Raw genomic sequence first — 72,089 nt, 5'->3', positions numbered from 1 at the left:
TTTCTTTTGTTTTATGTGTGAGTTAAATTTGTCAACTTCCATGACAATTGTCATTAATTTATCCTATTCTCATGTTGCTTTCTCCCTCCTCTCTTTTTTTTACTCTTTGGTTTTTCTTTTCAAAAGAAGAAGTACAAAATGAAAGAGAAAAGTGTGATTTACATTAGTGTGTAGATTTACATTAGTGTGATGTAATCGAAGCAATCTACTCTCACTTCGTTGGCCTACTTTTCTTCTTACACGTACTTAATCACAAAAATTCAGAGTTTGGTATGACATGACTTACTCATGCAGCATTTACCAAAAACACTATATTCCTTAGGAATCACGCATTTATTTAAAAAATTTAGTTTGCAACACACTAAGAGGTATTATATAAAATATTAGAAATATATTTTCATTACAATGATTTTTCTTCCTCTTTTATTTTTGTTTCTCCTTTCAGGTAACCTTAAAGTTGGTCTGATGAATGAACTGAATTACTCGATGGTGTCAGAATTTGTATTCCTGGGAATCTCCAGTTCTTGGAACATACAGCTAGGCCTCTTGGTGTTTGCCTGCATTTTCTATGCAGCTGTCATTGTGGGGAATTTCTTTATTGTAGTCACAGTGAGCTCTGATAGTCACCTACATTCCCCAATGTATTTTTTGTTGGCCAACCTCTCTATTATTGATTTGTGTCTCTCCACTGTTGCAGTTCCCAAGATGATTTCTGATCTATTATATGAGCACAAAGTCATATCATTCCGGGGTTGTATCACTCAGATATTTTTCATTCATTTCCTGGGAGGAACTGAGATGGTACTTCTCATTTCTATGGCATTTGACAGATACATTGCCATATGCAAGCCTCTTCACTATTTGACAATTATGAATCCCAAAACATGTATTTTTCTTCAGATTTCTTCTTGGACCATAGGTCTTATACACTCATTAATCCAATTGTCTTTTGTGGTGAATCTGCCCTTCTGTGGTCCTAATGAAATTGACAGTTTTTATTGTGATCTTCCTCGGTTCATCAAATTGGCCTGCATGGACACCTATAAGTTGGAGTTCATTGTCACAGCTAACAGTGGTTTCATCTCCATTGGCAGCATGCTTCTCTTATTCATGTCCTACACTTATATCTTGGTCACTGTTCAGAAACATTCTTCAGGTGGATTGTCCAAGGCTCTCTCTACTCTGTCAGCTCACATCAGTGTGGTGATCTTATTCTTTGGTCCATGCATCTTTTTTTATGTGTGGCCATTCCCTACAATGCCACTGGATAAATTTCTTGCTATTATTGACTTGATTATCACCCCTGTCTTAAATCCTTCCATTTATACCTTTAGAAACAAAGACATGAAGGTGTCAATGAGGAGACTGAGCAGCCAACTAGTGAGTTTTAGGAAAATTTTTTAAATAACATTGTTAAAGGAAAAGAATATTCTTCATGTTCATGAGCACCATCTTACATGTGAATCAGGTGTGGTATTATAGAGTGAAGATAAAGCAGGCCTAGAAATTAGGAAGACTTGGGTTGAAGTTCTCCATTTGCCACATAATGTCTCTGTGATCCTGAACAAGTAATTTAACATCTTTTTTAAAATTAATTAATTTTTTTTAGCTTTCAGCATTCATTTCCACAAGATTTTGAATTCCATATTTTCTCTCCATCTCTCACCTCTCCCCATTTCAAAACACTATGAATTGTGATTGCCCCTTCCCAAATTTGTCCTCCCTTCTATCTCACCTCTCCTTTCCTTTATCCCCATCTTCTCCCTTTTCTTGTAGGGCAAGATAGATTTTCATATCCCATTACCTGTATTTCTTATTTCCCAGTCCATGCAAAAATAATTCTCAACATTCGTTCCTAAAACTTTGAGTTCCATCTTCTCTCCCTTCCTTTTTCCCTACTCATCTCCACTGAGAAGGCAAGCAACCCAATATAGGGCATATATGTGTAACTTTGCAAAGGACTTCCCTAACAGTCATGTTGTGTAAGACTAACTATATTTCTCTCCATTCTGTCCTGCCCCCCATTTATTCTATTCTCTCTTTTGACTTTGTCCCTCACCAAAGTGTTTGCTTCTAATTACTTCCTCCTTCCATTTTTCCTCCCTTCCATTACCAGCACCAACCCCACTTTTACCCTTCTCCCTTACTTTCCTGTAGTGTAAGATAGATTTTCATACCTAATTGAGTATGTATGTTATTCCCTTATTAAGCCAAATATGATGAGAGTAAGCTTCACTTCTTTCCTCTCACTTCCCTGCTTTTCCCCTACATTGAAAATGCTTTTTCTTGCTTTTTTATGAGAGATAGTTTGCCCCATTCCATTTCTCCCTTTCTCCTCTCAATATATTCTTCTCTTACCCTTTAATTTTATTTTTTTTTAGATACCATTCCTTCCTATTCAACTCACTTTGTGTCCCGTGTGTGTGTGTGTGTGTGTGTATAAAAGTGTGTGTGTGTGTGTGTGTGTGTGTGTGTGTGTAGGTGTGCAATTCCTCCAACTACGGAAAACAAATACTGAGAAAATTTCAAGAGTTACTAATATGATCTTTCCACATAGGTAAACAGTTCAACTTTAGTAAGTCCCTTAGGATTTCTCTTTCCTGTTTACCTTTTCATGCTTCCCTTTTCTATTCAGATCTGGTGTTTTCATCAAGAATGCTTGAAAGTCCTCTATTTCATTCAATGACCATTTTTTTCCCTGATGTATTATACTCAGTTTTGCTGGGTAGGTAATTTTTGGTTTTAATCCTAATTCCTTTGACTTCTGGAATATCATATTCCAAGCCCTTCAATCCCTCAAGGTAGAAACTGTTAGATCTTGTGTTATGTTGATTGTATTTCCACAATACAATTTCTAGCTCCTTGCAATATGTTCCCCTTGACCTGGAAAGTCTGGAATTTGGCTACAATATTTCTAGGAGTTTTTATTTTTGGATCCCTTTCAGGAGGTGATCAATGTATTCTTTCAATATTTATTTTAGCCTCTGATTCTAGAATATCTGGGCAATTTTCCTTGATAATTTCATGAAAGTTGATGTCTAGGCTCTTCTTTACATCATGGCTTTAAGGTGGTCCCATAATTTTTAAATTGTCTCTCTTGGATCTATTTTCCAGGTCAGTTGTTTTTCCAATGAGATATTTCACATTGTCTTCTATTTTTTCATTCTTTTGGTTTTGTTTTGTAATTTCTTGGTTTCTCCCAAAGTTATTAGCTTCTATCTGTTCCATTCTAGTTTTTAAAGAACTATTTTCTTCAGTGAGCTTTTGAACCTCCTTTTCCATTTGGCTGATTCTGTTTTTTAAAGCATTCCTCTCCTCATTGGCTGTTTGGACCTCTTTTGCCATTTGAATTAGTCTATTGTTAAGGGTGTTATTTTCTTCAGCATTTTTTGGGTCCCCTTTTGCAAGCTGTTGAGTTGCTTTTTATGATTTTTTTGCATCACTATCGTTTCTCTTTCCATTTTTTTCTTCACCTCTCTTACTTGATTTTTAAAATCCTTTTTGAGCTCTTCCATGGCCTAAGACCCTTGTATATTTATGTTGGAGGTTTTTGATGCAGAAGCCTTCACTTTTATATCTTCCTCTAATGGCATGCATTGTTCTTCCTCATCTGAAATGATGGAAGAAAATACCTCTTCACCAAGAAAGTAACCTTCTGTAGTATTTTTCCCCCTCTTTTGTGCATTTTCCCAGCAAGTTCCTTGACTTTTGAGTCCTTTGTTAAAGGAAGGGTATACTCTAGGGACCTGTAACTTTTCAGTTCCTCCAAAGTGGTGCAATCATGGGAGAGGAGTTTATTCCTCTCCTGGTCTGTGCACTGCTCTGGGAGCAACCAAAAACTTTTCTGCCCCGGTTCTGTGAGTAGAATTCCTGCTCCCCAACTGTCTCCCACTCCACCATGCCAGTGCTAATCCTCACTCCAGGGTCTCTGCTCAGCACTGAGATCCAGATCAGTCAATCCATTCCTCCAGCGTCTTTAGGCTGAGGCCCCCCAAAATTGATGCTGCTGCAGTGACTACTGACAGCAGGGCCAGAGTGCATTCCCTTCTCACCCAGGTGAGAGAACTTTCTCACTGACTTTTGAAGCTGTCTTTGGAGTTTATGGGTTGAGCAATCTGGAAACCAAGCTGCTTCCAGGTATTCCACACCCTGAAGCCTGCTCCAGTCCTGTTCCTCCCAGGTGCTAAGTGGCCAGGGATGGGCAGCATTCAGGGGCCTGCACTATGTGCCTGGTGCAATAGACCTTTCCTGTTGGCCTTCCAGGCTGTCTTGGGCTGGAAATCTCTTTCACCCTGCTTTTTTGTGGCTTTTACTGCTCTAGAATTTGTTCAGAGTCATTTTTTACAGGTAGTGTTTGGGCTTTGAGGGAGAGCTTTTACAGGTCTGTCCTTCTACTCCACTTGGCTCTGACATCCTCCTCTTAACTTCTTAGAACTCTGTGCAACTCAGACTATATCTTTCAGAGTAACGACTGATTTAGGTTTCTTTTTGTTCATTTCCTCACCCAGGAATTCCATGTACCCATGAGATCACAATCCAATCACTATCAGGAGCTAGGTGGCACATCTAGAGTCAAGAAGCCTGGGCAAGTCACTTAACTTTTCATCCTCAGTTTTATCCTTTCTAAGACAGGAATAACAATAGCACTTATTTCAAAGTGAAATAAAAGATTAAATGAGCTACCATGTGGAGTATTTTACAAAACTTAAAATGCTACATAAATTCTAGTGATTGTCCCCTTCCTTCTTCTATTTGAATATAAACATGTTAAGCAAAAAACTTGGCTGATGCTATGATCCATTCTAGGGGTCCTTAAAAAGATATTAGTATCACTTTGATGGCCTAATAGGTATTTTGGTTTCTACTTTGTCTGCTCAAACAGATAAACAAACACCTTTCTGATGAATTCCTCAAGCTATAAAATCACTATTGTGATTACAATTTTAAGAGTCACCTGCAACTTCGTACTATCCAGTCACTTATGGATGCTGACACTTTCCTTAAGAATAGGATTATTTTGCTAATCAGAAAGTGTAGGTTGATGCTTCCTGTTTATATCTGGCATGGTTATTGAGAAGACAATAATAAACCTTGTTAGTATTCTCTGCATTGTTATTAGGGAATGAAGTTTGGATAAAGAGTATTATAGAAGGGTTACCTTGTTAAGAATGTCTACCATCTCTAAACCCCATTTGATTTTAGATTCTGTAATGCTATGAGTAGCTCTTTCTGGTCTACTTGACTGAATTAATGCTTTTCCTGAAGAAGTATCTTTTGGTGCTAGATAACATAGCCTACATATGTTTGAATATGTAATTAAATTTAAGGATTGCAATTTACATTTCTGTTTGGTTCTTTATGGTGAGATTAAACCTATAAGAAAAATCAATAAAGTATTTCTTTAATTAAACTTTATTCTATTTAGCGTATGTTAACTTCTATGCAGATGTTTTCACTTGCAATGATTGAGTTTCTATAAAGTATATCTTTAAATTTGCTTTGGTATTTCCTTTAAATATAGGTAAAGTTGTACAAGTCATAAATGTATTAAGCTTGATCTAGAGTATGAAATAGCTCCATAGCTGTGATTAAACACTTCTTGTGATGGGAAGCTCTCTATCTCCCTTACTCTCATTGTAGCACTTTCATACACCTTTAATTATCAGAAAATTTGTGCTTACGGTAAATAGAATTATCTTATTGTAGCTTCTTGAAACTTACACTCATTGGTTCCAATTCTGTCTGCTGTAGCTTCATAGAATAAAATAAATCACTCTTTCACAAGACAGACTATCAAATATTAAGTCAGAGAGCTGGAATCTCTGACTCCCTCAAATCTCTTTTTTCCTAATTATGCATATGATAACTATTCCTTCCAGGTTTATATCCTTTGCACATTTGATGAATGTGTTTCTCAATCTTCATCGAAGGCATTCATAAAACTATTCAACAAAATGTTATCAGAGATAGTCAACCAAGTACAAACAATTGAGAATAATTGGCATAGAAAAGTCTGTATACTTTCATTGAGAGCGTTCAATATAATATATCTTTGTTTCTCCTTTCATTCATGTTCTTTCTCTCTCTTCTTCCTCTTCCTTGTTCTTCATCTTTCTTTTTCTTATCTCTTCCTGCTCATTACTTTATCTTCCCTTCTTTCTATTTCTTTTTATTCCCTCTTAGGAGAGGCATCACTGTTTAATGTTTCATTTTCCATTGTCACTGAGCCTGACTTTGAGCTCTGGAAGACACACTCAGCATTACAAAAAGTATTTGAACATTTGGCCAAGACTTCAGTTTGATTAGAAGTGAGAATATTTTCTCTGGAACTAACTTGAGTGTAAGGGATTATGTGGAAAATTTAAAGTGAGGAAATAGAACATGAGAACTTAAAGATAATTCACTTCCATGTTTTAAGGTGCCAGTGAAAGGTAGAAATGAATTGATTTTTCTAAATCCTTATCAGTAAGTAGTAGCAAAGTCAGGATTAGCACATTGCTCCCTTCTCCAAAGTTCATTGAAATGTTAATTTTATTATGTTAGTCTATGTCTGATGGTGTTGTATTCTTATACTAAAGCTTGGGAAAATAACTATTGCCAGTTATTATCTCCTTATTCTAAGGCAAGTGTTGTCCTCTTATAATCCAGTTTATGGATAAATTTAAAGGATTTATTAATTTGTACTTCAAAACATAGCTTTATTTTCACTAAACTGTGACAGAAAATAAGGATTTTCTTCAATAACTTAAGTACACCATTCTGACAAAGGATTCATAGGTTTCCCCAAAATGCTAATAAGGTCTATGATCCCCCAAAAGATTAATATCAGAGGTTCTTTAAGGTCTCCTTCAACCCTGGGCTTATGATTCAAGAAATAACCCAATTTGATTCTCGTTGAACAATTTCCTAAATCAATTTCTCTGAAGTAGCATAGTTGGATGCCAGCCCTCATGACCAAAATATATGACTGATAATATGATAAAGTGTAAAGAGGAGTAATTCACCTCATTGTTTTACTCTTTGTAGTGAAATTAAATCTATATTATGCTAAAAATTAGCAAAGTATTCCTTTTAAAAATTTATTTTATTCTGCATATATGAATTCAAATATATTGTTTGGAATGATAACATTGCTATAAAACATATCTACTAATTTACTTTGGTGTGTAATTTAAGGCTAAAAAAGGTAGCAACCAGCTGATGCCAAGGGCAGCTAGAAGGCACAGCCAATGAGCACTGGACTTGGAATCAGGAAGACTCATCTTCATGAGTTCGTATATGACTTTAGACACTTACTAGTTATGTGCCCCTGGACAAATGACTTAACCCTGTCTTCCTCTGTTCATCAGTTTTAAAATGAGTTAAAGAAGGAAATGCAAACAATTCTAGTATCTTTCCCATAAATATCCCAAAATGAGGTCACAAAGAATTGTACATGACAGAAATGACTCAACAGCAACAAAAGGCAGCAACAGGGATCAATTCATAAAACTTGCTCTAACATATATTAACAGATTCATTGTTTACTGGAGCTATAATTTTATCATTTTCAATAAGGGATTTCTCCCTTCCTACTTAGTAGTATTCAATATGCTTTCTAGAGAAAGTCTTTTTTATAATTGGCTAACATCTGTAACTTTCTATGCCTTGTATTTTTTTCTTCCATTTCTGTCTTTTGGAGCTACATAGAATTCAAATTCCTCTTTCTCAAGGCAGCCATTGATAAGACCTTTTAGTTCTTTCATGTTTCCTCTCTCTTATCCTACTGTATTCCCAGTGACCTTTCTTCTCAGAAGGTTCTTTCTTTTGTCCTTTCTAATTCTGTGTACTTCATTTATCTTTCTTTCTTGCATCAATTCCTATAATATTTGTTGTTCTTCCACTTTCTTTAAAAAAAACCCAAATTCATTCTCTTTCATAATTGAATTACTTCTGTGTCTCTGCTTCTTGAGAGATGAAGATTCTCCTCTTTTTGTCATTCTTATTTACTTTTATTTCTCCAAACCTGCCTCAAGCAGGAAAATGATTTCATATCTTCACTATGATTTTACTCAGGTATACTAATCCTTCCCTTTGTCTCTTACTGACCAACCTTTTCCTCATTAAGTTGGGTATATTTATCACACTGTTACTAACAGACTGACTGACTTTTAGTAAATGTAAGATGTCCTTCCTAAGTTGCATTATGAAAGTAATCTTTCTATATTTCAATGAAAAAAATGAGTATTCTTATTTTATTTTAAATGTCTCTATAAGCCTGTAAATTAGGTAAGCATCGGGGAAACTGGGAGATGAGCTGTGATTTCATCAGTACAGAGAGCTACCTATTATGAAATATCTTGGAGTAATGTAGATTGCTACCTGTGCTGTTCCTTTTAGTACTTCAGAGTTGTCTGAGAGCAGAGAAGTAAAGTGTTTTTGTTGCTCAAGCTCTGACATTCAACATGAGTCAGAAGTAGCAATTCAAGTCTCTCTGATGCTAAAGCAGTTTTCTATACACTAGCTTTTATTGCCTTGGGCTCTGTTATCTACCACAAAATCATTCCACTGAGTTCAAACAACCAGAGACTCTCCGAATAGTAAAGGACCTTAGAATTCAGACAGTACCTTGTATGGGGCTTTGCACCAGCATGCTTAAATTTAGAGGAATTGCTTCCTTCTTTGGATAGATCCTCTGTATGTAGTTCTGTAATAGCAATTCATATTGAAAGATCTCCCTCATTCATTAATAGGTGCATATGATCTGCTTAAATCACCTGGAAGCCTAAGTCACAAGTAGTAGGAAGAGCTTGCTGAACAGGCGGAACAGGAAGGGTGGAACAAAACTGGGAGGAAGTGATTGAGGGCGATAGGGTCAGAGGAACGAAAATGCAGGCAAGTGGGCCCAGCTCAGGTTTTTGAGTGTTTGCTTGTGTCGAGAGGCCCTGGCAGAGGAGGGGAGGCTTTGGAATTTCTTTGTGCCCTGTGGTGATCATTCTTATTAACTTCTTAGTCTCTATGGCAAACTGAACTTTCTAATTTCTGGATTCTGGCTCTATGGTGTGTGAATAAATGTTTTTTCTTCTGCCTTCTGTATGGTGAGTCTGTTATACTTTGCAATTGAGAACTATACTGGCATATTCAGCCACCACCAGTGTTGTGAATATTGCCTTGGAAATACAAGTTCTTATGTCACATTATTCTCTATTAAAGATGCTCTATAATTCCCATCACCAATGCTTTTATCACCCTCATTCCTTCATCTGAGCTCAATCTCACTCTCTTTTCTTCCATTTCCAGTGCTTTCACCATTTACCCTTGTCTTGTGGCCCACTGCTTTATTGTGGAATATTCTCGATTCAACACAGCTCAGTGGAGATAATTTCTGCTCCGCCTACTGTCATCCATATATCCTCACATCATGTAATGTTTCCTTCAAAGCTTCTTGAGTTTTTGAGAGATTTGAGAAGTTTAGCAATGTTGGGGTTATGAGTAGAGGGTTGGACATGGGTTAAAGTCTCTTGGTAATGGTTTCCTCTTCTAGGTAACCTTACTTAACTGGAAAGAATTGTGCAAATGAGGACTTGCATGATAGCCAGTAGTGATGTAGTGAAATTGGAAGTCAATGTGCAACACTGGAGGTGAAACGACGAGACTTTCCCCATCTCTAGAAAATTGCTGTTTTTTCTTGTGCTGTCTTTATCCCATTCCTGGCAGAGAGCTCCCCATAAACTGTCTAGCCATGACTAGTTCTCAGTCTGAGTGTCCCTCTAACTGTGAGTTGGCTCTCAGAGGTCATATTTAACAACTTAACATTAATTTCAACTGTGTTCAAGGGAATGGTTAATGTCAACTCTGGAGCAAACCCAGAAAGTATTAACTAGGTGGGTTTATAAGATTTGCTGAAAGTAGGAAGAGGCACAATGTGTAAGAGGCACAATACAAGTATGCTTTTGTTTATTTTTTTTTTCTTTTGGAGAGAAAGTTGGGAAAAGTCAGAGGATCACCTTATAGATTATGATCCAGTTGCTAAGTTTGATGATAGGCTCATAGATGATAGGCTCAAAGAACTTGGGCTTAATCACATATATATCTATATATCTATATATGCATACATACATACATACATTATATATATATGTATATATATATATGTATATATATATGGAAGAAGGATATTAGATATCATTGAGGAAACTGGCACCCAGAGAAGGAAAATAACTTTACCAAGCCCACAGAGCATCTAAATAATAGACCTGGAGTGGTAAACTAAGTCTTCTGACTGAAAATCTATTGAAATTTCCACAAAAACAACTTGGTCCTCTAGAAAAGGAGTTTTATCTAGGGAAGGTGGGATGCAGAAGCAAAGTCTAAAAGGTCATTTAAATAACCATGGAACAGCATGCATAGGATAAGGAGTAGGGGGAGGGGGAAAGAAATGTAAAAACAGGGATGTTAAAAACAATTTTCTGATTCACAGTGTGTCATCGACTGGCTCTGTGTATGTTAAAAGTTGATCTCTTCTTTTTCAGCAGTTGCCCAATACTATACCAAAAGGGGGGAATTAATTAAGTATGAAATTCAAATGAAAAGACAGACTCTCATAAACCCAGTAATCTTTTTATTAGGTAAAATATCTTTATAAATGGGATAAGACTGAATGTCTTTTTTTTCTCTTATCCGGGAGAATGATTAAGAGCATAACAAAAACATATTCAAAAGTGGGCAGAACACTCATGAAAGACTGATTTATAGTATTCTGAGTAGCTGTGCTAGAAAGGAAGATGACAAGAGAAAGTAAAGTTAAAGAGACTACAGATGAAGGAAGAGATGGCCTGAAGGATTACAGGAGTGTCTAAGAACATAGCTTTTAAGTGGCTGACAGGATTTGAACACGTGGTTTGCTCTTTGACCCCAGCAAGAATGCATAGTAAGTCAGTAGTGCTATCCCACCACCTAATTCTCAGTTCTTTCCTTTAATATTATTCCTGGAATCTCTGAAACAAATTTTCACAATATTTTCTTAGAAACTCTGGGAGAGAGCAAAGTGTTTCAAAGACAGAATCCCCACAGTAGTCATACCATGGACTCTTCTTTCTTGTAGTAGAGTTGCATTTCATCATAATCATATATTACAACTTGTTTGGATGTTTTCCAGTTGATGGGCATCTCTGCAATTTCCAGTTCTTTGCCACAACAAAGAAAGCTGATATAAATATTCTAGAACATGTAGGATCTTTTCCTTTTTCTCTTATCTTCTTTGGAAACAGACTTAATAAAGGTATTGCTGGGTCAAAGGGTATAGGTAGTTTAACGACTATTCCAGATGACCCTCCAAAATGCAGATCATTTCACAGTTCCACAGTGAGCTAGTGTCCCAATTTGCCACATCCTCTCCAACATTTGCCACTTCCCTCTTCAAACATTTTACCCAATGCAATAGCTATAAATATCTCAAACCTTTAAAATTTGCATTTCTTTAATCAATAATGGTTTAGAGCATTAGAAAGCTGGCACCATAGTTAGAGATACATTTTTTTTTTTTGCCTATATTAACTTAGCTGTTGTGCAGAATGTGGATTAGCATGACGGAACTGGAGGCAGAGAGGAAAATTAGGAAACTTTTTGAACAGTGCTACTGAGAGGTAATTAATGCTTGAACCAACTGAGGAGCTGTATGAGTGTAAAGATGACCAATGCAAGAGATTTTGTGGAGATATAATGAAAAGACCTGGTTATTGATTGAACACAGGGTTTGAGGGAGAGAACATTAAGGCTTCCTCCAAAGTTACTGTTTGGGAACCTGAAGGGTGGTTCTGTCATCAACACAAATTGGAGATCATACAGGAAGCATGGATTTGGGGAGATATGAGTTCTGTTTTATTCATGGTGAATTTGAGAGGTCTATGAGAGATACAGGCAGTGATGCCTAACATCTGCTAATACAGTATTAGTGTTTTTGGAAGAGGGTTCACTTATTTACAAGATGGTTTTAATGAACATTGATAACTTGGCATCAGAACTATTGAACTTTTTGGACATACTTCATATATTCTATCAATTTTGAAGTCCTTCTTATGTCTTCTATAAAAAATGTAAACAATTTTGTTGACTTGTTTTTACAAAAAGAATGGTTGATATTATTGAGAAATTTGAGGAGTTTGGTAGAAGCATGATGCCATTCATTCACTAAGATGTTGATAACTATCTGCTGAGTGAAGAGATTACGATGAAGGGTGGATAACGAATTATTTCCCTCTTTCTATTGATGGCAGCACCATCCTTTCAGGCACTTAGGTTTACAATTTTGCAGACACCTTTAATGTTCCCCTCTCATTTAACTCTAATATCTCTTTAATTTCCATATCTTCTTATTCCTACTTCCATAAAATCTCTCACTACTGGCACCTTTTCTCCCTTTACTAAATCCCTGGATTTCATTAGAATATAAACTCCTTAGGAATAAAGATTGTTTCAGTGATTGTATTTGTGTACAGTTCCTAGAACATAGGAAGCATTTACTAAATTCTTCCTGATGGCTAGAAAAAAATATAGCATTTACATAGGACTTTTGGTTTTCACGAACATACAAAATACATTATCCCATTTGATCCATCAGAATCCCCAAATCACATTTCCTCTAATTATCACAACCCCATTTAACTGTTGTTCCACAATGTTTCTCCAATAAAAATAGCAGAATGAACAATGACAGGCCCTAAAGTAAATGAGCAAAAATATTAAACAGTATTAAGGAAAAATGGTTAAGGAACTTGTTTAGCTAGGTAAGAAAAACTGAATTTGCTGACTGTGAGGTTGTTTTTCATAGGATTAATAGGGGTGAAATTAGAAAATTCAGGGTTTGAAATCCATTGACATACATGCAGCATTTACCAAATTTCCCAGAAACCCAAAATAAAAAGAAATAAAAAAATAAAAGAAATTGTTTTTAAATAAAATAAAAATAAAAAAGATCCGACTAGGCTTTGTAATCTACTGAACAAATGTATTTAAACAGATTTCATATCCTTTACATATATATATATATATATGTGTGTGTGTGTGTGTGTATGTGTATTTGTATACAAATATTTCACATATATATTTCACCTACATACCATGCATATATTTCATATTTCAGTAGAAATTCACCTTTGCAACCTTCTATCCCAACTCTCCTCACCCTTTAAATGAGAATGTTCTTTTTTAAGAATGTTTTTCTTTAAACAATTCCTCTGTTACAAACATTCATAGTTAAGCAAAACAATTCTCATATTGGCCATGCTTGAATAATTATGTCTCATTCTTCATTCTAAGTCCTTTACCTTTTCTATGAAGTAAGTAGTATCTTTCATCATTAAACTTCTTGAATAATTGTTCATTATTACCCTGATTAGTTTATAATTCTTTCAGCATTGCTTGTCTGCTATTTTTTGTCATTGGATAAATTTTTCTCCTTTTTCTCTTCATTTTTTCTGTAGTGTTCATATCTGACTTCCTAGTTTACTCTGATAGATTTCCCTTCATAATTTCCTACAGCATAATATTATTCTATCTCATTTATATATCATCATTAGCTTGGCTTTTCCCAAACGTGTGGCACCCCATCAGATTTCCTGTATTTGGCCTCAAAAAGAGATACACCCTTAGAGTTTGTCTTGCTTAAGCCTAGCTGTTCCTTTATTCTACTCTTCTTACCCTGTCTCCCTACTTCCATTCCCCTCCTATTTCCTTTTTGAATGAAATCTCTTTCTCTAACTAGCTGTATTCATTTCTAATTGACCGGTATAGATGAGTGAATTTCCAGCGTCAATCACTCTCCTTCACTGAAATCCCCTGTTTCTTGTTTGTAGTTTTCTAATTGTGCACTCAGATTATTTGAGATAACTTTCTGTAACCTTACTTTCCATTTTCTCCACCAGTGTATTCCTCTTCTCTGTTCCCATTCTTCTCTTAAGGTAACTGAGAAAGCTAAATTACTCCAGACCTTTTCTAAGAAGAGTTCCTCTATGATGCTAAAAGATGATAGACTTCAGAGGGACTCATCATAAACTTCACATAAGCAGTTTGTCTTTCTTTAGTCTTTTATCATTGTTCACTCATGTTTAATTTTGTTCCTCTCAACTCCTGTGTTTAAACTTCACAAATTCTACCCAACTCTTGCTTTTTTGTCAGAAATGTAAGAAAATCTCTTTCTTTGATGGTTGATTTTTCTTTGGTAGAATTATACTCAATTTTCCCTAGTAAGTCATTCTTGACTATATGCTTACATAAGTTGCCTTCTGAGATATTGTATTCCAAACTCTCTATTCCTATGTGATGGTGTGATCACATAGGAATAGTGTGTGATTCTGATTCTGGCTCCTGAATTAATTTTTTTTTCTGGAACCTTGATATATTTTTCCTTTGATCTGAAAACTCTAAATTTTGGCTATAATGTTAATGGGTGTTTGGGCGTCTTTCAGGAGGTGATCAGTGGACTTTTTCCATTTCCACTTTTCCCTCTGCTTCCATGAGAATTGGCCAATTTTCTTTGAAGATTTATTGAAATATAATGTTTAGACTCTTTTTAAAGTCGTGATACTCAGTTGTCTAATGATTCAAATTTTCTCTCCCAATTTTTTTTAGGTCAGTTCTTATTGCTATGAGATATCTTATATTTTCTGTTAATTTTTTTCAGTCTTTTGATATAATATATATTTTCTTTGGGTGGGGGGAATCATTAGCTTCTATTTGGTCCACTATAGTTTTCAGGAAATTTGTTGTTTGGACAAGGCTTGTAACTCATGTTAAGCTGTTAATTTCGTTAAAATTCTTTCATATATGTATATATAATTTCTATCAATATAAAATATCTATAAATACAACTTTGAATTTCTCATTTCATCAAATATAAATATTTTTAACTCTTTCAAAAATCCTTGCTTCATCACTTCCAGGCATTCTAGTTTAATTTGTACCTAAGTGCTTTCTTCTTCTTCTTCTTCTTCTTCTTCTTCTTCTTCTTCTTCTTCTTCTTCTTCTTCTTCTTCTTCTTCTTCTTCTTCTTCTTGTCTTGCTCTCTTTCTCTCTGAGGGTGTAAAGGCTCTTTCTGCTTTGCTCTGTTCTGTGCTCAGCACTCCTGGCTAACATAGCCATTGTCAACATACCTCTGTCTCTCTCTAGCAACATTAGCAAAATAAAGCCTCATTGTGACTTTTTCTTGGAGTTATCACATCAAGATTCAATTGCTGACTTTTTCACATCTGTTTAGATGAGTTTGGGGGAAAAGCTCACAGTATTTTTTCCTATTATTCCATCATCTTTGTTCTGCCTCCTCAACTTCATATATTATATGGAATATTAGAATTTTAATAAGAAATACATTTTAATACAATTGTTTTGATTTCTCCCTTATTTTATTCCTTCCAGGTATGATCACAGTCAGCCTGATGAATGAATTGAATTATTCAATGGTGTCAGATTTTATATTCATGGAAATCTGTAGCTCTTGGACCATGTAGCATCTTTTTATGGTTTTCTCCTCCATCTTCTATGTTGCCATTATGTTGGGAAACCTTCTCATTGTACTCATGGTGACATCTGACCCCCAAATACAGTCTCCTGTATGTCTTCTTTTGGCTAATCTTTATTTTATTGACACGTGTTTCTCCACTGCTGTAGTTTCAAAGATGATCTCTAACCTTTTTATATGAACATGAAACTATCTCATTTCAAGGATGTATCAGTCACATATTCTTTCTTCATTTCATGGGATTAATGGAAATGATGTTATTAATTTACATGGCCTTTGACAGATAAATTGCCATACATAAGCCTCTCCACTATCTGACTATTATGAACACAAGAATATGCATTTTCCTCCAGATTTCTTCTTGGGCCATTGACTTTCTACACTCACTGACCCAGTTGACTTTCAGGGTAAATTTGCCTTTCTGTGGCCCTAACAAGGTTGATAGGTTTTTGGGGTTTTTTTGTGACTTTCGTTGGGTCATCAAATTGGCATGTATAGACACTTATAAGTTGGAGTTTACTGTCACTGCTAACAGCGGTTGCATCTCCATTGGCAATGTATTTCTCTTATTCATCTCATACACTTACATTTTGGTCACTGTTCACAAACACTCTTCTAATGGATTGTCCAAGGCTCTCTCAACTCTGTCAGTTCACATCAGCGTGGTGGTCTTCTTCTTTGGCCCATGCATCTTTGTCTATGTGTAGCCATTCCCTACAATGCCAGTGGATAAGTTTCTTGCTATTCTTGATTTTGTTATTACTCCTGTCTTAAATCAATCCACCTACGCATTCAAGAACAAAGACATGAAGATGGCAGTCAAGAGACTGAGCTGCTAGTTGGAGAATTTTAGGAAAACTTCCTAAAATTCTAATTAGTATATGAAGAATATACTTCATTTTCATCCTGGCCACTATAAAACATGTGGATATCAACCTTAGTACATTGATTCTGGAGTCATGTTGATAACATGCTCTATTTTAATGTTCCTCAAGTTGATTCCAAAACTACCTCAGTGTGCCAAAATTTGTTGCTGACATTTTTACGTTGGCTCAGATAAATATCTTGTGCATTTTCCTTCCTTGAGCTAAAAGAAATTATTGTGGCAAAACTTCATATTGTTCATTATTATTTTTTGCTTATTTAATGTACATGGTGTCCAAAAACTCTTAATGAGTTTTAAGCAAAACTTAAAGCAAAACTGATAACAGAATTAAGACTTTGGGAATAGCTTTTAAAAATCATTTTGGGGAAATATGTTTTAATGAAGAGAGATATTAATTTTTGTTTGACTTGTAGTATGTTCTTCATATTCAGGAATTTAACTTTGTTTGCAGACCAAACGGAGGCTCTGATTCTATCTTTTAGAGGAAGATTATTTTGTCAATCAGAAAATGCTTTTATCTCTTGAAAGGACCATAGAAAAGAGCCATGAATCTTTTTCTTCAATACCTTTAGTTATTATGTAAATAAGATGCGATCACTACCCTTATAAGGGATGGAATACTTGAATGTTTCTGGCTGTTATTCCTTAGCTATAAGTCCCTTACAACTCTATAATCATGTGATTTCATAAGAAATCAAGCTTTTCTGTAAACTGGATTACTTTTTCAAATTAAACTCTCTTTGGAAGACTTATGCTTCAGACTACATGGCAACAGATTAGAATGAAACACAAACTATCCCTTTCTAACATATTCCTAATGAGATTTAACCTATATTAAGGAGAAATAAATTGTCCTTCCCATCACCCACTCACCTTAATGTGTTCTGCGAATTTCAATACAGACTGTCACTTTGCACAAATGGAATTATTGTGAAATGTTATGGTTTTCTTTGGCTTTTCTTTTAAGTTTGTCATAAAGCAATAATGATCACTTGCCTAATGCATAGAGTCTGACCCAGGATATGTTACCAGTATCATAAATGACCCAATTCTGGATTAACCACTAATATTGGGAGGAAGTCCATTGTTTCAAAGCACAACACCTGTTATTATTGGACAGCTCTAAATTTTGAAAAACATAAACCATTTTGATTCCTTTACATGTATGAAATCAAATAAAATATGAATGTGTCATAATGTGTAGAAAAAAGGAGACTTCCAAAACCAAAACAAAACAGGGATTGTTGCCATATAAGGTAGTGAGTTTTCCTTCACTGAAAATTTTAAATTACAATTTTGAAGACTGAGGATGGTGTCATATCCTGGATCCAGTTTTATGTGCATTGTAAGCCATCTATGTTCAGCTAAAATTTGCTCATTCCCAGTAGCTTGTAAATGTTGATTAGAATTCTGCCTTCTGGAACAGCATAGTATAATTCAAATACCTCTTCTCCGTGGCAGCCTTTAGGCAACTCTCATTTCTTCTTCCCTCATATCTTTTCTCCTGGATAGGTACTTCTATTTTTTTGACTTTTCTTCATTTGAAATGATTTGCAACCTCCTCACCTAATAATGGTTCCCATTCATACAGTGATTTAAGGCCAGAAAAAAATGTTTTACATATGTTATCTCATTTAATCCTCATAACAGCCCAGTGATTTGGGCTATTATTTTCCTATTTTTTTAGATGAGGTAACTGATGCTCAAAGAAATTAGTAATTTCTTCAAGATTATATCTGAGTGCTTTGGACAGTATTTGAACTCCAATCCTCCTACTTGTAAGCCTAAATCCTTAGCCTCCATACCATACTACCAATTAATCTTTCTGTGAAAGTTGTGCAGTTTATCAATGTCTTCCCTAAAACATCATGTCAAGAATGCACACAGTACTTGAGGTATAGTCAGACTAATAGAAATTCAGTATTATTGAGAGTGCTTCTTTTCTGGCCAAATTAGACTGTTAATTCACTCAAATACCTCATTACTTTTTTGATACTATGCCAAACAGTTGATGTGTTGATTTGTAGTTAATTAAAATTCAAATATTGTCTCCACATATGGTACTATTAAGTGTACCTCAATCCCTATCTGTTCAGTTCATAAGAATGCAAATTCTTAAATATAGAGCTTCTACTTTGTACATTTATCTTTAGTAGATTTCATGTTGTTAATATTTTTATATTTTTGTATTATTTTCCACATCCTTAAAATTCTTGATTCTCTATTACAGGAGAAATTCCTCCCAAATTATATATCTTTCACTTAGTGGATAAACATACTTCTCCATTTTTATAGAAATCATTCATAAAAATATTAAGTAAGATAAGATCAGAGATTGGCAAGCATTGTAATTCAGTCAACTCAACATCTACTTATCTGGTCTACATTTTAACCTCCTCTTTAAAAGCATGTTATCGTGGATTCCTCCTTCCCCTCAAGACTGTGTCCAAACTTCCCAATTTTGCTGATCTTGGTGACCTGTTAGTTTTCAAAATATGGAAATTCTATTTCCTGTACATGTTTTGTTGATGAATTCTAATTGGTGCAAGAGCAGAAGATTTTGAGTCAGAAGACCTGGGTTCAACTTTTGAATGTACTTCTTATTACCTGTGAGACCCTGGGCAAGGTAACATCTTTAGATTTACCTAATAACATGAGAGGGTTATATTAGATGACTTCTCAGATAACTTATCCCTTTACATTCAGAATCTCTTTATATTAGCTTCAAGTATATTTTTCTGTGTACATATTACAATCTTCCTATAGAATCTAAGCTTCCTGACAATGGGAAGTATTTCCTTTATATTTGTTTCCTCACTTGTAATAAATTTCTGTTGAACTGAAGTGTCAATCTACTTGGTATGTCTATTGAATAGAATTTGTCATGAACCAAAGGCATGAGTCAGTAGACAGTCAGATTGGGTTAAAATATGATGTTTATTAGTGCCAACTGAGTCTAAGGACTGACTAGCTATGTAGACAAAATCACACACATGACTATCAGAGGTTTGAGGATATAGATTGAGAAGGAATGACTTAGAAACTTCTTTTGAGCATTTGAATTTTATTCCACTTCTTATGAGTGCATAATTACTAAAGAGGCAGTGTAGGATAATGAATAGAGGGGAGAACTTGGAATCAGAAAGACCTGACTTTGAATCATCCTTTGGACACTATGATTCTGGCAGGTTGGACGGATATGATTCTGAGCAAATCACTTAGTTTCAATTAGCATCAGTTTTCTCTCATGTAAAATGTGAATAGTGCTTTCTTTATATAGTTACTGTGAAGATCAAATGAAATAATACACATTTCCTGAAAGTCTTAGTACACTTTGAAGTTTCATAGCTTAAATAATTCACTTAGGTCATCAGGGACTAAGGGATCCCATCTTAATGAGATTCTGGTGAAATATGGCGGGCCACATATTTCACTCCTCTGTTTTACAATATTGCTTATGGTGAAAGTGATGAATCGAGGGAACATGGAAAAATGCATATAAATTGATATACAGTGAAGTAAACAGAGACAAAAAATATATACATAGCAGTTATAATAAGGTAAATGAAAAGAACAACCAAAGACCAAAAAATCAAAAGTAAATGTGACAAAATTGTAAAGGTATAGCAAGACTTAATTGAAGAGATAGAAGAGGACACCACAGCTACACTTCTTCATGGAGATGGGAGGTCCCTGGTTGTTATACATTGTACATATTTTGAGTTTGTTCAATGTATTGATCAGTCTGCTGTATTTTTTTTTCTTTCTAAAAAATACTGTTACATATGGCATGGCTCTCTGTGAGAGGGAAGTGAAGAGATACATGGGATAACTATGATCATGTAAGAAACAGAAGAAATCAATAAAGTTATTTTTTAAAAAGTTGTAAATTCTCTACTTACATGTATCAACTTAAATTCCTTTTATTTGAACATATACCATATACTCTCAATAGTTTCCAAAACAGTTGTAATATTCTTGACTTCTAAATGGGGTTATTCCTGAAGTACCTGTATGTTAACTCTTTCATATTTTTATTCTAAATTCTATAACTTGGCAACTCATTTAGTCTCAGAACTTAAACTGTCTTCTTTATGGACATGAGTTCTGAACATATGCCTCCAGCACTCACTTTTTCTTCTGAACCCCATTTATGCATATCTAGTTTCCTAGCCATACAGTTCTATTTTTATATTCCATTAACATTGCAGAATTATCCATTTCAAAAACCAAGTTCATTATCTTTCCTCAAAAACTTCTGCTTACCTTCTGACTATATTACTTTTATACTGCTATGGTTTACTCTATTTCTAATGCTTTCCTTTTGTTTTTCTTTTATTTTCCTGTTGATTTATATGTTTATATTCAAGGTCTTTGAGTTTTCTTTAGTAATTTCTTCTACCCCTTGCCACTCCTCTCCCCCCCCCCCACCTTATATCTTTTTGTCTTCCACTTTTTGACTTCCTGCCTTCTGATTACGGTTTCCTCGAGAGATGAATCTCAAAGAATCTCAGTCTCATTCCATGCTGGGCAATTCATGATTCATCAGCCTTTCTCTGCCCCAAATGATTTTGGGTAGTCATAACTGTTTCTTGGTAGTTCTTGGTCTTTCTCTCAGGCTAAGTGGATTACAGCACAACACTTCCTGTCTCCTTCCATTCCAGCCCTCAGTGTCCTATCCTGTTTCTTCTCTTCCTTTATTCTTTGGTGCTGGTCTTTTAGAGCTTTTCTGTGCTGGTAATCTAGGGTTGTTCACCCCAAAGCTGACTGATGGCATTAAAAGACTGACTCTGTTGACTCCTCCTTGTTTCTTCTGGTGCTCCATGGTTTTCTGGCCTAGTTGTTGCAATTTAGAGTTTTCAGGGCTGGTGGAACAGGTTTATAGTACCTGAAAATATTTTACTCTTGATAGGTTGTGATTGGCTGGATATGTTTCTCAGCTAGAGCAAATTTCTGTAAGGTCTCCATGCTGGTGGAAAATGGAAAAAGGAATGTGATGTGAGTGGATTTAAAAAAATATATATTTTCATTTAGTTAAATATTTCCCAAATACATGTAACGATTTTTTAACAATCCTTTAAAAAAATTTGAGTTGCAAATTCTTTCCTTCAGTCCCAGCCCTCTTCTTGAGAAGAGAAGGACTTAGATTTTGGTTATATATGTGAAATCATACCAAACCTGTCCATATTAACCTTATTAGAAAATCCCCTTTCCCCATAAAAGCCCTAAGAAAAATAACATTAAAAAACTACATAGTTCATCAGTTCTGTCTCTGGAGGTGGATAGCATTTTGACCATGTGTCCTTTTGAATTGTCTTGGATCAATATCTTGATCAGGTTAATGTAATGGTAATTTGAATTGGAAAACTTTTCCTATTCATTAACAGGTTCTTTAAGTCATATGGAGCCTGTGGTGAGAGGGGTTTGCTGAATGGGAGGAGTAGGAAAAGGCAGAGCTAGAGCAGAACCGAGAGGAAGTTAGTCTTGAGAGCAGTCAGAGCTAGGAAGGATACAGTCTCCTGGGTAGTGGAAGTGATTTTGTGACTTTGTGATTTTATTTAAAAAAGTCTGCTTGTGAGGAGTGTAATGGACCTGGTTTGTTGGAAGCCTAGCAGGAGGACGAATTGGGGATGTGTTGTCCTCTGCATTGTTATTGTGTATAGATTTTTGTTGCTCTGATGGATCTGAATAAATGTTTTGGTTCTGCCTTCCGTGTGGAAAGTCTGCGTTATTTCACGATTCTGAATTGTGCTGTGATATTGGTGGCCGCTGTCGTTGCTGTGAATATTACATTGGTGCTACAAATAGAGATGAGGATGGAGTTGCAAAATATCAGACCTCTACTTGGAGAGAGAAAAGCAGAGGAGACAGAGGAAGAAATGATGTCTCAGGGTGGGAGGATTTTTGTTCCTCCCTAGAAAGATAACGGACTGAAGGCAGAAGGCTTTGTGAAAACTGGGAACAGAGGCTTCAGAAGGGAGAACCCAGGGACTTGGAGAGGTGTTTGCAGGGAATAACAATGAAACCAGGGAAAGAAATAACAAGGGTATGCAGAATAGTAAATTCAATAGCTATTGAATTGTATGTAAATGCGGAGACTTAATGCTGGAGGAGAAGGCTGAGATGGAAAGAGAGTTGCCTGGCTTGTAGGAGAGGCTTTTTGTCCTGCAGCGTTCAGGCTGTCCTTTGGGAGAGGAGGCTGTAGAGGTTCAGGTGGTAGAAGAGATGGATGTTGTTGGTTTGTATCACAGGAGGCAAAAAGTTAACAGTAGGAAAGTGAATGCAGCCCTCACACAGACTGGGCAAGATTTGGGTCTAAACAAAGGCCAGGAGGATGTGTGGGAGGAGAATGAAACAAGTGAGGATGCTGAATTTGAGGAAGCAGGGGAATCAGAGAGCCCCCACAGTGTTTCGGGAAGTGGTTGGGGATTTTGCTCAGCAGAAGGTCACAGATGCTTTGAGTTGATTCCCCCCCAAAATGCGAGAATCGCTGGTACCTTGGATGGTGAGAATTAGTGAAAAAGATAGATTTTTTTTGAGAGAGAAGAATGAATAGCCAGTGGATTCAGGATTAGAGTGGATTGACAAGAAAAGAGTTGTTTACTGCTCTGCTGAGAGCAAGGGTAGATTTTGGAAGAATAGATGTCATTCCATCTAATGAACTATAAAAAATGTTTTGAAGAAAGAGGTTTGATTTTAGACTGAGCAGGGAGGTAGGAGCTGCCCCTGCAGTTCATTCTGAAACATTGTATCTAGGTTCATCACACTTGCAGGAAGAATAAAGGGTTGACCAGCTGCCAGCTCAGATTAAAGAGGGTGTACCTCTAGCCAGAATGGCGATCCAGGGACTGCAAATTGGAAAACAGTAAACAATAGTGAATGGAGCTATGACAATTGGTTCATGAAATCCAGAAGCATGTTATTGTCTCCTTGTTTCTTTTTGACGTTTTGTCTGTTCACCTTATTTGTCAGATTTGTTTTCTGCAGGCTTGCTACCCTGCATCGGCAGATACCTGATCATTTAAGCTGGTTGTTACCCCCTATCCATGACAGTGCTGTGTCATCTCTGGACCTGAAGTCGACCAAACTCTGGATGCCAGCTAAAGATCTGATCTCTCACATGGGACCTGTTGGGACAGGGACAACTCTAGAGCAATCTCAGTAGGAAGTAGCTATGAAAGAAGAGACCTTCACTCCTTACCCCAGGATTTTGGGCTATATTTGCTCTAGGTGGGAATTATAGGGTGCTTGTGCTCAAACCCCACCCTATGATATTGTGTTATATGCTCATTTTGTGTGATCCCTATGTGAAGGATGAAATTCCTGGAATAATGAAGTCTTCTCAGGGGTTTGACATAACAGAACATGCTGCCCAACCTCCAATCTCTGCGAAAAGAGAGAATATTGTGCAAACTCTGTACATATTGAAACCACCTAATCTTGCAGAACAGCCTTGAAACTGCCCAGAACAGATAGTTCTTAAAGACTTCCCGCCTTTTCTGGTCTCTGGGCAAGATTTGTATAACTGCCTTTGTTCTTTGCCACTGGGGAAGATTTCCACAGATTGTGCATCCTGAAGCCCAGCCAATGGGATAAGGGGGCAGAGAGTCAGGGAGGGGGAATTTGCTTTAGGGTATAACTAAGACTTGCTTTCTGTTACCAATTTGCACTTTCCTGCTGCCAACAGACTTAGCAGTAAGGGAGGTGTGCCCTTTCTCATGAGAAAGAAAATAAACTTTTTCTCTGCTGTCTCAAAAAGTCCTTAGCTCATTAATTAGTGCCATGGCACACACTTGTCCAGAATGGTTGGACTAGTTCGTAACTCCCCCAAGAGTGCACTGCTATCCCAATTTTGTCACCTCTCCTCCAGCATTTGTCATTTTCCTTTTTTGTCATGTTAGCCAAAGGGATAGGTGTGAAGTGGTATTTCAGAGTTATTTTATTTGTATTTCTCTAATCAGTAGTGCTTTAGACCATTTTTTTAAATTGTGATTGAAAACTTTGATTCCTTCTGGAAATTGCCTATTCATATCCTTTTACTATTTGTCAACTAGGCACTATCTCTTTCCTTTACAGATTTGGTTCACTTACATATAGTTTTGAGAAATTAAGCCTTTATCAGAAAAAAAAAAAAAAAACTTGTTGCAAATACCCCTACTACCAGTTTCTTATTTTCCTTCTAATTATGGCTGCATTTGTTTTGCTTGTGCAATTACTTTTTTAATTAAATGCTGATAGTTTTCCTGATATTGAACCATCCCCACATTACTGATGAAATGTTACCAGGTCATCTTTGTGATATAATGTTATAATCTCCTTGCTAGTATTTAATTTAATTTTTTTGCATCATTATTCATTAGGGAAATTTGTCTATAGTTTTCTTTCTCTGTTTTTACTCTTTCTGGCTTATGTGTCAAAGTCATATTTGTGTCCTCAAAGGAATCTGGTAGGACTCCTTCTTTACCTATTTTTTAAAATATTCTATATAGTATTGAGATTTAACGTAGCCATGCTTGAGGGGGTAGAGCAGTAATGCAGTATTCAAAGCTCCTACTGAGGCCAATTTTGAATCATGAGTTACCACAGACCTTCCATGTAACAGGTAGAACCAAAACATTTATTTAGACACCAGAAAGCCAAATTCATCACAGCAGAGAAAATCTATACACAATAACAATGCAAAGAAGAACACCATCCTCACACCTTCACCTTTCTAGGCCTCCCACAAACCAGCTCCACTAAACAAATCACAAGCAGGCTGTCTTAAACAAAATCACAAACAAACCCATTCACTCATGCTAGCTAGTAGCCTGCATCCTTCCTAGCTCTGACTGCTCTCAAGACTAACTTCCTTTCAGCTCCAATCTAGCTCTGCCTCTTCCTGCTCCACCTATTAAGCAAAATCCTCCCACCACAGGCTCCATGGTACTCAGATTCATGTAACTCAGGCTTCCATGTGACTCAGGCAGGTTACATGGACCTGTTAATAAATATGAAAGATTGTCCAGTTAAATGACCATTAAAACAAGATAGCTAGGTGGTGCAGTGGATAGAGCACCAGTGCAGAAGTCAGGAGGACCTGAGTTCAAATGTCATCTCAGATACTTGACACTCGCTAGTTGTGTGACCTTGGGCAAGTCATTTAACCCCAACTACCTCATCTTGGGTCAGCTCCAGTCATCCTGATGAATATCTGGTCACTGGATTCAGATGGCTCTGGAGGAGAAGTGAGGTTGGTGACTTGCACAGTCCTCCTTCACTCAAACAAAGTCAAGTGCAAGTCATGTCATTATTTCTCTGATGGCATGGTCTTCTTTGGCGACAAAGGATGAACACACCCAAAAGGGGATAAATGATTGTGGGGCAGAGGCCCATTTTTCTTATCACTACCAGCAATTATTGACCAACTCACAGGCAGGCAACAAAAGCCTTTGAAGGGGTAACACCCCCACATCACGAGTACTCTTTTCAGCCCAGCCAATTGACTTCCTAATTGTATTGAAATATTCTTGGTATTAAACTTGGAAAGAAAGTCCAGTGCCAGATGATGTTCTGAGTTTAGCGATACTAAATTCAACTAGGTCCCATAGGAACATAACGTGCTTTCTCTTCATTAGTCTGCTCTGTACTTCCTCCTCCAGTGAATATATATCACACATTGATAACCTTATATAAATCTTGATGTTCATTTAGCAGGCAAATGGTCCCATTATCTCTTATATTGTTGTATCAAGTAGGGAAAATAGAATTTGTCATCAACTAAGAAGTTTTTGGTCATAGGGAACCTATATAGATGGTAAACCATCTCTTCTATTCTCTGTCTACTCAAATTATTTAAGCAAGTTAAGGAAATTGCTATTTGATATTTCATGCATGTACATGAGGCTTGATTTCATACTGAGTTTTTCTGCTATTCCAAGTTTCTCACTTCTGCCTTGGTAATTAAGACATCTCTATAGCTCTGGCTTTCTGGTGGTGGCTGATGGAGCACCTGTCTTTACTTGGTGTTAATTATTAGGCCAAAATTAGCACAGGCAACAGAGAATTGAACCATATTTTGTGAAATCTCAGTTTCAGAGGCTACATTGAGTGCCCAGTCATCTGCAAACAGAAAATCATGCACCAATACTCCTTCCACTTTGGTCTTGTTTTGTAAACATTTCAAATTGAAGAACTTGCCATCAGTATGATAGTTGACCTTGATTCCGTGTTCATCCTCATTAAAAGCATTTGTCAACATGACTCGAAACATCACGCTAAAAAGCATGGGGGCAAGCACACAACCCTGTTTTACTCCATTGGTGACTGGGAAGGCACAAGAGCATTTTCCATTGCACAGAACTTGGTCAAACATGGCATTTTTGTGTTTCACCTGCATAGTGGGATTCCCTGCCTAGACCAGAGTTGGGTAAGCTGACAATGTTTAGGGTAGTATTTCTAGCCCCTTTCCTCACACGAGGACCCCCGTGATCCTTAAACAGTTACTCAGACACCCAATGGGCTGCAGAGTCCTGCTGCTGCTTCCGGTGAGAAAACGACCCTATGCCCTGGGCTGCCTGTGTGTTTGGTTGTGACTACAGTTCCCAGTGTTTCCACACCTGGTGCTTCATCACTTGCCTGTTGCCACAGGACTTTGAGGCATAATAGTGAAATGGCATGGGTGATGATGGGGATGTACACATTGACAATGATGTTGATGCATGCATTGCCAGAGGAAGCTCAGTGTTTGGGAGGCTCTGAAGAAAAATTTGGGAGAGAAGAGTTATTAGACTGACTACCCAACTGAAGGTCTACAGACCTCTTGTGCTGACCTCATTGTTATATGCTTGTGAAACATGGACAGTCTACCAGCATCATGCCAAGAAACTGAACTGCTTCCATTTGAACTGTCTTAGGGAGGTTCTGAGGATCACCTGGCAGGATAAGGTGCCAGACACTGAAGTCCTTGCTTGAGCTGAACTGCCAAGTATTCAAACCATGCTTCAGAGAGAGCAACTCCCATGGACTGGTCATGTTGTTCAAATGCAAAATGTATGCTTGCCAAAAAGACTACTTTATGGAGAACTCTCATGGGGCAGATGATCACATAGTGGTCAAAAGAAGCGATACCAGGACACTGTCAAGATCTCTCTGAAGAACTTTGGATTTGCCTGTGCAACATGGGAGGCAATGGCACAGTACTGCTCAGCATGGCATATCCACATCAGGAAGGGTGCTGTGTTGTTTGAGCAAAGCAGAAGTGAGACAACAAAAAGTAAAAGCAGGATGCGCAAATTTGGGGTATCCACTCCAAATATTCACACGGATTATCTGTTACCAACCTGTGGTAGAGCATTCTGAGCTCATATTTGTTTGATCAGTCACAATTGGACACACTGAAATTTCACTTTAACATGGTGATGTCATTTTGGTCCTCTTTGAAGATAAAGGACAACAACCAACTAGTCTATTTTTAAGTCTTATTTTCTTCAGCCTTTTTTTGGATCTCCTTTAGTAAGCTGTTGACTCACTTTTCATGATTTTCTTGCATTGCTCTCATTTCTCTTCCCAATTTTTCCTCTGCCTCCCTTACTTGATTTTTAAAATCCTTTTTGAGTTTTCCCATGGCCTGAGACCATTGGATATGTATTCTGGAGGTTTTAGATGCAGAAGCCTTGTCTTTGATATCTTCCTCTGGTGGTATGCATTGTTCTTCCTCACCTGAAAGGATGGAAGAAAATACCTGTTCATCAAGAATGTAACCTGCTATTGTCTTATTTTTTTCCCCTTTTTTTGGGCATATTTCCAGCCAGTTACTTGACTTTTGAGTCCTTTGTAAAGAGGAGCATATAATCTGGGGATCTATAAGGTCTCAGTTGCTCCAAAATGGCACAATCAAGGGAGAGGAATTTACTCCTCTCCTGGCCTGCGCTCTGGTCTGGGAGCTAACACAAGCTTTTCTGCCCAGGATCTGCGAATAAAATTCCCACTCCATAGCCTCAACCAGCTCCACCATGCCAGCCAGCACTCCTCCTCACCTCAGGACCGCCACTCAGGGTTGAGACACAGATCAAGTGCTTGATTCCCCCAGGGGCTTTAGACCAAGGGCTCCAAAAATGGCTGCTGCTGCAGCTGCCTGGGGTCAGGGCTAGGGGAGGCCCCTGTTCCCTTCTCACACAGGTGAAAGAGCTCTCACACTGACCTTCGAAGTGGTCTCTGATGTTTGTGGTTTGAGGGTTCTGGGAACCACAGTTGCTGCAGGTGGTGCCCTGAAACCTGCTCTGGTCCTGTCCCTGCAGCTCTGCCAGGCCAAGGCTGAGCTGTGCTCCACTCCACACCCGGTGTGATAGACCTTTCCTGTGGGCCTTCCAATCTGGCTTTGACTGGAATTCTCTTCCATTCTCTTCCATTCTCTTCCATTCTCCATGTCTTTTTGTGGCTTCTGCTGTTCTAGAGTTTGTTGAGAATCATTTTTTATAGGTATTTTATGGGCTGTAGGGGACAGCTCCTATAGATTGTCCTTCTACTCCACCACCTTGGCTCTGCCCCCAAGCATATCTTTTGATTAGCTATGATATATCCTTTGAGTCTAAATAAGGTTGTACATGTTATAAATTTATTAAACTTGATCTAGAGTATGTGAAGTAGCTCAGTCATCTCTTCCTATAGCCCCTTTTAACTTATACTCGTTGGTTCCAATTCTGCTTGCTGTAGCTACACAGAATAAATTAAATCACTCTTTCATAAGACAGGTTACTAAATAGTCAGTCAGTAGCAGGAATCTATGCCTCCCTCAAATCTCTTTTTTTTTTTTTCCTAATGATGCATATAATACTATCCCTTCCAGGTTTATGTCCTTTGCGCATTTTTTGAATGTATTTCTCAATCTTCATCTAAGTCTTTCATAAAACTATTAAACAAAATATTATTAGAGATAGTCAATCAAATAGAAACAGTTTAGAATCATCATAAAATAGTCTGCATGACGTTCATTGAGAGTGTTCAGGTGTATCTTTGTTCTCCTTTATTTGTATTCTTTCTCTCTCCAACTCCCGTTCTTCATCTTTCTTTTCCTTATCTCATCCTACTCACTTTTTTATCTTCCCTTCTTTCCATTTCTTTTTGTTCCCTCTTAGGAAAGGTGCCGGTGTTTAATATTTCATTTTCTATTGCCCCTGAATCTGATTCTGAGCTCTGAAAGACACACTCATTGTTACAATAAGTATCTGAGCTTTTGGCTACAACTTCAGTTTGATTGGAAGTGAGAAGATATTCTCTGGAACTAACTTGATTGTAAAGGATTATGTGGAAAATTTGAAGTGGGAAAATAGAATGAGAGCTTAAAGCCAGTTCACTTCCATGTTTTAAGGTGCCAACTAAAGGTAGAGATGAATTGATTTTTCTGAAGTCTTACATATAGGTAGTAGCAAAGTCAGGACTAATACCTTGCTCCCTCCTCCAAAGTTCATTGAAATATTAATCCTACTATGTTTGTCTATGCCCTATGGTGTTGTACTTTTATGCTAAAGCTTGGGAAAATAACTGTTCCCAGAAATTATCCCCTTAATTTAAGTCAAAGGTTGTCCACTTGAAGTACAGTTCATGAATAGATTTAAAGGGTTTATTAATTTGAACTGTAAAACATAGCCTTGTTTTCACTAAACTCTGATGGAAAGTAAATATTTCCTTCAATTATTTAAATATGTCATTCTGACAAGGGATCCACAGGCTTTCCCCAAATGCTAATGAAATCCATGATCCCCTAAAAGGTTAATGTCTGAGGTTCTTTAAGGTCCCCTTCAACTCTAGGTTTATGATTCTAGAAGTACAATTTCCTAGATTAATTTCTCTATAAGAGTAGCATAGTTGAATGTCAACCTTCATGGACAAAATATATGGCTGTGTATATGATAAAATCTAAAGAGGAGGAGTTCTCCTCATTCTTATACTCTCTATTGTGAAATTAAACCTATACTATACTGAAATTCATAAATTATTTCTTTTAAAATTTATTTTCTTCGCATATGTGAAATTTTAAGATATCATTTGGAATGACGGCATTTTTATAAAACATTTCTTCTAATTTGATTTTCTTTATGAATTAAGGCTAAGTAAGCTAGCAACCAGCTAGTGAAGAGGGCAACTAGTTGGCACAGTGGATGAGCACAGGACTTGGAATCAGGAAGATTCATCTTCATGAGTTCAAATCATGACACACCACATATGTGATTCTGGGCAGGTCGCTTAACCCTGTTTGCCTCAGTTCCTCATTTGTAAAATGAGTTAAAGAAGAAAATGGCAAACAATTCTACTATTTTTGCCAAGAAAATCCTAAAATGGGGTTACATAGAGTTGAATATGAAAGAAATGAGTCAACAGTAACATTAGGCAGCAACAGGAATCAATTTATAAAGCTTGCTCTGACATATGTTAGCAGGTTCATTAATTACTGGAGCTATGATTTTCTCATCTTCAGTTAGGGGCTTCTCACTTCCTACTTGGTAGTACTCAATACTCTTTGTAGAGAAAGTCCTTTTTATAATTGACTAACATCTGTAACTTCCTGTGGATTTTATTTATTTCTTCCATTTCTGTGTTTTGGAGCGACATAGAATTTAAGTCCCTCTTTCACAAGGCAGCCCCTGATAAGATCCCTTATTTCCTTCCTGTTTCCTCTTTCTTAGCCTCCTGCATTCCCAGTGACTTTTCTTTTCAGAAAGTTCTTTTTTTTGTCCTTTCTAATTCTGTGTCCTTCATTTATCTTTCTTTCTTTCTTCAATTTCCATATTATCTTGTCATTTTTCCATTTTCTTTTGAAAAATAAACTTCCCAAATTCATTCCTCATTTTTCCTTTAGCTCTCTCTTTCACCGTTTCCACGTCTCAGCACTTCCTCTCTTTTTCGCATTGTCCTCTCCCAAACTGAACAATTAATAAAAACCCTTTTAACAAATATGCAAAGTTTGCATATAGTTTCTCCAATACATACAACGTGGGTCTTACTGAAGTCACTGGTGAAACAACCACAGCGTATACTTTTACTTTCCATGATTCTAATTCCTTCATTAATTTTTACCGTAGTTTTTTCAATTTTAGCAATATCAACTGAGTTAATAGATGTAATAACGTTACTTTCTGAGTTTGCACTTATGCCTCTGCTTCTTTTTGTTCTTTTTATTTACTTTTATTTTTTCATATCTCCCTCACACAGGGAAATGCTTTCATGTCTTCACTGTGATTTTACTCACCTATGCCAACTCCTCCATCCTCTCACCGGCCAACTTTTTCCTCATTAAGTTAGGTTTATTTATCACACTGTTACTAAGAAAATAGTTGACATTTAGTAAGTGTAAGATCATATTCCTGAGTTGGATGATGCATACGATCTTTATATATTTCAGTGAAAGAAACGCATATTCCTATTTTAAATGACTATAGAGTGTAAACTGTAAATTTGGTAAGATTGGGGAAATTGGGAGATGACCTGTGATTTCATCAGTACAGAGGATTCCTTATGATAAAACATCTTTGGTTAATGTAGATTGCTACATGTGCTGCTACTTTTCAGTGCTTGAGAATTGTCTGAGGCCAGCAAAGTAAAGTGTTTTTGTTTCTCAAGCTCTGACATTCAACATGTATCAAATGTATTAATTGAATTCATATCCCCCTGATGCTACATCAGTTTTCTATGCACTTGTCTTTACTGCTTTGGCCTCTAATTCCTACCACAAAATCAATGTACTGAATTCTAACAGAAACTCTCACATTGGGAAGGGACATCAGAGTTCAGACAAGTAACTTGTATGGGGTTTTGCACCAGCATGCTGAAATTTAGAGGGACCACTTCCTCCTTTGAATAGATTCTCTGTACATAGTTATTATGCAATATAATTTTCTATTAACCTCTCTCCATAATTCCCATCATCAATGCTTGTATCACCCTCATTCCTTCATCTGAGCTCAATCTCACTCTCTTTTCTTCCATTTCCAGTGATTTCACCATTTACTCTTGTCTTGGGGTGTACTACTTTACCCTGGGATATTTTCAATTCAACACAGCCCAATGGAGATAATTCCTGCTGAACCTATTTTCATCCCTGTATCTTGACATCATATAATGTTTCCTTCAAATATTCATGGAGATTTGAGAAATTTGAGAAGTTTAGCTATGTTGAGGTGATGGATGAAGTGTGGGTATGAGTGGAAGTCTCTGAGTAATGACTTCCTCTTCTCCTAGGTAAATTTATTTAAATGGAAAGGATTGTGCAAATGAGAAAGCCAACACGGATGTGGTGAAACTGGAATTCAATGTTGCAATAATGGAGGTGGAATTCTGAGGCCTTATCACATCTCTAGAAAACTCCTCTATTTTTTTGTCCTATCTTTATCCAATTCCTGGCAGAGGGCTCCCCATAAGCTGTCTAGCCATGTATAGTTCTCAGTCTGAATCTCCCTTTAATTGTGAGTTGGCTTTCAGAGGCCATGTTTAACAACTTAACATTATTCTCAGCTGTGTTCAAGAGAATGGATAATGTCCACCCTGGAGCAACCCAAGAAAATATTAACTAGGTGGGTTTATGTGTGTGTGTATTCATCCTTTGTTGCCGAGGAAGACCATGCCACCAGAAAATTAATGACATGACTTGCACTTGGCTTTTTTTTGAGTGAAGGAGGGCTGTGCAGGTCACCTGCCTCACATTCTCCTCCAGAGACATCTGAATCCAGTGACCAGATATTCATCAGGATGACTGGAGATGATCCAGGATGAGGCAATTGGGGTGAAATGACTTGCCCAAGGTCACACAGCTATTGAGTGTCAAGTGTCTGAGATGTGATTTGAACTCAGGTCCTCCTGACTCCTGTACTGGTGTTCTATCCACTGTACCACCTAGTTGCTCCAGGTGGGTTTATAAGAATTGCTGTAAGTAGAAAATAGTGTGTAAGAGGCACAACACAACTATGCTTTTATTCTGTCTTTTCTTGTGAAGAGAATGTTGGGAAAAGTCAGAGGGCCACCTTATAGATTATGTAATCCAGTTGTGAAGTTTTATAGATGGTAGGCTCACAGAACACAAGTTTTATCATATATTTATAGGTAAGAGTGATCTTAGACATCATTGAGGAAACTGGTACCTACAGAAGGAAAATAACTTGACCAAGATCACAGAGCTGGAGTGGTAAACTAGGTCTTCTGAATGAAAATCTATTGAAATTTCCACTATATCAAGTTGGTCCTCTAGAAAGGGAGTTCTGTCTGGGGAAGGTGGGATGCAGAAGGCCAGTCTTAAAAAGGTCACCTAAATAGCCAAGGAACTTCATGCATAGGAAAAAGAGTAGGGAGAGGAGGAAAGAAACTTAAAAAAAGATATGTCAAAAATAATTTTCTACTTCACAATGTGTCATGGGCTGACTCTGTATGGGATAAAACTTGATCTCGTCTTTTTCCACACATGCTTAATGCTACGCAAATGGGAGAATTAATTAAATATGGAATTAAAATGAAAAGAAATTCATGCACAGACCTAGTCATCTTTTCATTGGGTAAAATATCTTTTAAATTTGAGGTAAGGCTGATTATATTTTTCTCTTTTATCCTGTAGAAATGATTAAAAAGATATTCAAAAGTGGGCAGTGTGCTCGTGAAAGATTGATTCATGGTATTCTGAACACTAGTACTAGAAAAACAAATAACAAGAGAAAGTAAAATTAAAGGAACTGCAGGTGAAGAAAGAGAGGTCCTGAAGGATTACAGGAGTGTCTAAGAACATAGCTTTTAAGTAGCGGTCAGAATCTGAACACATGGTTTGTTCTTTGACCCCAGCAAGATTGCGTAATAAGTCAGTAGTAGAACCATGTCCTAATTATTAGTCTAATGTTCTTTCTATCACACCACCTAATTCCCAGTTCCTTCTTCTACTCTTCCTGAGATCTCTGAACAAATTTTACAGTTTTTACAATTATTTTCGTAGAAATTCTGGGAAAGAGCAAAGTGTTTCAAAGACAGCATCCCCATAGTGCTCATACCATGGACTCTTACACCAGGGTTGCGTCAATTGGTTACTATATCAATTGTCAATCATCTCTAATAGTTGCAGTAGCACTCAAATTGTTTCAGTATTTCTAGACACTATTTCTTTAAAAGCATACCAGGAATCTTGAAAAAAAAATGATGTTCTCTGTCCTTACTACAGATCTATGGGAGTGATGAAATAATGGAAAGAACCTATGGACTAATTTCCTTTACCTGGCTATTAGAAGAATTTATAGAAAACATTTCAGCTTAGTGGTCACAAGATCACCCTGTGATGTTTTGCTAAGTCAAGTGACCTGAAGAACTTTTGTTACCCTGCTTGCTTTATGTTACAGGGTTGGCATTCTGTGCCACCAAGAAGTTTCATGGTGTTTTGGGACCACCAATGTTGGGACCAAAATGGTCTACTACTGTTTCAGGAGTCATTTTTCACAACAGGATCATCTTTGAAGATTTTGAGGAGTTCAGGTCTTGTGGGTTGAATCTGCCCTCTGTTCCCATTCCCTTAAGGGTGTGGGAAGATAGACTCAGGAAGTTTTCATAGGAGATATGAACCAAACCAGCACTCTTGTGACCTCGTGGAACTCAGCTACAAACTAAGTTCCTTCCTATCCCAACCTTTAGATTACTGTGATTTGTGGTGAGGTAGTCTGGGGGATGGACATAAGATATGTAAGGATATGCCTGTATTTATATGAGATTGGATACAAGTGGAATTGTTCATGGCATTTGAAGTCAAGTAAATTTTTTTTTTGTTTCAAATAACAAAGAGCTGAAGTATGAACTGTATATTTTAACACCCTTGGGAGACAATTCCCTTGTTTCCTGCCATCATGCCAATATAGTCTGAAAATAGTATAACCCTATGCAAATGCCTACAGTTTATCTTCACCCACGAGATAAGGAAGATAATGAAAATTCAGGTTCTGAGAAGAGGATTTCAATTTTGGGGAAAGTATTTGGAGAGAAGCACACATGTTTACTCCACACTGGGATGTTATTCAGAAGGTGGACAACTGTCAGTATCTGACTGGTGAGTTACAGAGATCAGCGACAGAATAAAATCAGAATGGAGAGTGAAGGGGCATTGGTGGTGGTTGTGGTGAAACTGAGTATGAGCCTGGTCTCTGAGGTTTTTAGCCTTATTTTTATAGCTGAAAGCTGGTGAACAAAACAAACCTCTTATTAGTCCATGTTATGCTGTATCACATTGAAATTCATTTTTGTTTGTTCTAGGTGTTTTACAGAATATCCAATTGGATTGAAGAGGTGATAAGGGAAGGGCATTGGGCTAATTGGTAGAAGTCACGAACCAAATCACAAAGGTAGTATAATGGTTTCAAATATCAGCCATTCTTATCATTTGAAAAGATTAATACAGATATTGGAGTGTGTATATGAGTCCTACCCATTTGTGGCTGCACTATCTGGTCCTAGATCAGAAAGTACTGTTACTCAAGATGTCAAAAGTTACTGGTCACCAGTTTCATAGATTATAAAATGATTTGAAATCTATTCATGTTAGACCTTCCTACAAAAAATTTAATGGCTGTTTCAATGCTCTGTATTGAATATTGTTTGAAATAAGAGCCAATGATGATTTTATAGTACTTTTGTAACCATAGCTTTGTTTGTTAGGTATGTTTTTATAAGGATAAAAAAGAATGAAATATCACAAAGGGAGAGTATTGAGAGAGAACTAAAGTTTATACATAGCACACAAAGAGAAACTCATAAACACATAAACCCATGTGGTATTAACATTCCAGTTGGACTCTTGTTACTGATTTGTCTTATCTGTTTGAGTGCAAGAAAAGTCCATGGAAAAAAGTCAGGAACTACTTAATGTGTTAGGGAATAAACATTTATTTAGCACATAGCACATAAGTGATTTAAAAATAATAATAAATATCTCATTTGGTCTTTTAGAGCACACCAGGACTCTTGGAAAATATTGCTCTCCTCTGTCCTTACTATTGACAGGTGGGTGAAATGAAATAATGGAAAGAAGCTATGGGCTAGTTTCCTTTCCCTGGCTATTGGAAGAATTTATAGAGAACTTTGCACCTTAGTGATCACACAAATCCCCTGTGATGTTTGACTACTACTGGGTAGATGTTATTATTACTGTCAATTCAAAATTAAGAAAACTGAAGCAAACAAAGATTAAATTACTTGCAGCTAGATAGCTTCTGAGTGCAGATTTGAATTCAGGTCTTCCATACTCTAGATTTAACACTCTGTTCACTGTGGCATCAACTGCCTCTATGTATTTCTGTTCAAGCAGTTTAAAAAGCTGAACTACTATTATATATAATACAGAAATAAGCAATTAATAGAGCCATGTGAATATCATGGGGGTAAAACAGAACTGAAAATATTAATGTAAAGATCTAAGAGAGAAACCTGAAGCTTAAGAAAAAATTACAAAAGGGACTTGTAGTAATAAAAATGCTTCATTGGGAAGTTCCTGATTCAAGAAAGTCCTTGTCAGATTATTATAAAGAGGTAGAATTCAGCTCTAGATCTCTTAACTCCAGATCTAGAAATCTTTCCATGAAAGCTGGTGGTATGGTTGTCAATTATAAAGATGGCAAAAAGTGACAAAAAGACATGGGTGCCAAAAGATTTCAGAAAACTAGCTTAATAGGTCATCTAACTTAAAATGTGACTTAATTAGGTTGAAGATAAAATCCTGTATCTGAGGTAAAAAATTGGCACAGAAAGGAAGAATTGTGACTAGATAATTCCTGAAAAAAAGTCCCGAGAGATATAGAGGATGGAGAGATCAATATGTCAACAGATATACATCGTGAGCAAAAAATTAATAGAATCTTAGCTTATATTAATAGAGTGTCCTAAATGATGGTGGTGATGGGCCTACTGTCTTTTTTTCTATTATGATCACATTATGGTGTTCAAAATAAAACTGGGCATATTCTGGGAGAAAGGTGGAGACACTAAATATTTGGTGTGGGTAAGAACTCTAGCTTTATAAATAGCTTAGTTGGGGCATCTTAGTTTGGGGCAAAGGTGGGAATCAAGAAGATGGCTTAAGAGTTACAGAATTTCTAAGTAATAGAATGTTGCATGAGTCAAAATTACTATGTATTTACATATGTGGTTTTGATAGACAACTCAGTTATTTTTCATTCATTGCAATAAAAAACTTAATTAAGCATCTACTATGCATAAGACTATAACGACAACAAAGAACAATTGGTGTTCTTAATTATTATAGATTCTATTTGGGAGAAACATGCAAATAACCACAAATATTTGTACAAAGCAACATAAAAGATTTTAAGAGGGAGAGTTTTCTTATAAGTGGTGGGATCAAGCATGGTTTCAAGTAAGAGGTGGCATGTGGATTGTGCTGTGAGGAAATCTATATGAGACTGAGGCAAAGTGAGAGTGTATGTCAGATGTGAGTTATCATTACTTCAAAGCCATGTATAGATGTCTCTGATGACATAATGGTGAGAACATAGTGGGGCAGTCTGACCAGAACAAAAAGTGTTACAAAATAAGAATGGAAAGGTAAATGAGAGCCATATTGTAGAAACTTGACATTTCAAGATGAAAACTTTCTATATTATTCTGAAGTCATTGTATATCCTAAGGTCATTTAATATTGTTTTTATATTTTAATTTATGAAACAAACAAGCCTTTCCATAAGATGGTAGAATATTGAAAAAAGATGATGCACATGTAATTGCAAATGTATTATACACAACTTGCTATTCCATTTAATTATATAAAAAGTTATCATTAAACTTTCTCCACACTGCTTATACCCCTCGTCCCTGACAGAATTATGTTTGTGTATGTATGTGTGTTTGTAAATATATATATATGTAAATGCACATGTATATATAATAAAATTATTGTATACATACTTCTATTTATCAGTTCTTCTGGCTGCAGATAGAATTTTCCTTCATAAGTCCTTTGTAGTTAATTTTTTTCTGAACAACTTAAAATGACTTATCCACTCAAAGTTATCCTTAAAACAATATTTTTATTATCATTATTGTATATAGCATTCTCTTAATTCTGCTCATTTTTTCTCCATTACTTCACAAAATCTGTTGAATTCATTCTGTCTTATACTACAGTAGCATTTCATCATAATCAAATACTAATACTTGTTTGACTGTTTCCCAATTGATGGGCATCTCTGCAGTTTCCAGTTCTTTGCCACAACAAAGAAAGCTGATATAAACATTCTAGAACATGTAGGTTCTTTTCTTTCTTCCCTAATTATCTCTGGAAGCAGACTTAGTAGTGGTATAGTTGGATCAAAGGGTATAAGCAATTTAATAATTCCTCCAGGTGACTGTGTGAAATGGTTGGCTCATTTCACAGTTCCACAGTGAATTAGCATCCCAATTTTCCATATCCCTTCCAACATTTGTTGTTTTCCCCTTCAGTCATTTTTGCCAATGTGATGGGTATAAAATGATATATCAAGGTTGTTTTAATTTGCATTTCTCTAATAAATAATGATTTAGAGCATTATAAATCTGGGAACATAGTCAGAGAGGCATTTTTGCCTCTTTTAACTTAGCAGCTGTGTGGAATGTGGATTGGGGGGCATATTGGAGGCAGAGAAGAAAATTAGGAAACTATTTCAACAGTACTACTAAATAGCAATTAAGACCTGCATCAACTGAGAAGTTGTATGAGTGGAAAGATGATCAATGCAAGAGATTTTGTGGAGGGAGAATAATAAGATCTGGTCATTGATTGAACATAGAGGTTGAGGGAGAGGGAATATTAAGTCTTCCTCCTTTGGTAACTTGAAGGGTTGTGGTATCATCAACACAAATGGGAAATCATGCAGGAAGAATCGATTTGGGGAAATATGAGTTCTGTTTCGTTCATGCTGAATTTGAGTGGCCTATGAGAGACACAAGAAGTAACGTCTAACTAACAACTTCTAAATACAGCATTAGTGTTTTTGGAAGAGGGGGTCACTTATTTATAAGATGATATCAAAGAACATTGATGTCTTGGAGTTAGAACTACTGGACTTTTAACCATACTTCATCATATATTCGCCTTATTTGGAATCACTTTTTCTTATGTCTTTTTTTTAAAAGCTAACTTTATTTTGCTGTCTTGTTTTTTACAAAAAGAATGGTTGATACTATTGATAAAATTGTGGAGTTTAGCAGAACCATGGTTCCATACACTCACTAGGATCTTAATAAATATCTGTGGAGTGAAGAGATTACAGTGAAAGATGGATAAGTTAGTTCCTTCTTTCTGTTGATGGCAAAAGCATCTTTTCAGACATCTAGGCTTGCAGTTTTGTAGACATCTTCAATATTTCCCTCTAATTCCACTCTAATATACTCTCAATTTCCGTATCTTGTTAATCCTGCTTTCACAAAATCTTTCACTCCTGGCACCTTCTCTCCATTCACAATATCCTCAACTTTCATTAGAATATAAACTCCTTAGGAATAGAGATTATTTCAGTGATTGTATTTGTGTACAGTTCCTAGAAAACAGTAAGCATTTCATTTCCTTTCCTAAACTCTTATTGATGGCTAGAAAAAAAATATAACATTCACATGGCACTTTAGTGTTTCCAAAGCATACAAAATACATTATCTCATTTGATCCACCAGATTATGGACCATTAAAAATCCCCAAATCACATTTCCCCTAACCACCACAACCTCATTTAGCTGTTTTTCCACAATCCATCTCCAATAAAAATAACAGAATGAGCTATGATAGACCCTGAAGTAAATGAGCAAAAATGTTGATCAGTATTAAGGAAAAATAGCTAAGGGACTTGTTGAGCTAGAAAGGAAAAGTTGGGTTTATTGTCTAGGAGGTCGGTTTTCATAGGGTTATAGAATTAGTTAGAAAATTCAGGGTTTGGGACCCATTGACATAAATCTTGCATTTACTAAACTCTCCAGGAGCCATGTAAAAATGAAAAGAAGTGACTAAGCTTCATAAGCGAAGAAATATTTTTAAATTGAATTAATATTCTTTATATATATATATGTGTGTGTGTGTGTGTGTGTGTGTGTGTGTGTGTGTGTGTATGCATAGAAATTTACCTTCTCTCCATCCTACCCCAACTCTCCCTGCCCTTCAAATGAGAATGAAAGACAAGCAAGTAAGTTGTTGCAAACACGGAGAGTCAAACAAAGCAATTCTCACGTTGGCCATGTCTCATTCTTCATTATGAGTCTTTCACTTTTCTTTTTTATCAAGAAGTAGGTAGAATTTTGAATCACTAATCCTCTGGAATAATTGATAGTAATTATGCTGATTAGAGTTTATAATTCTTTCAGAGTTGCATGTCTCTACCATCTGTTACTATTGTATAAATTTTTCACCTTTTTCCATTCAATTTCTTCTTTATTGTTCATATAAGACTTTACAGTTTTCTTTGAAACAATTCCTTTTATAATTTCCTACAGCATAGTATCATTCCATCTCGTTTACATATCATACTTTATTCAGCCATTGCCAAATGTATATCACTTTACCATTACTTGACCTCAGAAAGAACTATAAATATTTTATACACCCTTATTTAGAGTTTGTTTTGCTTAGATCTAATTCTTTCTTCTAATCTCCTTGTCTCTTCTTCCCTCCTTCCATTTCCCTCTTATTACCTTTTTGAATAAAGTATCTTTCTCTAACCAGCTATGTACATTTTTGTATTCCTTTCTAACTGACCAGTTTAGATGAGTGAATTTCCAGTATCAATCATTCCCCTCCATGGGCACTCCCTCTTCCTTTTTGTATAGTTTTCTTGTTGTGCACTCAGATTATTTGAGATAACTTTTTCTAAACTTCCTTTTCATTCTCTCCAACAGGGTGTTCCTCCTCTTATCTGTTCCTATTCCTCTCTTAAGGACATTGAGAAATCCGAATTACTCTCAGAGCTTTTCTAATTAGAGTCCCTCTATGATGCTTAAAGATGAAAGAATTCACAGGGACTCATACCATAAACTGCATGTAAGCAGTTTATCATTGTTTATTTATGTTTTCTTTAATTTTGTTTCTCTTAGCATCTATATTTAAACTGCACAAATTCTACAAAGCTCTTGCTTTTTTATCAGGAATGTTTAGAAATTTCTGTTTCTTTAAAGTCCATTTTTGGGTAGAATAATACTTAATTTTTCTCCATAAGTCATTTTTGACTATTGGTTGATTGTTGTCCTTTGTCTTCGAGGAGCACCAAAGTGACCATGATAGAGTGAAATTTCAGTCTGTCTGACTGTGGCTGATTAGATCAATATGAGCTCAGAAGGCTCTACCACAGGTTGGGCACAGATAGTCCGTGTGAATATTTGGGGTGGATATCCAAAATTTGGGCATCCTGCGTTTACCTTGTGCTGTCTCAATTCTGCTTTGCTCAAAGAGCACAGCACCCCTTTCTGATCTGGGCACACCATGGTGAGTGGTCCTGTGCCAGTGTCTCTTATGTTGCACAATCAAATCCAAAGTTCTTGAGAGCAACCTTGAGAGTGTCCTGGTATCACTTCTTCTGGCCACCAGGTCATTGCCTGCCCCATACTAATTCTCCATAAAATAGTCTTTTTGGCAAGTGTACATTTTGCATTCGAACAACCTGGCAAGCCCATGGAAATTGCACTCTCTGAAGCATAGTTTGGTTACTTGGCAGTTCAACTGGAGCAAGGACTTCAGTGTCTGGTACCTTATCCTGCCAGGTGATCCTCAGAATCTTCCTAAGACAGTTCAAATGAAAGCGATTCAGTTTCCTGGAATGGCACTGGTAGACTGGCCATGTTTCACAAGCATATAGCAATGAGGTCAGCACAGTGGCTCTGTAGACCTTCAGTTGGTAGTCAGTCTAATACCTCTTCTCTCCCAAACTTTTCTTCAGAGCCTGCCAAACACTGAGCTAGCTCTGGTAATGCGTGTATTAACCTCATTGTCAATGTGTACATCCCTGGAAAGTATGCTACCAAGGTAAGTGAACTTATCCACAGCATTCAAAACTTCTCTATTTGTTGTAACTGATGCTTCCACGTATGAATGGTGTGGTAGTGGCTGATGGAGCACCTGTGTTTTCTTGCTGTTAATTATTAGGCCAAAATTAGCACAGGTAGCAGATAATTGGTCCATACTTTGTTGCATCTCAGCTTCAGAGGCTGCACTGAGTGTCCAATCATCTGCAAGCAGAAAATCATGCACCAACACTCCCTCCACTTTGGTCTTGGCTTGTACCCTTTACAAACTGAAGAACTTGTCATCAGTACAGTAGTTGACCTTGATACCATGTTCATCGTTGTTGAAAGCATTTGTCAACATGGCTCAAAACATCATGCTAAAAAGCATGGGAGCAAGCACACAGCTCTGTTTTACTCCATTGGTGACTGGGAAGGCACGAGAGCATTATCCATTATCCAGAACCCAGGCAAACATGTCATCATGAAATTGACATACAATAGTAACGAACTTCTGCAGGCAACCAAATTTTGACATAATTTTCCATAAGCCCTCATGACTAACAGTGTCAAAGGCCTTGGTCAAATCTACAGACGTTGTGTACAGACCTTTGTTCTGCACCTGGCATTTCTCCTGGAGTTCTTGGGCAGCAAACACCATATCAACTGTTCCTTGGCCCTTTCTGAAGCCACACTGGTTCTCAGGCATATGACCATCTTCCAGGTGAAGGATCAGTCTATTAATGAGGATTCTAGCAAGACTTTTGCTAGCAAAGACTAAGAGAGAGCCCCCCTGGAATTGTCGCAGGACAATCTATTCTCTTTACTCTCATTTTCCTCAGTAAATCATTCTTGACTGTAAGCTTACATATGTTGCCTTCTGGGATATTGTATTCTAAACTCTCTATTCCTATGCGATGGCTACTAAATAGTGTGTGATCCTCACTGTGGCTCCTTGGTACTTGAATTATATTTTTTTCTGGAAACTTGAAGTAATTTTCCTTTGACCTGGAACCTCTAGATTATGGCTGTAATTTTCATGGGCATTTGAGGTTTCCATCCGGAAATGACCAGTGGATTCTTTTTATTTCCACTCTTGCCTCTGGATTAAGAGAACTGGACAATTTTCTTTGAAGATTTATTGAAATATGATGTTTAGGCTCTTTCTTTAGTTTTATACTCAGTTTTCCAATGATTCAAGTTTTTTTCTCAGTCTTTTTATGTCAGTTCTTATTACTATGTTATATCTTATATTTTCTTTTAATTTTTTCAGTCTTTTGATTTTAATATTTGGTTTTTTTTTTCATAGAATTATTGTCTTCTATTTGGTCCACTATAGTTATCAAGGTGTTTGTTATTTGGACAAGGTTTATAATTCTTTTTTCTTTGGCTTTCTCATTTTATCTGTGCAAATACTTATAACTCAAAAATCATTACTTCTTTACTTCCAGGAATTAGTTCAAGTTGTATCTAAGCTCTCTGTCTATCCGTTTCTGTCTTTCTCTGACTCTCTCTCTTTCTCTGTATTGATAATGTTTAACATAAAATTTTGGAATAATCTCTTTGTTCTCTCTGAAGTAAACTCAGAGAGTGCCTCTTCCTATGTCAGCAAAAGCCAGCCAAGGCCGACTCTACACTCCTTAAGGAGAAGTTTAACCTAAGACACTATATCTTGAATAATGAGGCTTTCCTTTGTATCTTATTATCTATAGACATATACTATGTTATGGCATATTAATGGTAAAGAAAATATAGACATCTTAGGTCGTAATTTCTATTGAACTTTGTTTAGCCTTTTCCTATGTCACTTATCTGTTTAGGGCAGGAAGCCTGCCACTCACTAGTGGTGGGATTTCCTTCCTTGTCACCGAGACGTATGTTTACCCAGCTGGAATCGCAAGGCCTGACCAACATTACTTTGTTAATTGTCTTGTCTTACTAAATTTATGATTTTTTCAACTAGGAGAGTTCCTTTCTCACAGCAAAATGTATATAAGCCAGAAGATTTCTGCACTGGGTAGCCAGAACATTTCTGACTCCATAATGCATTATGTTACCGTTTTTTTAAATAGGGAATTGATCAATTAATTAATTAAATCATAAAATGTATGCATTTAGCCTGTTGCCTTTTCTCTAACTAAGTTTTAAGGTCAACAGCATGGAAGTTTGAGGCTTTGCTTATAGATATTTTGGAATCATTTTTTTCTGCATATATGTCTTAATTACATCTATCCCCAAAATAGCTTTTTTATGGTGCTTCTTTTTGTTTTGCTTCTTCTTCAACCCTTCTTCCTCAGACTTGATATGAGGGCTGAACTCTGTGAACTTTTAGACACAACATCTGGGTTGGTCTGATTGTTATTTTCTAGGGAGTACTGATGATTGTTTCAGGATCTCAGGAGTAGCTCAACTTGGGAACCTGCAAGCTTCTGGCATTCGAAATGTGGTCTGAACCACAGTAAAGTCTGATTGATGTCCCCTCGTTTGAGTTCTGCAAGTTCCTGACCTAGGCTTGGGTCTGACAGTAGCCTACTCCTAGATTCAGGCCCCATCAGCCATCTGGAAAAATTCATTGCTTCAGACTGACAGAATTGTAGCCTCTTCCTTGTTCTGGTGTTCTTGTCTTAGTTATTACTCTGAAGCCTGGGTCAGTTGTTGAAAATGAGACTGTGTTGTGATTCTGGAATTTGAACCATACTGTTGTTACTTGTTTTGGAGCTCATTTCTCTCTCAGTAATTACATCACCAGGAGCTCCTTATTAAGAAACTAACTCCACTCCCAGTTGCAAGTTTCCTCTTAATTTTCCCCCAGACCTGGGACCTTGAATCAAGTAGTGGGCTACAAAGCTACCAGTTGGCATCTGTTACCTTTGTATTGTCCTGAAATGAGTCTGGGGGTGGGGCTCACAGTATGGCTTAGGCATCTCTTTTATCTCAGGTGTAAAGGCTCTCTCTGCTTTGATGTGTTCTCAGCTCAGCACTCCTGGCTAACATATCCATTGTTCACATGCCTCTGTCTCTCTCTGAAAACAATAGCAAAAAAACAAAAAAAGCTTCACTGTAACTTTTTCTTGGATTTGTCACATCAGGATTTAATTAGTGCCTTTTCTAGGTCTGTTTGGATGAGTTTGGAGGGAAAGTTCACTGTATTTTTTTCCTATTGCTCCAGAAGGTTCGGCCTTCTCAACTACACATACTATAAGGAATATGAGAATTTTAATGTGAAACACTTTTGTAATTCAATTGTCCTGATTTCTTCCTCATTTTCTTCCTTCCAGGTACCATCATAGTCAGTCTGATGAATGAATTGAATTACTCAATGGTGTCAGAGTTTGTGTTCTTAGGAATCTTTAGCTCTTGGACCATGCAGCATCTCCTTCTGGTTTTCTCCTCCATTTTCTACATTGCCATTGTTTTGGGAAACCTCCTCATTGTGCTCACAGTGATTTGTGACCCTCAGCTACAGTCTCCTATGTATTTTCTTTTGGCTAATCTCTCCTTTATTGACATGTGTCTTTCTACTGTTGCAGTTCCAAAGATGATTTGTGACCTTTTCTATGAGCACAAAACCATATCATTCCAAGGATGCATTACCCAGATATTCTTTATTCACTTCATGGGAGCAACTGAGATGGTGTTACTCATTTCCATGGCATTTGACAGGTATATTGCCATATGTAAGCCTCTCCACTATCTGACTATTATGAACCCAAGAATATGCATTTTCTTCCAGATGTCTGCTTGGGTCATTGGTCTCCTACACTCACTGACACAGTTGGCTTTTGTGGTAAATCTACCTTTTTGTGGCCCTAACAGCGTTGACAGTTTTTATTGTGACCTTCCTCGGTTTATCAAATTGGCTTGTATAGACACTTATAAGTTGGAGTTCATTGTCACTGCTAACAGTGGGTTCATCTCCATTGGCACTGTATTTCTCTTATTCATCTCCTACATTTACATTTTGGTCACTGTTCACAAACACTCTTCTAGTGGATTGTCCAAGGCTCTCTCTACTCTGTCAGCTCACATCAGCGTGGTGGTCCTCTTGTTTGGCCCATGCATCTTTGTCTATGTGTGGCCATTCCCTACAATGCCAGTGGATAAGTTTCTTGCTATTCTTGATTTCATTATTACTCCTGTCTTAAATCCATCCATCTATGCATTCAGGAACAAAGACATGAAGGTGGCAGTCAAGAGACTGAGTAGTCAGTTGGTAAATTTTAGGAAAATTTCCTAAATTGATTAATTATTATATCAATATATAATTAATATATGAAGAATATATATTATAATTAATATATGGAGAATATGCTTCAATTTCATCCTGGTCACTATATAACATGTGGATATCAACATTAGTACATTAATGATGGATCCATGTTGATAACATGCTTTTTCCCAACGTTCCTCAACCTGATTCCAAGATTCCCTCAGTGTGCCAAAACATGTCACTGACACTTTTACATTGGCTCAAATAAATATCTTGTGAATTTTCTATTTTTAATTAAAAATTGTGGCAGAACTTTTTAATGTTTATTAGTATTTTTTGGTTCTTTAATATACAGGTGTCCAAAACATCTTAATAAGCAATCTTAAAGCAAAACTCATAACTGCATTAAGAGTTTGGGAATAACTTACAAAAATCTTTGTGGGAAAATATATTCTAATAAAGAGAGATATTAATTTTTGTTTGACTTGTAGATTGTTCTGCATGTTCAGGGACTATTTAGCTTTATTTGCAGATGACACAGAGGCTCTCATTCTATCTTTTGGAGTAGGATTATTTTGTCAACTCTTTCGTGTTTCTCTCTTGAAAGGACTATAAAAAAGAGAATGAATATTTTTCTTCAATACATTTAATTATTATGTAAGGGAGGTACTTCATTATACCCTATTAAGGGATGGTATCCTTGAATGTTCCCGGCTGTTCATCGTTAGCTTATCTTTAAAGTTCCTTACATCTCTATAATTGTGCAATTTCACAAGAAATCAATTCTTTCTCTAAACTGGTTAACTTTTCCCAATGAATTTATCTTTGGAAGACTTATACCTCAAACTTCATGGCAGAAGACTAGAGTGAAACACAAAAATAAAGAATTACCCCCATTTTGGACCTATTTCCATGAGATTTAATCTATACTAAGGAAAAATAAACTGTCCTTCCCACCACCCACTCACCTTATTTTATTCTGTGAATTTCAATACAAACTGTCACCTTCCAAAAATGGAACTTTTGTGAAATGTTAGAAATTTCCTTGGTTTCCTTTCAATCCATCATAAAGCAGTAATGATCACTTGCCTTATACATGGAGTCTGATCAAGGATATGGTACCAACATTATAAATGACCCAATTCTGGATTAACCATTTACATTGAAGGGAAGTCCATTACTTCAAAAGACAAGACCATCTATTACTTGACATCTCTAAAAGCTGGAAAACATGTAAACCATTTTTATTGCTTTCTATGCATTAAATTTAATAAATACATGAATATGTTCTAATAAGTGGAAAAAAGATTTCCAAAAAAACCAAAATAAATAAATGAGGGTGTGGTAACAAATCAGGTAGTGAGGTTTCTATCACTGAAACTTTCAAATTATAATTTTGAAGACTGAAAGTAGTGTTATATCTTACATCCAGCTTTATGTACAGTGCAACCTATCTATGTTCAACTAAAATATGCCCCTGTTCCACGTAACATGTAATTGTTTATTACATTTCTGCATTTTGGAGCAACTTCCCCATGGAAGTCTTTAGACAACTCTCATTTCTTCTTCCCTCATGTCTTTTCTCCTGCCTAGACACTTCTAGTTTTTTCACTTGTCTTCGTTTGAAATGATTTGCAAACTCCTGACCTAATAATGCTTCCCATTCATATAGTGATTTAAGGCCAGAAAAAATGTTTTGCATATGTTATCTCATTTAATGCTCAGAAAAGTCCAATGATTTGGCTTATTATTTTTCTGTGTTTTAGATGTGGTAACTGATGTTCCTAGAAATTAGTGACTTGTTCAAGATCATACCTGAGTGTCTGCAACAGTATTTAAACTCAAATCCTCCTATTTCTAAGGCTAATTCTTTAGCCTCCATATCATACTAGCTTACCATATTACCTATTCATCTTTCAGTGAAAGTGCTACAGTTTATCAATGTCCTCCTTAAAACATCATGTCAAGAATATACACAATATTTGAGGTATAGTAGATTAGTAGAAATTCAGTATGATTTAGTGTACTTTTTCTCTTGCCAGTTACTGTTAATTCACCCAATAGCTCATTAAATTTTTGATAGCTTTGTCAAAGAGTTGATGTGTTGAGTTGTAGTTAATTGAAATTTGGAAAATATCTCCACATCTGTCACTATTAAGACCGTCAACCTCTTTCTATTCATTTCATAAAAAACCCCACAAATTCTTAAGTACAGGAATTCCTGTTTGTACATTTGTCTTTAGTAAATTTTACATTGTAAACTTTGTAGTTTTCTGTTTTATTTTATTAAATTCTTATAATTCCTGATTCTCTAGTACAAGAGAAATTCCTCCCAATGCATATATCATCCACTTAGTGAGTAAACATACTTCTTTATTTTTACAGAAATCATTGATAAAATTGTTAAGACAGTATCAGAGACTGTCAAACACTGTAATTCAGTTAATTCAACGTCTACTTAAACTGGCACATATTTCATTTTTCTCTTTACAAGGACCTTATATGAGATTCCACACCTCCCCTCCCCCAAGACTGTGCCCACCTTTCCAATTTTGCTGATCTTGGTGACTTGTTAGATTTGAAAAGGTGGAAATTTTAGTTTCTGTACATGATTTGTTGATGACATTTAATTTCCTAGCACAATAGCAGAGAATTTGGAGTCAGAAGACCCAGAATCAACTTTTGCATCTGCTTCTTATTACCTCTGTGACCTGTAATGTGAGAGGGTTAGATTAGATGACTTCTCAGATAACTTCTCCCTTTATATTCATAATCTCTTTATTTTTGTTTCAAGTATATTTTTCTTTGTATATATTGCAGTCTTTCTGTAGAACTTAAGCTTCCTTGCAATGGGAACTCTACCTTTTAGATCTATGTCCTCACATTAAATAAATTTCTGTTTAATTTGAAGTGTCAATCTGCTTGGTCTATCTACTCAATAGAATTTCATGAATCAAAAGTATGTAGTTAGCAGACAGATATGGTTATGACAAGGTGTTAATTAGTGTCAACTGAGTTTGGTAAAGGTCTGACTGTAGTTACAGACAAAATCACACACATAGGCTATCAGAACTTTGATGATATATATACCAAGGAGGAATGTCTCAGAAAAATTTTTTGATAATTTTTACTTTATTACTCTTTTTTTATGAGTGCATAAGTACTAGAGAGGCAGTGTAGTATAGTGGATAGAGTGCAGAACTTAGAATCAGAAAGACCTCAGTTTCATCCCTTGTAAAATGTGAATAGTGTCTACTTATATAGTTTTTGAAAAGCTCAAATGAAATAATACAAATGTCTTGAAAATCTCAGTGGAAGTAAGTTTATATACCTTAAATCGCCCACTTAGATCATCAGGGACGAAGGGATCCCACCTTAATGGGGTTCTGGTCAAATATTAAGGCTGCTCACACCTCTGTTCTACAATATTGGCTTATGATGAATGTGATGAATAAGAGGGAACATGGAAAAATCTTTATGAACTGTTGTACAGTGAAGCACAAAAAAGAAAGCTATCTATACCCAGCAGTTACAATAATACAAATGAAAAGAGCACCAAAAAAACCCCAACAAAAATCGAAGGTAAATATGCCAAAATTATAAGAAGAGAAATGAGAGGACATGACAAATGCACCCCTTCATGGAGGTCAGAGGTCCCTAGGTGTTACACAGTGTACATGTTTTTGGGCTTGTTCAATGTATTAATCAGTTGTGTTGATTTTTTTTTCCTTTCAAATGAACTGCTATATATGGCATGGCTCTCTGGGAGAGGGAGGTGAAGATATACATAAGATAATCATGATCATGTAAGAGAAATCAGTAAAAAGTTACTTTTTTAAAAAAAAAGTTGTAAATACTGTACTTACACATAGCAATTTTATCCTTAAATTCCTTATAATTGAGCATGTACCACTGTTCTCTCAATTGTTCTCTAGAATAGTTACAATATTCTTCACTTTTTAATGGGAGTGCTCCTGAAGTATATGTCTTAGCTCCTTCACATTTTTATTCTAAATTCTATAACTTTGCAAGTCATTTATTCACAAAACTAAAACTGTCATCTTTACGGACATGGGTTCTGAACATTTGCCTCCAGTACTCTTCTGAACTCCATATATGCATCTCCTTAGCAGTACATCTCTACTTTTATATCCCATTAACATTTCAGAAGTCCACATTTCCAACACGACGTTCATTGTCTTTCCTCAAAAACTTACTGTTATCTTCTGAATTTGTTTCTTTTATGCTGTTATAATTTACTGTATCTCTAAGGTTTTTTGTTTTTCCTTTTTTTCCTGTTGGTTTATTTGCTTCTATTCATGGCTTTGTAGTTTTCTTTGGTAATTTAAGTCTTCTTACCCCCTCCCTCCCACCTTATTTTCCTTTTTCCTTTTCCTTTTTGAATTCCTGCCTTCTGATTGTGGTTTCCTTCAGAAGTGGATCTCAAAGAATCTCAGTCTCATTCCATGCTGGGAAATTCATGGTTCAATCAGCCTTTCCTGCTCCAAATGTTTTTGGGTGGTCAGAATTGTTCCTAGATATATTCTTGCTGTTTCTCTCAGGCTAAATAGATTTCGCCACAGCACCTGCTACCTCCTCCTCCTCCTCAGCCCTCTGCTTCCTATCCTGTGTCCTTTATTCCTTTGTTCATTGATCCTGACCTTTTAGAGTTTTCTGCGCTCATGCTCTAGGGTTGTTTATCCCCAAACTGACGATGGTGCTGAAAGACCAACTCTGTTGACTCATTTCTGTCTCTGCTGCTGCTACATGATTTGTCTGAGAACTAGAAGTTTAGAGATTTCAGGGTTGGTGGAACAATATTATGGCTCCTGACAAGATTTCACTCTTGATGGGCTAATACTGGCTGAATATTTGTCAGCTATTATAAATTTCTGTTGCCTGGGCACAAGGTCTCCATGTCAGTGTTAAAAGGGAAGGGGAAAGGGATATGAGTAGATTTTTAAAAATATTATTTTCATTTAGTTAAATATTCCCCAATTACATGGAAAGATTTTTAACAATCCTTAAAAAATTGAGTTCCAAAATTCTTTCTTTCTGTCCCAGTCTGTCCCCCTCCTTGAGAAGAGAAGCACTTCGATTTTGATTATACATATATCAATAGCATATCCATGTTAGAAAATATTCCCCTCTAAAAAATCCTAAGAAAAAATAAAGTTAAAAAAAGTATCAATATACATAGTTCACCAAATCTTTCTCTGGAGGTGGGTAGCATTTTGATCATGTATTCTTTTGAATAGTTTTCATCATTGTCTTGATCAGGGTAGCAAATTCGTTAATGGTTCATCATCCTTCTTACTGAATACAATGTTCTCCTAGTTCTGTTCACTCCACTTTGCGTTAGTTCATGCAAGTCTTCCTAGATTTCTCTGTGACTGTCCTGCTCATCATTTCTTATAACATAAAATTATTCCATCGGAATAATATACTACAATTTGTTCAGTCATTCCCCAATTGATGGGCATAACCTCGATTTCCAGTTCTTAGCAGCCACAAAAAAGAAGCATAAATATTTTGGTATAAAATGATCCTTTTCTGTTTTCTTTGGTCTCTTTGGAATACAAGCCTAGTATTGGTATTGCAGGGTAAAAAGAAATACAGAATTTTATAGATCTTGGGGTATAATTCCAGATTGTTGTCCAGAATGGCTGGACTAGTTCATAACTCTACCAAGAGTACACATTATCCCAATTTTGCCACATCTCCTCTGGCATTTGTCATTTTCCTTTTTTGTCATGTTAGCCAAACTGATAGATATGAAGTGGTATTTCAAAGTTGATTTAATTTGCATCTCTCTTATCAGTAGAGCTTTAGAGCATTTTTTTTCATGTGACTAGTAGCTTTGATTTCTTCTGGAAATTGTTTATTCATATCCTTTGACTAATTGTCAATGGGGGAATGACTCTTTTCTTTACAAATTTGGTTCAGTTCTATATATTTTTGAGAAATTAAGCCTTTATCAGAAAAACCTGCTGCAAATCCACCCTCCTCCCACCCATTTCTTGTTTCCTGTCTTATTGTGTGGGCATTAATTTTGTGTGTACAGTTTCTTTTTAATTTGATGTAATGAAAATGATTCATTGTACATCCAATAATGCTCTCTATCTCTTGTTTGTTCATAATTTTTTCCCTTATCCATAGATTTAACATGTGCATTTTTTTCATGCCCCCTAATTTACTTACAATATCTAAATAATTTTGATCTTATCTTAGTATACGATATGAGGTATTGGTGTACGCTTCTTTCTGCCAAGCTCCTTTCAAGTTTTCCCAGCTATTTTTGTCAAACAGTGAGCTCTTATGCCAAAAGCCTGGAACTTTGTCCTTATAAAGTTGTAGATCACAATAGTCATTTGCTACTGTGTTTCGTGTAGGCAATTTATTCCACTGATCCATCACTCTCTTAGCCAATACTAGATTATTTTGATGATTACTACTTTGTAACATAACCTGAAATTTGGACCTGGTAAGCCATCTTCCTTAACATATTTTTGTTCTTTGATTTCCTTGATAATCTTGACCTTTTGTTCTTTCACATAAATTTTCTTGCTATTTTTTTCTAGCTCTATAAAAAGATTCCTTGGTAATTTGATTGTTATTGCATGAAATTAGTAAATTAAGAGGAAGAATTGCTGTTTTTAATTTATTGACTCAGGTGGAACTTGAGCAATTAATATTGTGATTATGTTTATATAGGTTTTGTCTTGGCAGGTAGACTCCCAGGTATTTTATTTTGTGTGCAGTTATTTTAAATAGAATTTCTCTTTCTTTCTCTTCCTGCTGGATTTTGTTGGTAATATATAGAAATGCTGATGATTTGTGTTGGTTTATTTTATATCCTGCAGCTTTGTTGAAATTGTTAATTATTTTGACTATTTTTAGTTGATTCTCTAAGTATACCATCATATCTCATGAAAGGAGTGACAGCTTTGTTTCCTCATTGACTATTCTAATGCTTTAGTCCCTTTTTCTTGTCTTATTGATATAGCTAGCATTTTCTAGTACAATATTGAATTGTAATGGTGATAACTACCATCCTTACTTTCCTTCTGATCTTATTGGGAAGGTTTCAAGTTTATTTCTGTGACAGGTAATGTTTGCTCCTTGTTTCACTTAGATACTAATTATCATTTAAAGAGGGGTTCCATTGATTCTAAGCTTTCCAGTGTTTGTTAATATAAGTGGATGGTTTGTTTTGTCAAGGGTCTTTTTTTGCATCAGTTGGGAAAATCATATGATTTTAGTTATTTTTATTGGTATATTCTATTATACTGATAGTTTTCCAGATATTGAACCATACCCATATTCTTGACATAAATCTTACCAGATCATCTCTGTGATATATTGCTGTAATCTTCTTCCTAATACTATTCACTAAGGAAATTTATCTATAGTTTTCTTTCTCTGTTTTTGCTCTCCTTGATTTAGGTGCCAAATCCATATTTGTGTCCTGAAAGGAATCTGGTAGAAGTCCTTCCTTACCTATTTTTTCATATAGTTTATATAGTATTGAGATTACATGTAGTCACGATTGATGTGATAAATCATTATGGAGAAGGTCCCCATTTTTCTTATCACCACCACCAACTGTTGACCAACCCACCAACAGACAGGAAACAAGAGTCCTTGAAGTGGTAGCACCCTCAGACCACAGGTCTTGTTTCCAGCCCAGCCAATTGACTTCCTAACTGGATTGAATTTTTCGTGGTTTTAAATTTGGAGAAAGATCAATACCAGATGATGCTGTGAGTTTAGGAAGACTCAATGCACCAAGAGGTCCCATAGGAACATAGTATGTGCTTTCTCTTCATGAGTCTGCTCTGTATCTCCAGTGAATAAATATCACACAATGATAGTATATAAATCTTGATGTCCATTTAGCATACATATATTTACTCAATTCTATTTTCCAATCAAATAGTGAGAAAGAACCTGTAATCAGCTAAGAAGGTTTTAGTCATAATGGACCTATGTATATGGTAAACCATCTCCTTTATTTTCTGACCTTCTCACATAATATAAATATGTTAAGGATATTGTTATTTGATACTTTCTACATGTACATTGGGCTTGATTTCATAGTGAGTGGTTCTGCTATTTTTGGTATATTTCTTTTCCCATGTCATCCTCAGGAATTAAGCCCTCTCTATAGCTGTGGCTTATCATTTTTAAAATTATTGCCTGGATTCACTCTTTAAGAGCCTGTAGGTATCATGATATGGTTTTTGATTTGTACTAAATGTTAACTGCCTGTCGCTCTCAAGTGTTTGGCGATCGTTGTTGGAAGTGGAGGGACGGGTGACCAAAAGAATATAATTTCTGATGGAGGAAGAATGTAATCTGCCAGAAAAGCAGAGAAAAGAAGGAAAGGAAATTAAGGGAAAAGTATTGACCACTTACCAAGGTCCAAGAAAAGAATTAATCTCTGGAAAAATAAAGGGAAGAATTGGCCTTGAAATTGGAGCTCTTGAGCAAATATAGAGGTTTGGTTTTGTTCTCTCTTTCTTTGTTATGTCTACTTTGTTGTTTTATAAAGTGCTCATTAGTTTTGGAGGGTTGGGGAATTTTGCCTGGATTGATTAAATTGTATGTTTTATAGCCACACTCAGACACTAGTTAGTTGGAATTTGTCTCAGCTTTACTTTCATAAGGTATCCTTTGCAAGGTTGTACTTATGCCAAGTCAACCGGGCTTATGAGAGTCCATTGTTAAATTTTTGTTGTGATGATTTGCACCTCAAAAATCAATGATTGCTCCAAGTGTTCCTAGATTTATTGTTTTGTTAATTCTAAGAATTAAAAAAGTGATGAAGAAAAAGATAATAATGCAAATATAAAGGTATGTCATACACATATACATGTTATAGAAATGTACATATGTATGAATGTATGTGTCTATACATTTGGAAAATTAATTGCTAAATATTTACCACTACAGCTCTATTGCTCTTAAACAGCAATTTAATTCTATGCTATTTAATAGTTTTCTTTCCAAATTAATTAGTCACCCACCCCACAAGGCTTTTTGGAAACTTGGGAGTTGTTTTTTGTTTATTCTTTATAGTTATTTACATATCTAAATGCAAAATCTTACCTTTCTTCTTTCTTATAAATATTTTATTTTTATTTCTTCTGATTCCATTTTTCTTTAGGCAATGCTTTTAAAATTTTGTGTAATCAACTACATTTTGTCTCTAATATTTGTTCTTATTAATTATTGCATCTTATTGTTGTTATTAATATATCATATTAATTGAAAGGCATCTTCCTTCTACACCTAAGATAAGCACATTATTTTGTTTTTATCTATCATTTTTTCTGCAATTTAAGTTAATCTTAATGAAATCCGCAAAATATGGGTATAAATTTATTTGCTATTTTATTACAATGAAATTTCTCAGATATGTTTGTTATATGATGAATTTTTAAATTTTCTATAGGTTTATCACAGTATCACTGTGAGAGTAGGAAATTGTAGAAATAGATTAGTCTATAAAATATGACTGTGGGTGGTGGGAAAGAGGCCAACAGTTTCACTGAAGTCTCTAGCTGACTTAGCAGTTTTCATTTTGAATTAGAAACAAATGAACCCAATGACTGACAACAATAGAGAACATAAATACTTGGGGAAGGATTAGCTATTTGAAAAGAAGAGAGAGGGAAACTTGGAAAACCATTTAGCACCAATTAAGTTTTGGCCAATGTTATGTTTAATATGTTGCAATGAATCCCAAGCAGATAAGTGAGAGATGTATAAAACATTATTTAAAAAAAGAAAAAGTGTAGAGCTATCTTTTACAGTTTTGGTCAGATAGAAAATTTTTAAGTGATACAGGAGATTATAAAGGTTAATTTTGAACATTATTAGTACAAGATAATGAAGTGCTTTTGCAGAAATAAAATTCATGTTGCTAGAAGATGGAAAATAATCTGGAAAAAAAGCTTTGCATCAAATATCTTTGATAAAATTATTTCTAATATATGGGAAACTAGCTGAAATACATAAAACCAAAATTCATTTCCAAATAGACATTTAAAGCATTGGAATTTTAAGGTCTTAAAAGCTGTGAAATCTATAAATAAATAAAGGAAAAAAGTGCTCCAAATCACTAAGAGGAAGTGAAATACATAGTAAAATAATGTTGAAGTTTTTCCTAACATGCAGAAAATTGGAAAAGATGACAAAAATTGAGAGATTCTATTTTGGGGGAATCTTCAGGAACACAGACATACTGGTATATTGTTGGATGTACTATGAGTTGGTCCCAAGAGTCTGGAGAACAATTTGGAATTTTGAAAAAAGTAACTATAATGCCCTTAACCTTTGACCCCGAATTTCCACTTATAGGCACATATCTCCAAAAGGTTAAAAATAGAAAAAAAATTATATGTTTATATAAACTTTTACACAAGAGATATTTTGTCTTAGTAAAAAACTGAAAATAAAGTGGATGTGTGAATGGGAAATTACTAAACATGCTGCGGTTAATTATTAGGATGGAATACTACTGTACTTTAGAAAATGGTAAATATGAGGAATTCAGAGAAAAAGTAGAAAGACATGTTTACAGCTTTAGAGTAAAGTATTCAGAACCAGAAAAACAATATTCACAATGCCTGAAATAATATAAATGGAACAATCAACAAAGGAAATAGAATATTTCATTGTTACTGCATAAAAGAGATGAGAATATGTAATGCGAGAAGAATGTGGTATATATGTGATAAATATACCAATTAATTTTAGTAAACTGTTTAAAAATCTTTGTTCAAAGGGAAGCCTTTCTGAGTAGAGGAGAAGTAGGGACATATTTGTAAATGAATTCAATATACAAGCAAATAGTTTCAAAAAATACGTTTAAAAGATCTGTTTTGTTTTGAAAATGGAGTCAAATTGTTTTCTATTGTTTTTCTATTCTCTCACACTTTCGATAATCTTTCTTTTATGAATGTAAATGCTAACTTTTTGGTTTGTCTAATTGAGAACTATTTAATTCTTTTAACTTTTAAAGAAATTTCCCACCTTTTCTAGTTTTAGGTATACTTTTCAGGATACCATTATTACAAATCTTTTTTTTTTGAGAAGTGCTGACATGACATTTAACATCAGCCTTTTGGTTTTTATCTAGCTATGTCTTTTCATATTTAATGGGTTTCCAGTCAATAAAATAGCGATTGGTTTTGTTTCTCAATCTATCTGTGATTCTTTTTGGTCAATCATATTTATTCTTAGGAGTATTACACTCAGTGTGTCTTATATTTCCTTGTTATTGTTTTTGATATTGCCTTATTCAAGCTATTAAAAGTAGCTAAAGAGACAAGTTATATTTCTGCTTTTATATGATTAATTCTGATATTTACTTGAGATTTGAACCTTTTTTATTTTTGATAGGAGTTTGAAGAATTGCAGAAAGCAGGACAGAATATAATAAGGTAATTTGGATTTCAGGGCACCATGACAATGTGACTGAATTGACAGTGGCTGATCAAGTGTCTCCTTCTCAAGGTGATTAATTGTTTTTAGTTCCTTTTTTTTGGGGGGGGGGGACAATGGCATTAATAGAGATAGATGGTAATTCTATCCTGTGCTAGGGATTTGAGCAGATTTGGCTCCCTTGCGCCTTTCTACTCTGCTTTGTTAGAAGAACTTCAATTGTATTTGAAACTGAAACATTATTCCTCTAAAACTTAATACATATTAATTTGTTCATCAAAACTTCTTTTTCATGGATAATCCATATTTAACTTTAACTTATCCCTGTGGAGCTGTTACAAATTACAAATGAGCATGAAATGAATGTATAAAGGCAGTATGATCATATGGAAAGATAACTAGATTGGGAGGCCAGATATTCATGTTTTAAACCTGGCTTCCCTACTTATTCACTTTGTGTTCTTAAGGAAATCATCATGGATTTAGAGATTATAATTAATAATGTGAAATGACAATTAGATGATCTTTAAGATTCCTGGGTCTGCAGTCAGGAAAATTTATCTTCTTGAGTTCAAATCTGGCCTCAAACACTTTTTGGCTGTGTGACCCTGGGAAAGTCAATTAACTCTGCTTGCCTCAGTTTTCTTGTGAATAAAATCAGCTGGAGAAGGAATGGCAAACTATTCCATTACATTTGCCAAGAAAAACCAGAATGGGCCACAACTAAAAATGATTGAAAAACAACAAGCCTCCTTTCTATTTTAAAATTTAATAATTTCATTTCTACCTTTAAAAAAACCCCTTTCTCCTACATGTTATATATATGAACTGTTGTATAATAAACATACCTATGTTCTATTTTCTCTTAGTGGATACTATCTGTAAGGTCCAAACCATGGGCATTTTTTAAGCTGTGTAACAATAGAGAAGAGAGTGGGACCCATTTGTAGAGAAGGGCCCATATATGGCAATGGTTGTCCTGGTGCTTGTCTCCGATTGAGGCAGAATAGACCTTTATAGGCCTTTCCCCCTCAATATTGCTCTCCAAGGGAGATTTATATTCCTGTTAAGAGGGGAAGAAAGAAGTTATGATAGGAAAGGAGCCCACTTATCCAAACCATGGCAAAGCAGAAATCAGAGAAGTAGATTACATGCTGGACAATACGGAGGGGAGGAGCTTGCTTATTGGGAGCAAGAGAACTCAGCTCACCTAAGGCAGTGTCCTGGATATTACCCAAGGGAAAACTCCCTAGTTTCTAGAGTAGCAAGCAGGGAACAGGGATATTATGGAGACTATTTGGTCCCCTCGTGTCTTCCCAGAGTCTTTTCCTTCAGCAACCTGAAGTGGGTTTGAACTCTTCCATCTCTTGAAGCTGGAATCTAATTTGAGGCTCAGAGAAGACTGTCACTTGCCCTCAGCTACTGTGCATGCACACACACACACACACACACACACACACACACACACACACACTCAATTGTCAAAGTTGATACTATCACGATCCTCCAGATGGGTGGGGAACCTACAGTCTCAAGGCCATGTGTGACATTCTAGATCCTTGGGTGTGACTTCTTTGACTGAGTCCAAATTTTATAGAACAAATTCTTTTATTAAGGAGATTCAGTGAAAAGGTTGCACTGGAAGACCTAGAGGGCCACAGGTGGCCTTGAGGCTGCACATTTCCCACCTAGAGCCTTTCTCAACTTGTCGTCTTTCATACAATCTTTGACATAAAATTTAAACTTAATTTTTGATGGGGTCTTAGAATTATAAAATATTTAAGCTAGAAACACAATAGAGATCATAAAATTTAATAATCTCATTTTGTAGATAGTTTTCTTGGTCATAATGCTGACTATACCTTAGCAAGGTAGATATTCATGTATTTTAAATATACAGTATGTAGGAAAATACTTTTGTGGGGACCAAAGATTTAAAATTAAACTGTCTTTTCCATTCTAATAACCGCCTGTCCCATTCTCTCTAGGAGACTGGAATAAATGCTTGACAGAATGGATAGAGTGAATCAGTCTATGGTTTGTGAATTTGTGCTATTGGGACTTACTAATTCATGGGAGCTCCAGATCTGTCTCTTCCTATTATTTTCTGTGATTTATTTGGCTACTGTTTCAGGTAACATTCTTATTATGACCACAGTTATCACTGATTCCCATCTCCATTCCCCTATGTACTTCTTATTAGCCAATCTATCTTTTGTGGATTTGTGGCTTTCCTCAGCCACCATCCCCAAGACAATTATAAACTTTTTGAGGGATAGCAAGACCATCTCCTTTGGAACCTGTATGTGGCAAGTTGTCTTTGTACATTTTGCTGGGGGTGGTGAGATGGTGTTGCTTGTGACTATGGCCTATGACCGCTATGTAGCCATTTGCAAACCTCTCCACTATACAACCATCATGAGCCAACAAAAGTGCATTTGGCTTGTAGTTATCTCATGGGTTATTGGGTTTGTACACTCAGTGAGTCAATTGGCTATGATTGTGAATCTGCCTTTCTGTGGCCCTAGAGAGATTGATAGTTTTTTCTGCGACCTTCCACTGGTGATTGAACTTGCCTGCATGGATACTCATGCCCTAGGATTATTGGTGAATGCTGATAGTGGGTTCCTAGCTACAACCTGTTTCATCCTGCTTTTGATTTCTTACACCTATATCCTACTCACTGTTTGCCATCACTCCACAGATGGGGTATATAAAGCACTTTCCACTTGTACTGCTCACATCATGGTGGTGGTAATATTCTTTGTACCTTGTATCTTCATTTACCTTTGTCCACTCAACATTCCCTCAGTGGACAAATTTCTTGCTGTGTTTTATGCAGTGTTTACACCTCTATTAAATCCTGCCATCTATACCTTGAGAAACACAGAGATGAAAGCGGCCATGAAGAGACTAAGAAGTCAATATGTGAGTTCAAGGGAAAAATCTTAGGTACCTTTCTTATTCAGAAGCACCATCCATCAAGTAACTTGTTTGACTTGGAGTCATGGATGAATGCATTAATTAGACCCTTGTAGACACTCAGTTTGCAGCTGTAGCTTATGCATATTGTTGGATCTATGACCACTCTTCCTTGACCATTCAGTGGAAACATGTGAAGTCTTCCCATGAAATTTTAACATAATAGACTCAGAATATATTCTCTATGAAGACTCTTTGTCTCTCTTTGTCTCTCTGTCTCTCCCTTTCTCCTGCAAAGCTATCCTTAAGTAAATGTAGTGGAAAAACATAGTGGAAAGATCACTGGACCTGAAATTAAGAAAGTATTGTGTTTGGAATTTACCATCCCTGTGTCCATGGATAAGTTATTCAACTCTTTTAGGTCTCAATTTCCTAATCCATAGAATTACCTTATTTACCTTTTAGGTTTGTCATGAGACTCTAAGAAGGTTACATGTGTGAAGTACTTTAGAATATCATAAAACATTAGATAACTGTCAGTTATTTTTATTTACCTTGATCTCCTAGACAATATAAAAACATTTACTGAAAAGATAATTTTTCTGTGACTATCTTTGTCCTTATATGACATCATAAACTTCCTAAGAGTTTTAAAAGTAAACTTAAAATTTATCAAAAAGATGCTTGTTCTCTTCTTTTTACGGAGGCTAAGAATTGGAAATAAAAGGGATGCCCCTCAATTGGGGAATGGCTCAACAAACTTTGGCATTTGATGGTAATGGAATATTATTGTGCTATGAGAAATGAGAAGTACAATGATTTCAGAAAAACCTGGAAAAACTTACATGAAATGATGCATAGTGAAGTGAACAGAACAACGCAAATATTGTACGCAATAACAGCAACATTGTTGGATGAAGAACTGTGAATGACTTAGCTATTCTCAGTAATATAATGTTCCAAGACAATTCCGAAGGACTAATGAGGAAAACTATCTGCTTCTACAGAAATAAGTGATGGTAATTGGATACAGATTGAAGTATGCTATTATTCACTTTTATATATTTTTTTAATTTTAATCTTGTACAAATTGATCGATGTGGAAATGTTTTACATCGTTGCACAGTTGTAAACTATATATATTTGCTTATCATTTCAGGGAAGGGGAGAAGAGGAAAGAAGGGAAGGATAAAATTCAGGACTTAAAATTTTTAATAAAATCTTTAACATTTTTTTTTAAAGATGCTTGTAGAATCCAATACAATCTGGGACGATAGAGAAAAAATTGATTTGTTCTTATATGTCCTCCCATGTTCGCTCTGCTTTCAATGAAACTCAAAGGAGTGTGTGTGTGTGTGTGTGTGTGTGTGTGCAAAATAGTTTGTGACAGTGATGATAATTCTAAGGGAAAGATTCCTAACCTATGATTTTTGAACTCCTTGGAGCTGTGGAATTGTTGCACAGTCTATTTCATTAAATGACTGTAATGTTAATATAAGGTTAATGGTGGTGAGGGAAAGAGTTAAAGATCTTCTCTGCCCATTAATAGGTCTCAATATTTTTTGTTAATTTCTATTGAGGCACTGGGTCTGAGGGTCCTGAAAAGTATATAAATATTCGGAGGTGAGGTTTTTCTTTGGAACTTACTCTTTGGAAGTGTTTATTTGACCAGATGAGACTCTGGGCAGCCACTAAGTTGACCTCCAGCTTTGAAAACCCAGATATTGATACTTTCCTTTCTGGTAACTATGTATGTATGTAATAGTCAGACAGCTGGATCTGTCTGTTCATCTGTGATGTACATATTGCTTATAATCAAATAGTTGGGAGCCCTGCCTGTTGATCTTTATTTCTCTGTTTGTATTTTCTCTGAAGTTCAGTGTGCTGACTTTTCCCCCTGAACTAAGTGAATGATATATATGCTTGAGTAAAATGATTGTTGACCTGTCAAAAGCTGTCTTTCATTTAGAAAAGCAGATCTAAGAACCTGTACAGCAGACCCCCCTGTGTATGTCGGAGTCCTTGCTGATATGTTATGGCATAGTCTTGGCAGGATCTGCAAACTAAAAGGAAAGTATGGGGGCTGGGATAATTGTTTATTGTTTCCCAGTTGTGGTCGCTATAGTTCTGTGGAGCCTCTGGAGCTCCTGGGAATGTGTTGTGTGCAGAGCCCATGAAAGAGTGGTGAGAGTTTAAAATGAAGCCATGAAGCAGAAAATTGACTGCGTACCTAACTGAAGAGAACTGCCAGTGTGCCGATCTTGGAGAGGTGAACTGTGGAATGGGATGGGACCCAGGCCAGAGATGGGAGTGGCTGGCTCCTGCTGCAGGAGCAGGAGCCCTGGAGCTCAGAGTTCACCTCTGGGGCAAGATGGGGACTGTGCAGCAAGGCACTGAGTGTGCTTTCTTGCAGGGTTCTCCTGGCACAGTTTGGGATTAGAAAAATCTCAGTGTGGTTGTTCTGAAGTTCTTTGGAGGCTTTTGGGTTAAGAAATGTGACCAAGACTTAAAAGATGCCCAGTATATGTAACAGTTTTGTTTTTTATTGATCGAGAAGGACTTCCTTGAGATAATAGAACAAACAGTTAATATAATGGAAAAGAGCCTAATATTCAAACTTTGACTCCCAGATAAATATTTCTTCACACACTGTATATCTAAAACCAAAACATGTATCCATTAACATCAATCTAGCCTAAATATGTTCAGCATTAGGACCAAGAAAATATTTATTAAATGAGACATCTGGTTTTGAACATTTCTATTGTGTATTCTAGTTAAAAATTTTATGATTCTATGACCTCATCAAAAATTAAACATTAGAAGTCAGAGATTATTTGAAGGATTACAGGATGAATGATGTCAACCTAGATGACTTGGGATAAGTTTTGTACTAACATAATGCCAGTTATCAGAAGGTATTGAATTTGTCATTAAGTATAGACTCATTGGTAGTAACAAAAAGTTTCAAAAAAACTGGAGTTCTTGACCTTAAAGTTGAAAAATTTTGTCTTTATGAGTGGACATGTTTTAGACATACCTTCTTCTGCTATTATCCAGGGGATCATGATTTTACAGATAGATGCTGATTCAGGCAGAAATATTCTGATAATGTTCTCAATTCTGAATTTCTCCTCATTCCCCATGTCTGACCATTATCCAAGGATTTTTAATGACTTTGGGACTGGAATAGGTGCTAATTTTGATTCACAAGATCATTTCTTCCACTTTTGCATTTGTGGGTGCAAGAAGTCAGAAAAGGAACAGGCATTTGGGAGGTGGAAACACAGAGGAGCTTGTCACCATGGAAGAACAAAAGGGAGGTTACCTACGCCAGAACTCCGGATCTGAAACTGTGGAGAATTATGCATGAACCTTAGGTGGTTAAAGCTTATTTCTGAAACTCCTATTTCCCAGAGGCTTATTTTTAAAGTTTGTTTACTGTTTGCAATTAAAAGTAAACTTGTTTTGAGAGATGTAATGGGTACCTTGACTAAGAAGACACAATTTTAAGAGGCTAAAGGGTAGGAATTATGTTTTACAGATACTTGCTTGACACCTGAATGTGAAAGTAGCAGTAACAGGGATGACTAAAGTAACAATTGTATCAATGACTGAGCATCCAGGTTGGAAACATAGATCAGACCCACATCAGATTAGGGATTCTGTACTTCCCAGAGCCCTGAGTTAGTCTGGCATTCAAGGATGTCCAGAACTGACCAGGGACTGAACCCCAGGCACAATACAATAACTCAAGATTCTCTTACTTGGATAAGGAATATGGGCTTTATACCTAGGGCAGACAGCCAGGATTACTTAGAACAGAGTGGGGATTTAAATGCACCATTTCCCTACCAGCAAGGGATAGGGTATATTTTAGAGGAATTGTGTTTGTACACTTAGTATAAACCTATAGGTGAAAAAAAATGGATTTTAAGGAAATTAGAGGGCTTCCACTTGCTGTGGTGGAGTGAGTTTCAACTAGCTCTTGAGATCTGAATGTTAAATTTTTAGTGTCAGCCTTCATACCTCAGGAATTGGCAAACAATAAAATAAGGGCTAAAATGATGGTTTTGTGGATTGTCCAGCCTTAAGAAAGTGATAGAGAAATATTAATAACTCATATTAAACTAAAAAGTGTGTTGTGTGTACATTTTTGAGAGCTAGCTTTTAGATATTTATCAGCATATTCCTGCTTCCAAACATTTATGTAGAAAAGACCAGAGGTAGTAAAAATATTGAAGCACAAATACAAGGACAAAGAGAAATACAAAAAAGAAAAATACAAGGGAGCAATTGGGGAAGAAAACTTTATAAAAAGGAAGTTTTTGCTCTCCATTGGGGAGGGAGAAGATGATATAAGCATTGTACTGCCATCAGGAGTCATAGATGGAGTCAAATTAGATGGAGGAGTTGGAAATGATTTTTGATATATTTTCATGGTCTTCAAATAAAAAAGAAAAAAGGAAAGGAAAAAGAAATAGGATACAAAAGGGGAGAGAATATGTTGTGCATAATGAAGGAACACAAATAAATATCTATATACCTGAAGAAATGGAGGCAGGTATCATTTGAACATCGTTTTCATCTGAACTATTGGAAGGAGGGTAAAACACATAATATACACATATCAGGATTTTGTTGCAGACATACTTCCAACTTAACAGGAAACTATGAAGAAGCAGGGTGAAGGAAAAGTGGGTTGGGAATTGGAAGCATTAATTTAAGAATGAATTAGTTATAAGCATAATAAATCTTGAATTCAGAAGAGAGATTATAGAGACAGGTATAAAAAGAAAGAAAGAAAGCGTAAGAGCCTATTATTTGGGTCTGGGTAAAAGCAAAAGATTAGAGTCTGGGCAGTGGAAGCTGTTTGTATTAAGCATAATACACGATGTTGAGCTCCTCCCTGTTCTGTATCTTTCCTCTTCTGTAAAGAGGGTCTGTGTAGCAAGAGACTGAAAAATGAGAAAATAGGATAGAAAGAAATACGTAACTCTTTGTGAAAATGTTTTTACATAGAGGATGAAGCCAAGATGGTGGAATGAGAACACAGACTCAGCTGAGCCCTACCACAAATTCCTTCAAATACCTCTAAAATGAGAATCTGAACAAATTTTAGAGTGGCAGAATCCAGGAGGAGACAAGAATGTGGCAGATTTCCAGCCCAGGACAGCCTGGAAGGTCAATGGGAAGGATCTGTTACATGGGCCTGGAGCAGCGTAGAGCTTACAGGCTGTACCAGGGTAGACTCTGCCATAGCAGAGAGGAGCAGGAAACACCGGGGGTGGACTGAATCAGAACAGCAGTGTGGATTCTCAAATGTATCAATGCAGGAAGGGTGTCCAGTAGTACAGAGTGAGAGAGAAGTGCACGGCACCAATAACAGTAGCAGCCACTTATGAGATTATCAGGCCACAGACAATATGTTTGAAAATAACCTACTTGAAACTTCCGGGAGCCAAGATGGCAGAGAAAAGAGTAAGTGCTAGTATCCTCCCCTTGTTGACCGTGAAAAACCCAGAGAACATTTACCCAGGAAAAATCCTGGAATGGTGGGATCAGCTGAAGGAGTAAAGAGTCTTTTGGCATGGGAGGTTAGAAAAGTTATCAAGGACAGTCCTCTTGCTGTGACTGAAGGGGATCAGTGCAGGACAAGAGCTGTCCCATTCAGCCCCACCTCAGTGAACCAGGAGAAGATACTGATCTGTACTCACATCTGAAACCTCAAAAGGGAATAAATATGAACTGCTCTCAAGCCCAAAGAGCATTGTTGGAAGAGCTCAAGAAGAATTTTAAAAGCCAAACTAGAGAGGTGGGAGAAAAGCTGGCAAAATGAAAATAGAAGAAAATGTAAAATATCTCACTGGAAAAACAACTCACCTGGAAAATAGATCCTAGGAGAAAAAAATGTAAGTATTGTTGTTCTAATGGAAAGCCATGATGAAAAAAAAGAGCTTGGACAATATCTTCCAAGAAATCATCAAGGAAAACTCTCCTGAGGTCTGAGATCCAGAGGGCACAATAATCATTGAAAGAATCCATCAGTTATTTCTTGAAAGAGATACCAAATTGAAAACACCAAGGAATATCTATCAAGTTAAAGAGAAAATACTTCAAGCAGTCAGAAAGAAACAATTCAAATACTGAGGAGCTACAGTCAGGATCACACAGGACATGTGTCTTCTACATTAAAAGATCAGAGGGATTGGGATATGATATTCCATATGGCAAAGGAGCTTGGAGTACAACCAAGCATTAATTATCCAGTACAGTTGGGCATACTATTTCAGGCAAGGAGATGGACATTCAATGAAATAAGGGATTTCCAGACCTTTCTCATGAAAAGGTCAGAGGTCAATAGAAAATTTGATCTTCAAATACAAGACTCAAGAGAGGCATAAAAAGGTAAACACAGAAAAAAATAAAAAAATAAAACTTGTTATTTAATAAAGGCAAATTGTTTACATCCCTATATGGGAGGAGATACTTGTTAATCTTGATAATTTTACATTTATAATGATATTTAAAATAGATATACATAGATAGAGGAAGTGGGTACAAATTACCTGATGTGATGATAAAAAACATAGTTAAAGGGTGTGAAGGGATTGTAATGGAAGAACAGAAAAGGAGGAGGCAGGAAAAGGTAAATTACACAAAACATATTTTTATAGAGGGAAAGAGGGTAAAGAGATAAGAAATATTTGAGCTTTAATCTCATCTGATTTGATTCAAAGAGTTATATAAAATAGAAATGTAACTTGCCCTACTGGCAGTAGGAAGGGAAAGGGGAAAGTAAAAGGAGATGAGTTGATAGAAGAGAGGGAAGACTGAGGGAGGTGGTGGTCACAAGTAAAACTCCATTGAGGAGGGGAAGGGAGGAATAAACTGGGGCTGGAGGGATAGGTTGGAGAGAAAGACACAGATAAAAATCATAACTGTGAATGTGAATAATACATACTCTCCCATAAAATGGAGGTCAATAGCAGATTGGATTAAAAAAAACATAATCCTACAATATGTTGTTTACAAGAAACACATTTGAAACAGAGGAATACACACAGGGTAAAAGTGAAAGGTTGGGGCAGAATATATTATGGTTCAGCTCATGTAAAAAAAAACAGGAGTAGCAATCCTAACCTCAGACAAAGCAAAAACATAAATAGATTTAATCAAAAGAAATGAGGAACGAAACAATATCCTGATAAAAGGCACCATAGAAAATGCGTTAATATCATTACTAAACATCATTACTCATGTCATTAGAAAACATTTATCCACCAAGTGGTACAGCATTCAAATTCTTACAGCAGAAATTAAGGGAGTTACAGAAAGAAAGAGATAGCAAAACTATACCAGTGGAGGACCTCATCATCCCCTTCTCTGAACTTGATAAAGTAAACTTCAAAATAATCAAGAAAGAAGATGAGGAGGTGAACAGAATTCTGGATAAGGTAGATATGATAGACCTCTGGAGAAAACTGAATGAGAATAGAAAGGAATATACCTTTTTCTCAGTGGTACTTGGCACGTATGCAAAATTTGACCATGTACTAGGGCATAAAACCTCATAATCCAGTGCAGAAAGGTAGAGAGGCTCAATGAATCCTTCTCAGATCAAGATGCAATTAAAAATTATATGTAATAAGGGGCCATGGAAAGATAGACCAAAAATTAATTTGAAACTAAATAATCTAATCCTAAAGAGTGAGTGAGTTAAACAGCAATTCATAGAAACAATTTATCACATCATTCAAGAGAATAATGAGATAACCTAACGAAAGTTATGGGATGCGAAGAAAATAATTCTTAGGGAAAGTTTTCTATCATGTACTGCTTACATGAATAAAATAGACAAAGAGGAGATTAATGAATTGGACATGCAACTGAAAAAGCTAGAAAAATATTGAAAATCCCCAAGTAAATACCAAATTAGAAATAGTGAAAACCAAAAGAGAGATTAATAAAATTGAAATTAAGAAAACTACTGAGTTAATAAAAGAAACTAAGTGTTGATTTTATGATAAAACAATGAAATTGATAAATCTTTGGCCAATTTGATTTTAAAAAAGAATGAAGAAAACCAAATTACTAATATAAAAAATGAAAAGGGTGAACTCCTCTCCAAGGAAGAAATTAAAACAATAATTAGAAACTACTTTTCCTGGTTGTATGGCCACAAACTTGACAGTGTAATTGAAATCGATGAGTATTTTTAAAAATTGCCCAGATCAGCAAAAGAAGAAGTAATATACTTAAATCATCCCATCTCAGAAAAATAAATTGCACAAACCATCAATGAAATTCCTAGGACAAAATATCCAGGGTCAGATGAATTTACCATTGAATTCTATCAAGCATTTCAAGAGCAGTTGATTTCAATCCTATATAGATTATTTGGGAAGATAGACAAGGAAGGAGTCTACCAAATACTTTTTATGATATAAATATGGTTCTCATATGTAAACTGGGAAGAGCCCAAACAGAGAAAGAAAATTATAGACTAATTTTTCTAATGAATACAAATGCAAAAATTAGAAAAAAGATACTAGCAAAAAATTTCAGAAACTTATCATGAGAACAATACGTTCTTACCAAGTAGGATTTATACCAGAAATCCAGGGCTGGTTCAATATTAGAAAAACTGTCAGCATTAATGATTAATGTCAATCACAAAACTAGAAGGAAACATATGATTATCTCAGTAGATGCAGAAAAAGTTTTTGAAAAAAATGTAACACCCCTTCCTATTCAAAACACTGGAGAAAACAGGAATAAATGAAATCTTCCTTAAAATAATAAGTAGTATCTACCTAAAACCATCAGTAAGCATTATATGTAATGAGGATAAGCTAGATGCATTTCCAATAAAATCGGGGGTGGAACAAGGATGTCCATTATCATCAATGTTATTCAATATGATACTAAAAATATTGGTTTTAGTAATAAGAGAAGAAAAGAAATTGAAGCAATTAGAATAGACAAAGAAGAAACTAAGTTATGACTCTTTGCAGATGGTATGATGATATCCCTGGAGGATCCTAGAGAATCAAGCAAGAATGCATTTGAAATAGTAACTTTGACAAAGTTGCAGAATACAAAATCAACCCACATAAATCACACACACACATACATACATACATACGTACATATATATACATACATATATACATATATATATGTATGTGTATATATATATATATATATATATATATATATATATATATATATATATATATATATATATATATATATATATATATATATAAAACAAAACCAAAAAGAGAGAAGAAGAAAGACAAATTCTATTTCATGTTATGGTAAACACTATAAAATATTTTGAGTCTACCTGCCAAACAAACCTAGGGACTATGTGAACATAATTAAAAAACACTTTTTGTAAAATAAAGTGAGATCTAAATAATTTGAAAAACATCAGTTGCACATGGCTGAAGTAATATATTAAGAATAGTAATTGTACCTAAATTATTTTAGTTACTGAGTGCCATGCCAATCAAACTACCAGAAAATAATTTTCTAGAGCTAGAAAGAATGATATCAAAATTCATCTGGAAGAACAAATTGTCCAGAATATCATGAGAATTAAGGAAAAAAATGCTATGGATGGTGGCCTAGCCATACCAGATCTCAAATTGTATTGTAAAGCAGCAATCATCAAAACCACTTGGTATTGATTAAGAAATAGAGGGGAGATGAGTGGAATATGTTAGGTTCACAAGACACAGCAGTCAATGATTATAGCAGTCTACTGTTGGATAAACCCAAGGACCCTAGCATCTGGGAAAACAACTCACTGTTCAACAAATCTCCTGGGAAAACTGGGTAATTGTGCGGTGGAAACTAGGCATAGACCAATGCCTGACTCTGTACAGAAGAATAAAGTCCAAATGGGTTCACAATCTAGGTGTAAAGGCTGATACTATAAACAAATTAGGGGAGCAAGGAAGAGTGCATTTATCTGATTTATTGAGAATGGAGAAACTGATGACCAAAACAAGAGGTAGAGAATATTATGAAATGCAAAATGGATAATTTTGATTATATAAAATTTTATTTTTTTCACAAATAAAGCCAATGCAACCAAGATTAAGAGAGAAGCCAACAACTGGGAAAGAATTTTTACAACTAGTATCTGTGACAAAAGCCTCATTTCTAAAATATATAGAGAAGTGAGTCAAATGTACAAGAATGCAAGTTATTCCTCAACTGAAAATTGTGAAAGGATATGAATAGGCAGTTTTCAGAGGAAGAAATTAAAGCTATCTATAATCATATGAAAAAATGTTCTATGTCAGTATTGATAGAGAGATGCAAATCAAAACAACTCTAAAGTCCCATATCACAACTTTCAGATTGACTAACATGACAAAACAGGAAGATGATAAATGTTAGAGAAAATATGGAAGGGTTGGAACACTAATTTTTTGTTGGTGGGGCTGTGAGCTGATCCAACCATTCTGGAGAGCAATTTGGAACTATGCCCAAAGGGCTATAAAAATGTGCATACCCCTTGACCCAGAAATATCACTTTTAGAGTTGTTTCCCAAAGAGATCATAGACATGGGAAAAGGTCCCTCATGTACAAAAATATTTGTAGCAGCTCTTTTTTGTGGTGGCCAAGAACTGGAAATTGAGGGGATGCCCATCAATTGGGGAATGGCAGCACAAGTTGTGATATAGGAATATAATGGAATACTATTATGCTATAAGAAATGATGAGTAGGTGGACTTCAGAAAAACTTGGAAAGATGTATGTGAACTAATGATGAGGTTAAGTGAGCAGAAGCAGGAGAGCATTATACAGTAATAACCACAGTGTGTGAGGACTGTTTCTGATGAGCTTAGCACTTCAAAACAAAGCAAGAACCTAAAACATTCCCAAAGGTCTCTTGGGAAAATGCCATCCACATTCAGAGGGAAAAAAAAACAATCAAAAAAGAGGTGGGCAGGGTCAAAATTGGGAAGGAATAGCACACATTTTCTAAAGCGCTGCCCCCAAGCCCAGACAAATAACTAAAAAATGACTCTAAACAAATTTTGGAGCTGCGGAACCCACAGAATGAAGGACTGCAGGAAATCTCCAGGCCAAGACAGCCCAGAGGGTTGCTGGGGATTGTCTATCCTGCCAAGCAGGGGGGCAGGAC

At 36.0% G+C, this 72,089-nt stretch overlaps 3 protein-coding genes and 1 pseudogene across 3 annotated transcripts; all 4 read left to right on the top strand.

Annotated features, from left to right (window-relative positions):
* The first annotated feature begins 465 nt into the window (after positions 1–465).
* On the top strand, positions 466–1,404 carry LOC140513177 (olfactory receptor 4F6-like). Its single transcript, XM_072622576.1, has one exon. The coding sequence runs from the start codon at positions 466–468 to the stop codon at positions 1,402–1,404; it is 939 nt and encodes a 312-aa protein (XP_072478677.1).
* Positions 1,405–15,410: 14,006 nt separating this feature from the next.
* LOC140513259 (olfactory receptor 4F6-like) lies at positions 15,411–16,359 on the top strand (annotated as a pseudogene).
* Positions 16,360–45,636: 29,277 nt separating this feature from the next.
* LOC140513213 (olfactory receptor 4F6-like) lies at positions 45,637–46,575 on the top strand. The gene has a single exon (XM_072622683.1). The coding sequence runs from the start codon at positions 45,637–45,639 to the stop codon at positions 46,573–46,575; it is 939 nt and encodes a 312-aa protein (XP_072478784.1).
* A 13,434-nt stretch (positions 46,576–60,009) lies between these two features.
* On the top strand, positions 60,010–61,186 carry LOC140513392 (olfactory receptor 4K14-like). The gene has a single exon (XM_072623059.1). The coding sequence runs from the start codon at positions 60,013–60,015 to the stop codon at positions 60,949–60,951; it is 939 nt and encodes a 312-aa protein (XP_072479160.1). The 5' UTR covers positions 60,010–60,012; the 3' UTR covers positions 60,952–61,186.
* Positions 61,187–72,089: the final 10,903 nt, after the last annotated feature.

Source organism: Notamacropus eugenii, chromosome 7, assembly GCF_028372415.1.
Source record: "Notamacropus eugenii isolate mMacEug1 chromosome 7, mMacEug1.pri_v2, whole genome shotgun sequence".
NCBI lineage: Eukaryota > Metazoa > Chordata > Mammalia > Diprotodontia > Macropodidae > Notamacropus > Notamacropus eugenii.
The sequence above is the reverse complement of the archived record's forward strand: the minus strand, read 5'-3'. Positions and strand labels throughout refer to the sequence as shown.

Coding starts and splice junctions, on each gene's coding strand:
- LOC140513177 (XM_072622576.1), top strand. CDS start 466: ATGAATGAACTGAATTACTCGATGGTGTCAGAATTTGTATTCCTGGGA.
- LOC140513213 (XM_072622683.1), top strand. CDS start 45,637: ATGAATGAATTGAATTACTCAATGGTGTCAGAGTTTGTGTTCTTAGGA.
- LOC140513392 (XM_072623059.1), top strand. CDS start 60,013: ATGGATAGAGTGAATCAGTCTATGGTTTGTGAATTTGTGCTATTGGGA.